General features: G+C 38.3%; 12 protein-coding genes, 1 long non-coding RNA gene and 1 other non-coding gene across 21 annotated transcripts; 7 read left to right on the top strand and 7 right to left on the bottom strand.

Moving 5' to 3' along the window:
* Positions 1–628: 628 nt before the first annotated feature.
* On the top strand, positions 629–4,115 carry BOA (Homeodomain-like superfamily protein). 4 transcript variants are annotated; one of them, XR_016122338.1, is made up of 3 exons: positions 629–1,925; positions 2,463–3,628; positions 3,840–4,115. XR_016122338.1 is itself a non-coding variant. In XM_089042050.1 (2 exons), the coding sequence occupies exon 1, from the start codon at positions 948–950 to the stop codon at positions 1,899–1,901; it is 954 nt and encodes a 317-aa protein (XP_088898176.1). In that variant the 5' UTR covers positions 629–947; the 3' UTR covers positions 1,902–1,925; positions 3,783–4,115. The 4 variants fall into 4 exon arrangements, 2 of the variants coding, with proteins under 2 accessions (XP_088898176.1, XP_016648658.2); XR_016122336.1 differs by having other exon boundaries at positions 630–1,925; positions 2,457–3,628; XM_089042050.1 differs by lacking the exon at positions 2,463–3,628 and having other exon boundaries at positions 3,783–4,115.
* Positions 4,116–4,191: 76 nt separating this feature from the next.
* Positions 4,192–7,005, bottom strand: LOC103323596 (Tetratricopeptide repeat (TPR)-like superfamily protein). Its single transcript, XM_008225601.3, has one exon. It carries the CDS (start codon positions 5,911–5,913, stop codon positions 4,267–4,269), a length of 1,647 nt encoding a protein of 548 aa, XP_008223823.2. The 5' UTR covers positions 5,914–7,005; the 3' UTR covers positions 4,192–4,266.
* A 3,213-nt stretch (positions 7,006–10,218) lies between these two features.
* On the top strand, positions 10,219–12,989 carry LOC103322079 (Chaperone DnaJ-domain superfamily protein). Of its 2 annotated transcripts, XM_016791359.2 has the most exons (5): positions 10,256–10,758; positions 11,314–11,482; positions 11,894–11,926; positions 12,074–12,168; positions 12,323–12,989. In XM_016791359.2, the coding sequence occupies exons 1-5, from the start codon at positions 10,408–10,410 to the stop codon at positions 12,545–12,547; spliced, it is 873 nt and encodes a 290-aa protein (XP_016646845.1). In that variant the 5' UTR covers positions 10,256–10,407; the 3' UTR covers positions 12,548–12,989. The 2 variants fall into 2 exon arrangements, with proteins under 2 accessions (XP_008222178.1, XP_016646845.1); XM_008223956.3 differs by lacking the exon at positions 11,894–11,926 and having other exon boundaries at positions 10,219–10,758.
* Positions 12,990–13,999: 1,010 nt separating this feature from the next.
* On the bottom strand, positions 14,000–17,959 carry TOC75-III (translocon at the outer envelope membrane of chloroplasts 75-III). The gene is made up of 7 exons (XM_008223942.2): positions 16,593–17,959; positions 16,152–16,373; positions 15,933–16,040; positions 15,631–15,822; positions 15,287–15,535; positions 14,524–14,778; positions 14,000–14,420 (listed from the first exon to the last, which is right to left on the bottom strand). The coding sequence occupies exons 1-7, from the start codon at positions 17,766–17,768 to the stop codon at positions 14,181–14,183; spliced, it is 2,442 nt and encodes an 813-aa protein (XP_008222164.2). The 5' UTR covers positions 17,769–17,959; the 3' UTR covers positions 14,000–14,180.
* Positions 17,960–23,647: 5,688 nt separating this feature from the next.
* Positions 23,648–25,495, top strand: LOC103322062 (pentatricopeptide repeat-containing protein At3g09040, mitochondrial). Its single transcript, XM_008223930.3, has one exon. It carries the CDS (start codon positions 23,648–23,650, stop codon positions 25,397–25,399), a length of 1,752 nt encoding a protein of 583 aa, XP_008222152.3. The 3' UTR covers positions 25,400–25,495.
* Positions 25,496–25,722: 227 nt separating this feature from the next.
* LOC103322045 (low-temperature-induced protein) lies at positions 25,723–28,203 on the top strand. Of its 2 annotated transcripts, none has more exons than XM_008223912.3 (4): positions 25,723–25,977; positions 26,209–26,466; positions 26,623–27,606; positions 28,016–28,203. In XM_008223912.3, exons 1-4 carry the CDS (start codon positions 25,872–25,874, stop codon positions 28,057–28,059), a joined length of 1,392 nt encoding a protein of 463 aa, XP_008222134.2. In that variant the 5' UTR covers positions 25,723–25,871; the 3' UTR covers positions 28,060–28,203. The 2 variants fall into 2 exon arrangements, with proteins under 2 accessions (XP_008222134.2, XP_088898474.1); XM_089042348.1 differs by having other exon boundaries at positions 25,843–26,024.
* A 578-nt stretch (positions 28,204–28,781) lies between these two features.
* LOC103322035 (ribulose bisphosphate carboxylase/oxygenase activase 1, chloroplastic) lies at positions 28,782–31,726 on the bottom strand. 2 transcript variants are annotated; one of them, XM_008223901.2, is made up of 7 exons: positions 31,501–31,726; positions 30,927–31,244; positions 30,732–30,837; positions 30,403–30,488; positions 29,730–30,202; positions 29,218–29,499; positions 28,782–29,044 (listed from the first exon to the last, which is right to left on the bottom strand). In XM_008223901.2, the coding sequence occupies exons 2-7, from the start codon at positions 30,962–30,964 to the stop codon at positions 28,932–28,934; spliced, it is 1,098 nt and encodes a 365-aa protein (XP_008222123.2). In that variant the 5' UTR covers positions 30,965–31,244; positions 31,501–31,726; the 3' UTR covers positions 28,782–28,931. The 2 variants fall into 2 exon arrangements, with proteins under 2 accessions (XP_008222123.2, XP_088898469.1); XM_089042343.1 differs by lacking the exons at positions 30,403–30,488; positions 30,732–30,837; positions 30,927–31,244; positions 31,501–31,726 and having other exon boundaries at positions 29,730–30,174.
* Positions 31,727–32,619: 893 nt separating this feature from the next.
* LOC103322022 (Major facilitator superfamily protein) lies at positions 32,620–36,643 on the bottom strand. 2 transcript variants are annotated; one of them, XM_008223880.3, is made up of 14 exons: positions 36,257–36,643; positions 36,058–36,155; positions 35,561–35,639; positions 35,410–35,469; positions 35,226–35,292; positions 35,007–35,131; positions 34,749–34,850; positions 34,280–34,657; positions 34,120–34,167; positions 33,920–33,982; positions 33,721–33,801; positions 33,496–33,594; positions 33,073–33,210; positions 32,620–32,920 (listed from the first exon to the last, which is right to left on the bottom strand). In XM_008223880.3, the coding sequence occupies exons 1-14, from the start codon at positions 36,470–36,472 to the stop codon at positions 32,786–32,788; spliced, it is 1,689 nt and encodes a 562-aa protein (XP_008222102.2). In that variant the 5' UTR covers positions 36,473–36,643; the 3' UTR covers positions 32,620–32,785. The 2 variants fall into 2 exon arrangements, with proteins under 2 accessions (XP_008222102.2, XP_008222111.2); XM_008223889.3 differs by having other exon boundaries at positions 36,380–36,641.
* A 2,678-nt stretch (positions 36,644–39,321) lies between these two features.
* Positions 39,322–44,706, bottom strand: LOC103322014 (transcription initiation factor IIA large subunit-like). Its single transcript, XM_008223872.3, has 11 exons — positions 44,206–44,706; positions 43,789–43,959; positions 43,511–43,675; positions 43,085–43,136; positions 42,952–43,010; positions 42,599–42,724; positions 41,513–41,650; positions 40,290–40,353; positions 40,011–40,171; positions 39,784–39,867; positions 39,322–39,692 (listed from the first exon to the last, which is right to left on the bottom strand). The coding sequence occupies exons 1-11, from the start codon at positions 44,320–44,322 to the stop codon at positions 39,669–39,671; spliced, it is 1,161 nt and encodes a 386-aa protein (XP_008222094.1). The 5' UTR covers positions 44,323–44,706; the 3' UTR covers positions 39,322–39,668.
* On the bottom strand, positions 40,888–41,078 carry LOC148921410 (U2 spliceosomal RNA). Its single transcript, XR_016123404.1, has one exon. It is a non-coding gene; the product is annotated as a U2 spliceosomal RNA (small nuclear RNA).
* Positions 44,707–46,456: 1,750 nt separating the features above from the next.
* On the top strand, positions 46,457–51,653 carry LOC103321983 (splicing factor PWI domain-containing protein). Its single transcript, XM_089042321.1, has 12 exons — positions 46,457–46,798; positions 46,979–47,068; positions 47,176–47,298; positions 47,618–47,785; positions 47,880–47,963; positions 48,100–48,236; positions 48,573–48,617; positions 48,971–49,720; positions 49,975–50,151; positions 50,254–50,382; positions 50,529–50,732; positions 50,824–51,653. The coding sequence occupies exons 1-12, from the start codon at positions 46,778–46,780 to the stop codon at positions 51,473–51,475; spliced, it is 2,580 nt and encodes an 859-aa protein (XP_088898447.1). The 5' UTR covers positions 46,457–46,777; the 3' UTR covers positions 51,476–51,653.
* Positions 51,654–51,976: 323 nt separating this feature from the next.
* Positions 51,977–52,559, top strand: LOC148921409 (uncharacterized). Its single transcript, XR_016122556.1, has 2 exons — positions 51,977–52,117; positions 52,264–52,559. It is a non-coding gene; the product is annotated as an uncharacterized LOC148921409 (long non-coding RNA).
* Positions 52,560–53,727: 1,168 nt separating this feature from the next.
* On the top strand, positions 53,728–56,674 carry PTAC16 (plastid transcriptionally active 16). Its single transcript, XM_008223826.3, has 5 exons — positions 53,728–54,307; positions 54,745–55,197; positions 55,302–55,370; positions 55,628–55,686; positions 55,976–56,674. The coding sequence occupies exons 1-5, from the start codon at positions 53,858–53,860 to the stop codon at positions 56,511–56,513; spliced, it is 1,569 nt and encodes a 522-aa protein (XP_008222048.2). The 5' UTR covers positions 53,728–53,857; the 3' UTR covers positions 56,514–56,674.
* Positions 56,675–60,413: 3,739 nt separating this feature from the next.
* LOC103321962 (uncharacterized) lies at positions 60,414–61,025 on the bottom strand. The gene has a single exon (XM_008223816.1). The coding sequence runs from the start codon at positions 61,023–61,025 to the stop codon at positions 60,414–60,416; it is 612 nt and encodes a 203-aa protein (XP_008222038.1).
* Between the last annotated feature and the right edge of the window lie 5,034 nt (positions 61,026–66,059).

Raw genomic sequence — 66,059 nt, 5'->3', positions numbered from 1 at the left:
AACACATACGATCAAATTCAAGTTAGGTTTTGAGGACCTTTTGTTAGTTGGTTATTTTGTATGTAAGCAGTTGGTTTTTCGCCAGGCCTTGAATTCGTGTGCTTCTAAAGTTCTGCCATCATCACCATCAACCTCGACCAAGAAAATAAAAATCACCATCACCCTCACAAAAAGTACAGATATTCCGCATAAAATAAAAGATTACAATCCAGCTGTTCACCAACATCTCTCTCTTCCCATTGGTCCACCTACCTCTCAACCAGACCATATAAAATGCTCCACACTCTAATAAAAAAGATACAAAAAGACCGCAAACGCAAAAGTCGGTTCTTTAATAATTATTCACACTTAAATTACCAAAACACCCTTAAAAAGCGCAGACACTTTGCCAACTTGGCACTTCCACCAAGAGACACACTTTCGGAAGCCTCCAACCGCGACGGCTATTCTGGTAATTTCGGATTCGGATAAAACCACACCAAAACTCGAACACGGGTACACAATCTGCGCACGTGTTTGAACGGTGCAGCGAGTAAGCTGTGAAATCTGAGGGAGCAAGTGGGGAAGTAAACCCAAAGGATGAGATATTTGGAAGATCAAAAATATCTGCCTAAGTCGTCCACGTCGGCACAAGATGGAATCAGATATTGCACTTTTACCAACAAAAAAGCGCAAAAAAAAAAAAAAAAGAAATTTTCTTTTCTTTTTTATAATTTTCCCTCGTTTTCTCACTTCCCAAACACCCCTCCGAGTCTCCCGAATTATATATCTGCTTCTTCTTCTCAATAGTCTTCGTTTCTCTCCTGATTTTTCTCCCAATCCGATCCGATCCCGACACGAACAATTCGACCTCGCTGATGACAAGAACCTAAAAAAAGCAACCCAAAAAAAAAAAAAAAAGGGAAAAAAAAGAAGAAGATAGAGAGAGAGCTTGAGCTGTTGTTGCAATGGGTGAAGAGGTGAGGATGAGCGAGTACGAAGGCGGTGGCAGTGGCGGCGACGACTGCGACGACGAGACGCGAGTTCTCGAGTGGGAGGCGGGGCTGCCGAGCGCCGACGATCTCACGCCGTTATCTCAGCCGTTGATCCCAATCGAGCTCGCTTCGGCCTTCAGCATCTCGCCGGAGCCGTGCCGTACAACCGTCGACGTCAACCGCGCGTCGCAGAAGACGGTCTCGACGCTCCGCGGCGCCGCTCACTCTCAGGGCTTCTCTTCGAACTACAAGTCGTTTGACGAGAACCGCAGCGACGACGTCGAGCCGATGGTCGTCGAGGTCGACGAGAACGACCGGTACGGCAACGCCGGATCCGATTCGAGAAAGTCGCGGAAGATTGATTGTACGGAGGAGGCCGATTCGGCGCTGAGGACCGAGAATTTCTCGGCCGACGACACGTCGGCGCGGACGCTGAAGCGGCCGAGGCTCGTGTGGACCCCGCAGCTGCACAAGCGGTTCGTGGACGTGGTGGCCCACCTGGGGATCAAGAACGCGGTGCCCAAAACGATTATGCAGCTGATGAACGTTGAAGGCTTGACCCGAGAAAATGTGGCGAGCCACTTGCAGAAGTATCGGCTCTACTTGAAGAGGATGCAGGGGTTATCGGGCGACGTTGGGCCGTCGTCTTCGGACCAGCTTTTCGCGTCGACGCCGGTGCCGCAGAGCTTGCATCAAGAGTCGGGTGGCGGGTCGGGTCAGGCGGGTCAGAGCCACGGGCATGGAAATGGGCAATTTTCGTTTTCTATGCCTTACCCGCCTAACATGATGCCCATGCCGGTTCTCGGGTTGACCCACGGGCACGGGCACATGGGCATGCCGGGTGGTGGGTACCATGGGTTCGAGTCGCACCATTACAACATGGGTTCGATGGTTTCGTATCCACATGGTGCTCCAAATGACAAATGAGAAATCTTTACACATTAAGTTGAGGTGAGTGAGTTTTCTTGACCTTACACTGAATTTAATTTTTTTTAGCTTTAATGGCGGTTTTATTTTATTGGATTGTTGTTCTGGCTCTGTGCTGGGAAACTAGAATTTGATTTGTATGATTTGCTTAGTTTATTTGACTGGTTGTTGCTTACCATATTATATTATGGTTCCTTAGTAGAATTTGCTGGCATGTGTATGTACCCAAAGTAACAGGGCATCTTGGAAACTAGTTTTATTCCCTGAAGTTGATTAGATGGAGACAGTGTGTACCTGTGTGAATTTCCTCTGTGAAGTTCTAATTCTATTTGACACCACTGGTCTTACCATGTAGACTGCACTGTAGTTAAGTTTACTATGGTCTTGCCATGGAGAAATAATGGAACTCTAGCTCTAAAGTTTGCTTTTCTTTATCAAGGCTTTATAGCAGCTTCTGGGGTTTGTTGTAGTTGCTGTTAGTTTGTGTATATGATGCAGTTCTCCATTGATAACTGCTCAAGAATTTCAGATTATTCATCGTATGTTTTTGTGTAGATTCAGAAGTTTCAGCAAGTTGGTTGAAGCTAACTCTTGGAACTCAACCTGTATGCTTGCTTGATTGGTAATGTTGAACCTGACAGGCATGGGAAGGGTTCTTAGGAATTATGTGGAGACACTTTAGAGGTATATGGGTTTTGAATGAATCAGCCATTGTAACAAAATCTCCCTCATTAAATGCATGTATTCCCAGTTACATAACAGTGGGAGGTTCATTCCTAGTCTACATAGTTGACACCGAGGCATTGAGTACATTCTTAACCTGTTTCAAGTTAATATATTCTTTTTGTATCAATAAGGTATTAAGCCTTTTGTAACCGAGAAAATAAGGTATTGAGCCTTTTCTTTCCAGAATCAATGGAAAAAAGTCGATCTAAATATAGAAATGTCTGTTTGCTTTCCTTCATTGCGATATTGAATGCTTTTATCACCTTGTCACCTCCTATGTCATGTATGGAGATTCCTGTATGTTTATGCAAATATGAATGTGGATTTGGTACGAACAATAATTTTGCAATTGCTTCCATCAACCTTTTAAGAGTGTTCTCCTTTGTCTGCTGCTCTTCAGAATAATGAAAACTGTAATAATTTCTTGTACAGATTTGGGTGAGAACAAGCCCCTTATGTTCTCATTATTATTTGTAAGGTTCCTTTCAATCTACAAGAGTTATTTGTGCATTGTTTAGTAATGCTAGAGAAAATTTATGGCCATTTTTTGTAACTCAGTGGATGTTGAGGCGATTAAAATTTCAAATTCATCTGTATTCTGTTATCTTTAACTATAAGATTCATCTGTATTCTATCATCTTTAACTGTAAGATTCATCTGTATGGTTTAGCATCTGCATTCTATCATCTGTAACTACATCTCATCTGTTGCTAGTACATAGTATGAGGGGAAGTTTTAAGACCCTTAAAAACCTAAAGAAGAGCAAGGAGGCCCCATGTGTATACAAGTTAAGGAAATTCGTCTAACCTTTCCAAAATTTAAGGGGCCTCGTTCGTATACGTCATTAGCAGTTACCACAGTTTTGTCAAGACAAGTTATTGCAGGAGTAGAGGATGACAGGGATGGATGTAGATGATCTAAAGAACTTGGGCAAAGGGTGAAAGACTGAAGAAGCTTTACCTAAGTACTTTTACTAGAAAGCTATGTTCAAACACTTTTAGGTGAAAATGTCTTTTACCTCAGTGGACCATATACATTCTGCTCTACTCTTTTGTTATAATAGTGTCGCAACAGTTTTTTATTATTTTATTTTAAATCTACATTTGTTGCATAACAGTGCCTGTAGTTCATTTGGGATACATGGTTTCTTTGTAGCTTCAGGTTAGGATATTTTCCTTGGACTTCAAATTGATGTCGTTGCATCACTTGCAGATTGTTCAGATGGACTTCATCCGAAAAAGCCGTGTCCTTTCCAACAGGAGTAAAGGCTGAATGGCTGATACCCATTATTTTTTAAGGTTATGTTGTCAACTAAAATAATTAATACTGTACCTCTCTACAGATTGGAATTGAGCTCTTTTTTATTTCTTCATATGAAATTGCTTGCTCTTGATTGAAAGCCTACTTCTTGTATACTGAACAAACTTGAGTGAGAGTTAATAGCATTCTAGCTTGATGTTATATCCCATAATTTCATTTTCACTGTCATCCGGCTTCTCTTTCCTTCTCAATCTCACGGATCTTTTACTATTTGGTTAGATTATCATGTTGCTGTCCTCTGCTGTGATAAAAGTTCGATAAAATAAGCTTATGCAACGGCTAGTTTACAAAATCTTCCTTGAAAGGCCATTCTATAATATCAGGCAGCTTCCATCCAACTGCGTCCTGGAAGTTTCCTTAACTTGTTTTTCATCATCATTTTCTTCAACCTTGCAACATTCCCCCAACTGCCAGAATCAGCATACAGACTTGACAACAGCAAATTGTTACCTGCACTCTCTGGCTCTAACTCCGACAAATGCTTTGCTGCTACTTCAGCAAGATCTATATTTCCATAATTCCGACATGCTCCCAGTAATGCTCCCCATACAAACAAATCTGGCTCCATAGGCATTGCCTTAATCATATCATAAGCCTCAGTGAGTTTCCCTGCTCGACCAAGAAGGTCAACCATGCATGCATAATGTTCTAGTCTTGGCACGATCCCATGCCTTTCCTGCATCAAATAGAACAAGCTTTCTCCAAGTTCGATCATTCCGGCATGACAACAAGCCGTGAGAACTGCCATGAAAGTCAGGTAATCGAGTTTCTTATCGTCTTCCATCTTCATCTGGTTGAAAAGCTCAATTGCTTCATTACAATACCCATGATTCGCATATCCAAAAATCATTGAATTCCATGTCACCGTGTTCTTTTGAGACATCTTGCAAAACAATGCCTTTGCGTCGTATATAAATCCGCATTTTGCGTACATGTCAACAAGAGCACTCCTCACATATACATCTTCTTCAACTCCTATCGCCAACGCGTAGGCATGAATCTCCTTCCCACGCTTCACATCCGTCACAGCTGCACAAGCAGGCAAGAGGCTACTAATAGTATTCGAGGTTGGACACAGTCCATGACTCAACATTTGATTGAATGTATGAAAAGCTTTGTTGTTCTGAAAGTTGTGCACAAACCCAGATATAACCGAAGTCCAAGATACAACATCAGGCTCAATCCCGTTAACCCACATTAGGTTAAAAATTCGATACGCCAATGCTTCATCGCCCTTCTGCGAAAACCCAGAAACCAAACTGTTCCAAGTTATCAAATTGGGCTTTAATCCCAGTAGCTGCATTTTCTCCACCAAACGCAATGCTTCTCTAGCCAAACCATGTTGAGCAAACCCCGAAACCATAGCATTCAAAGCCACCAAATCTTTCTCCACCATCATATCGAAAACTTGTTGTGCCTTCTCCACCCGCCCATTCTTTGAGTACATATCAATGAGCGCACTGCTAACAAAAGCATCAAATTCAAACGAGAAGCGGAGCACCACGGCGTGTATTTTCTTACCGGTTTTAAGATCAGAGAGGTGTCCACATGCTTTGAGAACACTGGGGATAACAATCTTGTTGGGCCTTGAAACCTTTCTTTGCATCTCCCAGAACACATCGATTGCCTGCTGATAAAACCCACAACGAGCATAGGCTCCGATGAGAGCAAACCAGCGGCGTATGTTCGTTTGGGGAATTTTGTCGAACACTTTACGAGCATGGGCTATTTGGCCGCAGGCAGCGTACAAAGCGATGAGCTTGGAAGCCAAATGGGTCGAGCGAGCAGAGCCGACGGTGATTAAATGGGCGTGGAGTAGTCTTGCCGGGTGCAATTCTCGATCACGAGCGTAGGTTTCGATCAGCTTTGTGTAGTAATCAGGTGTTGATTGAAATGGACGGTGGATGATGGGGTTGTTCTGGCGAGCCGCTGGGAGTACCTGGCCTTTGAAACGACGCATTGACATTGGAATAGCAACGGCAAAGCGCGGGAAAGAACCAAGCACGTTTCACTCACTCAGAAGTTTGAAGTGAAGGTTAAATTACAATTCTCGTCCTTGTAATTTAGGCTATTTTTTATTATTTGTTTTGGTCTTGTAATGTAAATTGATTTTAGAAACAGTTTTATTTGAGTTAAGACCAAAAATTCAGATTTCTGTTGTATTCATTGGCAAAACTCGCAAAAGTTGAACTCGAGATCACACTTCTAAGAAAGTAAAAGAAGAAGATTGATGAGTGTCGTTAGACATTGAAAACTCCGTCTGCGTGTCGACATCATAGCAGATGGTGACCTGAGGCACCCGATGGGAGCAGGAGGGATGTCTCATATACCAAATTTACCCAACACGTTGTTTTTAGGGCTCTTGGATTTTCACCCTCAAATACTTTAGTATACACACAAGGCTGGTTATCCATGAAGGTTGACTAAATCAGTTCCTTGTTGGTCAGAATTCTAGTATTTCTTGAAATAAACACATCCATCACTCCTCTGGGATTATAAAATCCAAGGGAAATTGGGGCAACATCGTGCAGGACGAAGTCCGGGTGCTGCCCAAAATGGCGGCTTGTACAGCGGCGCCATACGCAACGGCTTCATAAGGATTGATGCTCTTGCAAAGCTCCTTACCATCAAACAAGTCCTGCAAACTTGGGAATTCTAGTAGAACCCCCAACAAGAACATCATGGATAGTGCCCTTGTCCTCCACTTTAGCATCCATCAAACACTTGTCCACAATGTCCATGCATTTTGTGAAGAGGTCCATGTTGAGCTCCTCAAATCTTTCTTTGGTTATTGTGGAGCAAAAGTCAATGCCCTCAAATAGAGTCAACCTCAATGGTGGTGGTTTGAGTAGTTGTGCAAGAAAGAGTCCTCTTTGCTCTCTCACAACATGTCCTCAATCTCCTCAATGCTCTGGGGCATTGCTCATGTCCTTCTTGTGTTTGATCTTCAACTCCTCCACAAAATGGCTCACCATTTTGTTGTCAAAATCTTCACCTCCTAGGCGGGTGTCTCCACAAGTAGCTTTGACCTCAAAAGTACCCTCTTCAATTGTGACAAGTGAAACATCAAAAGTACCACCACCAAGATCAAAGATGAGGCATTGATCTTCTCACCACACTACTAGAAAAAAGGGTAAAAGCCATAGTTTTTATAGCCACAACATGCAAACAGTGCCATTATTGATGTAATAGCCGCAGTTACTGTACATCTGTGCCACCAAAGACATAGCCACGATCAATTTGTGGCTGGAAAATAATTAGATACGGATTTGGTGGCCATAGGATACTTTGTTGATTTTATTTCTCAAAGTCACAGTCAAACCGTGGCTAATCCGTGGCCAACACTCATTGGCCTCAGGTTCTCTGTGGAAAGTCTAAGATTGGCCACGAGTGTATCCGTACCTTATTATATGGAGCTTTTCTAGTAGTGTTAAGTAAATTAATTAATAAATAACCATTTCAAAACGATAACCAAACCGTATGATCATATGAGGAACAAACACTCAACATTCACATTGATATGGACTGCAAGAGCCGAATAGAATTACCCTATGGAATGTTAGTTGGATTGATTCAAATTTTTATTGTGCTAAGTTCAAGCCTCCGTAAACAAAAAAACCAACTTAATTAAATTAATATACAAGTCAATGATGTAGGAATTCACTTGTTATTTTTGTCGCTTTTTAAAAAATAGGAGCCAAATTGTCGTGTTGAGTCCAAACTACAAGAGTGCAAAGTGTTATTGACTTATATTTATATTCAAAAGGATACTAGATTACATTTGAAGAGAAGAGATCCAACCTTTTATGTATATTTTTTTTTGCTTTAACCTTTTCTATATGTTATTTGTAATTGATATTTTTATTGGATTATTTTTTGGCTTATTTACTGTTTACCTCCTGAAATGGACGCTCGGTCTCACTTTATCCTTTAAACTGAAATTTTATCACTTTACTACTTCCGTCCATTTCCATCCACAAAATTGTAAAGTGGGATAACGTGGCATGGGCATTCTAGTAATTTTAGCTCATTATCTTCTCTCTTCTCTCTCTTCCTATGTCCCTCTGCCTCTCTTTTATCTTTCTTTCCGGACCCAACCTCCATCGCACCCCTCCCTCTTCTATCATCTCTTTTCTCTCTACCTCTTTCTCCTTTATGCCTCTCTCTTCGCTCCCTAGACCCAACCCCAAGCACACCTCCATTGCAAGATCCCACATCGACCAACAGAGAGAGGTTGATGTGCCTTATATAAGCACACCCGCATCCATCTAACACGAGGCTTTTTGGGAGCTCACTGGCTTCGGAGTCATAAGAACTCCGAGTTAAGCGAGTTGGGGCTAGAGCAATCCTGGATGGATGCCCTCTGGAAGTTGCTCGTGAGCTCCCGAAACAAAACCGTGAGGGCAGAGAGGGGCCCAAAGCGACAATATCGTCTTCTGGCGGGCTGGTCCCGGGATGTGACATCTATCGCATCCCACCCATTCCCCTCCCTCTGCCTCTCTTTCCCCCCTCCCCAACCTAACCTCCATCACACCCCACCCCTTCCCCTCATCTTTCTTCTATATGCCGCTCTCTCTCTCTCTCTCTCTCTGCCAAGAGAGAAAATGGGGAGTGGGTGTCGAGGATATTTTTTTTATAAAATTTTGAGTGGTGGTGGGGGTTAGGTCTGGCGAGGGGATGAGGGAGAAGAGAGAGGCAAAGAGGAGAAAGAGGCAAAGAGAAAATATAAGAGAGAAGAGGGAGGAGGGGGACAGTTTTTATCAAAAATAGCCAAAATTTACCCCATACTTTCATAAATGTTAGTTTTGTAAAAAACTTTCCAAAATAGCCAAAAACCCACTTAAATAGACTCAAATGCCCACAAAACTAAAACCCATATAAAAGTTAAAACTACTACTATTTGATTATATATATTTTTTGGACAAATTCGGGAAACATTAAGAAAAGGAAATCGCACTTGTGGCTTTTCTTGGTTGTGCAAAGTTTCTGAGAGAATACTATATAAGTTTTTCTTTTTAAAATAAAAATAAAAATTCTTCCATCATGAACATTAAAGAAGCATGATGGATTCCAGTAAAAACAAGAAAAGGAACCATGCTGTCCATTAAAGGGATGAACAGATACGGATCCGATACTACAATATTTAAGATGACACTATGCAGTATCATATCATGTATATATGACTCACTTCATAAACAGGTCCAAATGATTATAAGCATATAACGAGATAGTTAAGAATCAAAACCTATATATATATATATGTTGTGGACTATTAAGATCCCATGAGCACGACCATGCTTGCTTGGGAACAAAGAAGCAAGGGAAATAAAATAAATAAATAAAAATAACGGCACTTAGCGTCCAGGGAGTTCGACTAGTGCTGTAAATGTTCCTACTGAATTCTGAATTTTTATCTAGTAGAGTTTTGCATTTTAGATTTATGTGGTTTTAGTTTTGAGGGCATTAGAGTCCATTTAAGTGGATTTTTGGCTATTTTTGAAAGTTTTTTACAAAACTGACATTTATGAAAATAGAGGTAAATTTTGGCAATTTTTGATAAAAACTCGGGTAAGGGTGGGGTGTGATGGAGGTTGGGTTCAGGAGGGGAGGAAAGAGAGGGGCATAAGGACATAGGGTGGTAGAAGAGAGAAGATAAGGAGTTAAAATTACTAGAATGCTCATGCCATGTCAGCACACTTAAGGGTTTTGTGGCTGGAAATAAACGAAAATGGTAAAGTGAGAAAATTTCAACAAATTTTAGAGATTCACGGGGTTAAGTGAGAAAATTTCAGTTTAAGAGGGAAAAGTGAAACCGAGCGTTCGTTTAAGAGAGTGAAACAGTAAATAAGCTTTTTTTTTTTAAAGGTGAAAAAGTTTAGAAGGAGGGGAGGATACCTCATCCTATGGTCAGGCATACCAAGGCCTCTTGGCCTTGCTAGCGAAGAGAGCGATCTTTATCAACTCATTGGCTTTATTAGAATTTTAAAGTAGTTTTTTCTGGGTTGGATTTTTTTAAGGAGTTCAAAAATTGAGGTTTGTTCACAACTAAAATGGTTAGAGAATTAGATTGAGAAGTAAAGAATAAAACATAGTTAATACGGGGACCACATACAAATCGAAAGATATTATGATTAGTTTAAACCGGATAAGATCCTTTTTCATTTCATTTTCTGTACAAAATGTACTTGATGCCATATGAAAAAAAAATGAAGAAAACAAAGAAGAATTGGATCTAACGAAATCCGACCGTTGATTTTCTTTCATTTTTTCCTTCTTGTCTTTGTCTTTTCATCCATTTTTCCAGCAGCTTCGAAGCTCAAAACAGAGCCACCAAAGAAATGCACACAACAAAAGCCAAACTCACAACCCAACTTCCGAAGCTAAACAAGTCCCAAAGACACTATTTTTTAGGGACATGGAAGTAATAAACAACCTTCTCAGAAATTAGTGTTCTTCGAATATGCATGGATTGGCTCTGCCTCTAACACCAAATCCACAGCCACACACCCTCTTCTTCTTCAACCTCTCTTCGACTTCAAGATCTCTGCTTTACCTGCAAAACCGACCCAAATCTTCGATACCCATTTTCAGAAAAACCGACTTGAACCTCCTCGTGTTCTCTTCTCGGTCTTCCACTCCAAGTTTCTCCAATTTCAATAGGAAAAGAGGGCGCTTTGTTACCCTTTTGAGAGCGAGCCGCAGAGAGTCTCCTTACCAAGTTTTGGGTGTGTCTCCTTCTGCAACTAACGATGAGATCAAAAGGGCTTATCGGAAACTTGCTCTTAAGTATCATCCTGATGTTAATAAGGAGGTGATTGATAGTTTATGCACTCAACCCAATTTAGTTATGTGTGTTTTGTTCTGTTGGTTGTAGTTAGTTGTGGGATTGCTAGTGCTGTAGCTTCAAATTAAAGATTTTTAGTTTCTGGGTAGTTTTGTTTTCCTTATTTATTTATGTATGTATCCAATTCTTAAGTATTCAATTTGATTTTGTGTCATAGTTTGTTGTTCCATTAAATTTCCGCTTACCAAGTTTGAAGAGTGTCAATTCATTGGAGGAGGCAGTTCCATTTCTTGTAGAGAAATGACTCCCCAAAGTTGGTGGTCCAATGATGCTATTACCCAAATCAAATTTTGTGATTTTATGGTGCCAACTGTCTAAGCTTGTATTTTGTCTGCTAAAAGTGTGCTTTATGCTCTTCTAGATTTCCAATTACCCCCACCCCCTTTTGCAGTTTTGTATTGTCTGAAGGTTAGGGGATATGAATTGGTTTTCTGAATCTGTTGTTTAGCCTATGCCATCTCTCTAAAGTGGTTTGGCCTTCTTGTAATGGTTTCACTAGTCGTAACATTTTCTTTTGTACAGGCAAATGCTCAGGAGAAATTTATGAGGATTAAACATGCCTATAATACATTGTTGAGTTCTAAATCTCGGGGAAAATATGACTCGAATTTCGGATCTGACTATTCCTATTCTTCTTCTCAAAGAAGCCAAAGTAAGAACTCTCAAGATGAAGAAGAGTTTTATGGATTCGGTAAGAACTTAGTAAACTCAAGTATACAAAGAAACCTTTCTGCTCTTCTACAGAACTTTTTGCACTCTGAATCAGTCTAGTCCAATGCTAAATATGTTTCAGTGGCGTGTATGATAACCCTCTTGGATAAAGATGACATGCTGCCTGTGTGGCATTGGAGTATCAGCCATGACAATTTTTGTTTTATCTTTTTATTTTTTGATGAGTAATCAGGCAACATGCATTTACTTGAAACCTTTACTGAAGGATCTTTTGGTCCAATTGACCATTCCAATTTTCAACTGATTATCCAAATAACTGTCTACTTCAGACACTGATGAATAAAGTGTCTAGATAAACCAAGAGATAGCTTGGACCAGTCTATTAGGTATATTTTAGCACGTTCTTATTCTTAAGCCCTTCGTTGTGCAGGTAATTTTTTGAGGGATGTTCAAATAACAATAGGTAGATTTGTCCTCTCTGTGAGACATCATACAGGCCATAATGTTTGCTTTGCATTGCCCTCCAAATTTCAGCTAGCATCCATTTCTTGTATCCTTTCGTAATGCAAATAAAGTTATAGTTGTGTCATAAGTCTTTTTGCTGTTACAGAGGACTTCTTTAAAGACCTTCAAGAAGAATTCCAGAACTGGGAAGCAAGCGCTTCTTCACAAGGAAAACCGAAGAGTCTATGGGAGGAATTGGGGGTAAGACATTATGAACACTTTACATGAAATCATAATTACGTTAAACCATCTTCACCATTTAGAATTATAATATATATGCTCACACATACTAGTGTGATTCAGTGTGGAGCTATACCAAGGAAACCTCACTTGTGTTCTGGATTACACTTTGCAGGAGATTGGAGAAGAATTTGTGGAATTTCTTGAGAAAGAACTCAACATAACGGATCCAGAAGTTGAAGAAAATAACAATAAGGAAGGCAATCCTTTCAGAAGTTCTGGGACACAGAGAACTGGAAGTGGTAATCAAAATGAAGCCGGTAAGGGGAGCAGCATCGAGGAGAATATTGATGAGATAGAAGCTACTCTTGCCCAGTTAAAAAAGGAATTGGGATTATAGCACAGAAACACGGCTTCACACCAATTCTTTGCTGGAAGCATCAAAAGGTGAAGCGTTATTTATATTGCTGCAGTTTGGTAGAAAGCAAAGTTGGAGGGAAGGAAAAGGAAGAGATTGATGGGGTGTTTGTTGTTTGCTAGAGGGAGACTGGAAGAGTAAAGGAGAATGGGAATGTAGAGGAAGAGGATTTAGGAGAACCCTCTGGGCTCACCGAATCAATCCTTTCAATCTTTGGATATATTGATGGATGGAAGGATCTCAACTGAAAATTGTTAAATTACTTCATTTTTGTTATTTTATCATTAGGGTATAATCATATCAAGTAAGATTCTAGTAACGAGTCTTTAGTGTTTCTATTTGAAAAATTGAAGCTTCTAATGAGATTACATCTTGTAAACCATACAGATTTGGATGAATGAAAATCAAGTATTGTTGTAAGGTTTGTTGCCTTGAAGGCTTGGGTTCATGGTATTATTTTGTATAATTTAATTTCTCTGCAATTATATAGCAACCTCGAATATTCTTCTTCTTCTTTTTATTTTTATTGCTGAAGGTTTTCTGATAACTAATATTATTGAAATCTACAACCCAATCATAGCAACATCCTACATAAATTCTTCATTATATTGTCCTTCCTACCAAACCGGGTTGAGAACAAATGTGTGAGCTTGTAAGTTGTAACTTGTAAGTACCATGAAGGCCTCATTGTCATTAGTGGTATGCCCAAGTTGGGATTTTGGAGGGAAGGTAGTCTATTAAATTTTGATCGCAGTAAATGGTAATTGAGAACCATTGGATAATTACTTATAATGACTATTACTTTTCAGAACCCTTGGGAAAAAAAAAATTATTGGAGACTGGCCACAATTGTTTGATTAATTCTTTTATATATATATATATATATACACACACACACACATATCCTATTGAGGGACACCCTTTAAAGTATCCTGCAATTTTTTTTCCAACGATTCAAACTATCTATTTTTTAAATCTACATTCATAGATTATCGTTGCAAAAAATTAGACAAATCGAAAAACATTTTGACATCCAATTGTATCCTACAAAATCAAGGAACACGATGCTTAAAAAAAGTACTAAAATTTCAATAACATAATTGAGTGGTCAAACAATATTGGATTCAAGTAATTTTTTTGTAGAGATGATCTTTGAATGATTATCTAAAACATAGACGGTTTGGATTATTAAAATCCAATGCAAGGTGGACCCTACAAGGATGTTCCTCAAATAAATTTATTTGAGGGATTCCTCAATTTCCAATAGATTGAGTGTAAGTGGACAAAAGAGAAGTAAGAAAATCAACACCCTACAAATTGGGCTATAAATTTGATGCTTCACTGAAAAATGATATTACAAATCTCCCATCAGACGGACATTTGGGGAAAGGATATTTAATCTCAAAGAATTCATAAAACATAACAAAATCAGGATACAAGCATAAAGAGCACTAATCGCATTATTCTATTTAAAAGTACAATCCTCACTGAATTTGAATTATGTTTTTTTATCCATACCAAATGAATGCAACATAAATTAAATAAGAAAAAAATGTTATTTCCGAAAACTAAAGGCCAAATTAACAAAACTGAGAAAATAGTCGGTAGCCGCATCTCAAAATCTCTCACCGAATCGGAAGAATACTGCACCTGAGCCGGAGTTATGATCGACAGCATACTCAGCTCTTACTAGACCTATCTTGACTCCAACACCATATGCTGACCCATGACCCATTCGCCTGTATACCTCTGTTGGGTTACCCTTGACATCCTTGGAACTTCCTAGATCATTTCCATGTTCTGCAAATGCATATACATGTGTTCCTTTCACAGGTATCCGTAGTTCGGCTGCAAGCTGGAGATAACAATGGGGAAAGACATTAGCTAATCATCATCATCATAACTTTTGAGTGACCATACATCAGACCGTGTTAATGTTTGTCTAAAGTAGTTCCTACCTCAAGGATGTTTCTAGCTGCGCCTATCTCACCCATGCTGTAACCCCTCACAGAATATGGACCCCCAAGGGTAAAGGCATCATAACTTGGGAGGTCTCCCACACAGCCACCGTAGTGCCCATGAAGTACAAGCACAGGTGGTGGTGGTTTACCAGCACCTTCCTCGACTTCCTTCAGCTGGAAAAATCTTGTTAATGTTAGCTGGTGACGGTTGAAGAATGGAAACTTGCTGCCGACACCAAGGCCTTGGTCGACCTGTAATAAATACAAAGAATATGCAAGTTAGCTAAGGACAAAAACATGTTACACAGAAAAGTAAAAAGGAAAACAACCTTATATTTCAAAGCACTGAACGAGATCCCAATACCCTAATACTACTGAGAATTTAAAAGGATGACTGGAAGTTTAAATTTCACAACATGTGCAACAGTCATCCAAAATAACATCAAGGTGGAATTATATACATCTACACACACACATTTTCACCTCGATGCACCTATGAAAACCTTAATAAATATAAGCCTGGCGAATTTTTCTTTAATTCTACAAGACTGAGCATGCAATCCTGTGTATCAATAATCAAATGCATTACCAAATAATATTCCGGCCAGAACCAAAATTTCATGAAGTTCATAATTCCAGAAAATTCTAAAGAAAGACCAGGATGGCTTCCCTTTTAAACATTTTTCTTTCTTTCCCTCACTTGTTCTGAAAACTAAACAGAGGCAAGTCCATATAACAAGGTACAAGACAATGAGGTCACCTGAAACACATTCCTCTGACCAACTATAGCTCCATTCACAAACTTGGTGTTATCGCGAGTGATATTTGATTGTAAAAATGCCACACGGTCAATGCCTGTACCACTGAGAGTTGTGGGAGGTCCATCTTCACTGACTCCTCCACTGGGCAACACTCTTTGGCCATTTGAACAGATATGACTGCGTTCATCGCGTGTAGTTATCTCTTCCATTACAAGTCCATAAGTGAATTTGCTTTGACGGGTGAAATTCTGGTAGGCACAGCCAATTAAATTATGTAATCATCATCATAATAAAAAAAATAAAGGACTACATGCATTAAACATTTAAAAATGATGACAAGTACCTCTGTTATATTGGCCTTAACGCCAGCTCGATCAACCCATATAGGGGGAACTTCATCAGCCCCTGGCCCACCAGTGAAGACTGGACTCAGTTTTCGGCTGTTGAAGCAGCTTACACGGAGAGTACGATTGCGTGGATTGTACACGCCATCCAGATATGGATGCACGTACTCGAGCTTAAAAGCAAGATCGTCCTGAGGAAAGTAAACCACAGAAAATACATGACACAAGAATTCATGCAAATGTATTAAATCATCAGTTAACTTAAACAAAGGAGGTGTATTATTGATTAAGGCAAGATTACCTGAGGATTACAGAAGTTGGTGGTGTTTACTGTCCCAAGAATAGATCTATTCAGTCCATTGAGATTCCTATGTTCAAATGTAACAGTTCCACCAGGCTGCAGTGAAGCCTAAACACATAACATACGTAAAATACAATACAAAACAATCAGAATTCCACATTTATACCTTCAAGAATTCCATGGTTGATGGACAGAGCAGAAAGATCATTTAACACATACCAAAGTGGGATAACCTCCACGTCCAGGAACAATGCTCCACTCAGTGTTAACTTCAGCTGTCTTCGGTTCTAGTTCTTTAAGCTTTATTTCAACAATTATCCCTCCTTCATTCTTCTCGTCAGGCCGTGGGTTCACTTCAATGTTTGAAAACAAAGCTAGGGAGTTTATGTTCCTCAGAGCTTGTTTCCCAGCTTCTATGTTAAAAACATAACCCGGTCGAAGCTGCAAAACAATTTTGAACATTCACCAGAAATTCAACGAATCAATAAATCACCCATTGGAAGTTTTCCAACATTCATATAGCTTAAGCACCAAGCATATACATACACCTTTAACCAATAACCCCATGATTAAAGTCTACATCTTGAACCAAAATTGTAATTCAGCAAACAACCAAATACTTTAAGTCAAGACATTTCACTCAATGCATAATATAAGTACCTGTCTGGGCAATTCTCTCTTCAACACGGGGACCTGCGTGTTCCCTTCGACAAAATTCCCAAGTTTATCCTGGAACTGAATAAGCAGCTGCGTGATATCCCCTTCTACAACTTCACAAACCACCTCCTTGGTGTTCAAGTTCCCAAAATTCACAACCTGGGCACATGCATACCCTTCATCCTGGTACCACTTCTGAACCCGGTCCCTTATCTTCTGCAACAGCCTAGCACTCACTTTCCCTTGTTCTCTCAACATCAGCAACACCTCTCTCTGCACAGGAGCTGGCAACAAACAGGGCCTCGCCCTATCAATCCTTCTCTTATAATCCTTCTCTTGGTTCCTAAAATACTCGAGCTTTTCCTTATCAGTCATATCCGGGTCCATTTCGCTGGGCTTGGACTGCGGCATTAGACCCACATTGATGCATCGAAACTTATCAGCCGACTGCCATGTACTCTCTGTAAACGAAATCGTCACACCCAGAGTCCCATCTGGGTTGGTTTTGCCTTCCAAGTCGACCTTCTCGAACATACCGCAATTGGCTAAAGACTCGAGCTCTTTCTGCAACTGGGCTTTGGTGTAAACCGATCCGGCTCTCAAAGACACCATCTCGAAGAACGAGTCATCGCTGCCCACTGTGGTCCACCGTCTCCGATCAAAGAAAAAGATCTCCGAGACCTTGTATTTCTTGAATCCACTGAGCTTGTTAAGCTGAACGACAATGTTGGCTGGTAACCCATGCGAGTCCCACTCTTGGGACTGTGGCTCGTCCGCCATGGCCGTCTGCGACCCAAACAAAAGCCTCCTCCAGAACCCACCGAACCCATCTCCGTCTCCACCGCCGAACCCATCACCGCCTCCGCCCCCAAACCCACCTCCTCCGCCGCCAGAATTGCCGTTACCGTTGAAAGATCCTAAATTGAAGATAAGGGTGACTGTGGACGCTGCTGCAAGGGCCTTGGAGAGGGTTTTGAGGTGGGTGGAGGAGGGTTTAGGGTTTTGGGAAAGGGGTGAGGAAGAGGAAGAAGAAGGCGATGACAGGTGGCACTTGACGATTGGGCGGCGGCTGCTGGAGGCGGTGGCGGAGGTGATGGGTGGGAATAGGGTGCGGGCAGAGGAGGGAAGGATGGTGGGCTTGGGGTTGAGGTAGGTGGAGGAGGGCGCCGCTGCGAACATTGTGTTGGGTTGCAGCGGAAGAAAGACGAGAAGAGATAAGGCCCCTACAGAAGAGAAGAGGGTTTATTGGGTTTGGACTTTGGACCCCTCGGTGGTGAGAACGAGTTAACACAGTCGCTCAATTTTCAAGTGGGTAAACAAGTTTTTTTAATTTTTTATTTTTATAAAAGCAATAATGTTTACTTACCAAATATGGGAGAATTCCTGAATGGGACAACTTAAATAGGGTAATCAAGGAATTGGAATCATATCAACCAAAAGTAGTTCATTGCATTCCTTATTTTGAGAGTATTTGATTATGGATTTTAGCATGTAACTCACAAATTTTTTTATTCATTATATGTTAGTAAATGTAGGATAAGTGAGGAATGTAAGTGTATGCATTTTATGATTTTCTTTTGGCTTCTTTTGACAATTTTGTAATAGAATAATCATTTTATTTTCCTAAGCTCCACTTTAATTAAGAACTACTTCTCTATGTGTTCTTATCTGGCTACAATCTGATGGATAATCAATATGTTTGACAAAGGTAATCTCTGAATTGCATCACATTGCGTTCACTAAGTTTCTTAAGACTATGACTAGTTGTAGGGGTGTTTTTGTTCCAGCAACCTGACGAATGGGCTTGGGCTGCCGTAAGAAGACAACGAACAAAATTCCCCAAAAGCCTGAGTTCGAAACCAAGCTCCCAAAAGGGTTTTTATAAAATCTGATGAGACTTTAGAAAAACACTCTTAGATTCATCTCACTAACACCAAATAAGCATGATAAATCGATTAATGGCTTAGCATGAGGAGCTTGTGGCATGGGAGCAAAACCATCATGAGTTTAGCATGAACAGAGAGAGATAAGCGTGAGTTTCTTACAGTGAACAAAGGGTTAAAATGGAACAGAGGAAGATTAGATAGATTTCTTTCCTAAGGGAAGAGGAAAACAAACGAATGAGAGAATTGGGTGGCTTGAGTAAAATTCCCAATTTGTTTGACAAAGCATGGTCAAGCCTTAGAGGGGTTATTTTGCTAGGTAGAAGAAGCATGGAGGAATAGGGCTCGAAATTGCTGGGTTTTGGAAGCAAGAGAGGAAGCTTGCTCTCTGGATGTGGATTGAGTGAGTTTCCAGTTGCTTAACAAAGCTTGGTCAAGCTCTAGATGGGTTAGGCTGTCGATGGTTTTCTGGGTAGCTGAGGCTCTCTTTTATAGGCTTGAAGAATCCTAATTTCGTTTAACTTTTCCTTCCCCTTTTCATTGCTCCTCTCCACTATATCTTCCTTAGTGAAATTCTCTCATCCAATGAGCATGGGTAAGGAACCCTTTGTGGTTCCAAGGGTTTGACGCAGCTGGACCTCCCCATGAGGGTGAGGCGCCGCTTGCTTTCCTCATTGGTTTTCCAAGTGAAGCTGGTAAGGGAAAAGAAGATGGGTAGAGCTTTTGTCCGATGGGTAGTCTTCCTACACTCATGGATTTCTGTTGGTTCCTGCCATGGCTCTTTGTTTAACTGGTTTGGAATCTCATCAAAGGTGGAGCACGATGACAGCTTTTCATAAGGCTTTGGGCTGGGCTTGTATGTACAGTGTTGGGTCTTTAGCTTGTTACTTCTATGTTTGACAGTTTCGTCAAGTCTGGAAGCAGCTTGCCTGTTGCATTTTTAACAAAGTATTTGGATTCTTTAACTAACATAGGGTTTCCTAAGCAAACTAATGTATTCTCTAAGGTATTGGGTCATGTTCTCTCTCTCATGCTAGCCCATGTGTTTGGGCTCAAGAAATGAGCTTGAGTTTTGGGGCTCTCAAGCAGCCCAAAACTTCCATTTCTTGGCTCATCAATGGGCCTCATGAAAGCTTGTTACCATCCATACCACAACCCACTCAAGCAAGCCCCGGGCATTTGCGTGGCTTGGGCCCACTTAAGCTTGTAGCGTGGTTGGGTGTGAAATAATAATTTCCTGCTTAGCATGGCATGTCAATCGGCGTGTTTTAATTTTATCGTCCTTGAATAGAGGCATGATGCTTGACGAGGTAATTAGCATGGGCTCGTAGAGTTAGTGCTTATTTCAACTCTTAGCATGAGAGATCACATATTTATTTGGCATGACATGTGGTCGTGGCTTGTGCAAGCATGAATGAGGAATTTTGCATGCTCCGAACCGAGTCTTTTCCTTAATAAGACATTATGTTGGGCCAAGAATTTATTTGGGCCCAACACTGGATTTTTGGGCCTCAACACTAGTCATCTTTCTTTCGTATGACTAACCAACTTTTACATCAGTAGGATTTCCAGCTCATTGTTTCCAGCTTGATCTTAACCAACTGTTTTGTCCTATTCTGCGAATTTTCTGAGCTGCCATGTGTACTATTTTGACCTTGGAATTTTTGAGTAAAAGTCAAAAAATTCCTCATTTGGCTGCAGTCTCTTTTGTGGGTAAGTTTTAGAAAGTTTCTTAGCAAACTTTCTCTTCTTCTTCCTCAAGAGTAAATTATCATATTTTCCATCTTTAAGTTTTCCAAATTGATTTTTCGAAAACTGCATTTGAAATTTGAAATCTGTATCTAGCTAGATCAAACACTTTCGCATATATATCTAGGTCAGATTCAAGATTGATTTCTTCAAAGTATGGTTTCTTGAATAGATTAGTCATTTTCTCCTTGATTTCAAATTTCGGTTTTGTATGAGTTTGAGCTAGTTAGCTTGGTGCCATGGGATGAAAAAATTGAAGAAAGAGCTGTCATTGTCATGAAGGACAAATCTGCTGGTTTTGCTAAGCTGGAGAAAAAGATTGCACAAAGGAGGTATAGCTCATCTTTCTAAATAGATTTAGGATTTCTTGAGTTTGCTTGTGTTCCTTTGTAAGAATCTTTTTTACTTAGTGAATTGTTTGGTCGGTTGATGATCCCCAATTTTTTTCAATAGTGGGTTTTTGGGTGAACAATTTCTGGTTTGCATCTCTATAATTTTCTGAGTTCGTGTTCTTGATTGTTGACTAGTCATTGCATGATGTTCATGTATTTCTGGGTTTGTGTTCTTGCAGTTGACTAGTTATCATTATCTACTGTTTGGTGTTTACTTGATTATGATGCCTTCACACACTCTTACCATAGTTGTTGCTAGCACAATGAATGCCTAGATTGATGGGTCCTTCTGAGTGCCTAAGTTGTCACTAGTAATCTTCTAGGCTTGCAGGTGCATATTTGTATGCTCTATGTGTGTTCTTGGTTATGGTTATTCTTGGCTAGTAGTTGACTAGTCATAAGTATATTTGGTCAAGGTTTTATGTGTGTGAAGATTTCTATGTTTTGCTTGAGTATCGTTTAAATTTACCCATCGTCACCTAAGTACCAATTTCAAGGAATAAGTTAGAAGTAATTCAATATCCATGTTTTAGAAAACATATGAAAAGTAGGAATTACAATCATTTCAATATCCGTTTCCGATAAGTAAACATACCAAATGAAAATCAAATCTAGGACATTGGATATAGGTAAGATCCCGATTAGTTCATGGAAATGAGGCTTGAGAATGGGAAATCAATTGCTTTCCCATGTGTGGTAAGTCCAGACATGGAAAAATGGTTGCTTGACACATGAGAAAGTGTGGGGAAAGTGAAGCCCTCATCCTCCATAAGTTTTGTTTTCCTCCTCATGGAAAAGTTTGGGAAAATGAGCCAACATTAAATGCACATTTTTCATAACTATTTTCTCACCATTAAGGTGTGTTTGGTATGCCTCACTAGACTGGACTATACTAAATAAGCCTTGAAGTCTTGTTTGGTAAAATGGGAGACTAAGTTAAAAGGGATTGTGGAGTCCAACAATACCAAGTTCAATGTTAGTCAGATTAGTCAACATTTATATGTTTTGATGCAACAACAAGATGTTATTTTGTAACAAGTAGTTTTGTTGGTTGGTTAATTGGTCACATTTTATTCATGAAATGAGTTGGATTGGTATTAGGCTGGATACAGCAAAATAATTATATTAGATCTAATAAGTACCTTGTGTTAGAATTGAGAAATTCTATGGCTCGAATCTTTAGTATTCTTTTATTTATTACCAGTGTCTACTATTTAGGCAGAATACCGTCACCTATTGTTACTAAGAAACTGAAAGAAACCTCATAAACGGAAGAAACAGATGTAGAAATAGAAACAACTTCCGAAACGTAGGGGACTAAACATGAACAAGAGGGATCCACCGAAGAAGATCCTTACTCGCTCTCCTTATACATATAGGCTAAAATGCAGTTCGCAAAATAGCGAGTGTGCTATTTTGACGTGCGAGTCCAACCAATCCAATCGCAAGACCAAATCCATATCCAAGCTTCAAGAATCAGTTTCTTCTTTTACTTCACTTAGAACTATCACCACCATAAACCCAGTCACATGAACCAACCACCACCAATTCAAACCTAGCCACTTGAATCAACCACCTCTAAATCAAACCCAGTGGAACCACAACCCGATTGAACCTTCCGAAAAATTATCAACCATCGACCGTGGCTCAGTGAAACCACATGGAGATTTGTGATTTCGAAGATGAAGATATGGGTCATGTTTTTGAAGAAACTCTTGCCTTCCTTAGAGCCATTTTAGATGTTGATGCTCAAGGTACTGCCAGACCTCCCCTTGTTCCTATTTAATTGTTTCTGTTTTGGGGCGTTTACCCCCATCTGTACCTAAAAAAAGGGGGAAGAGTAGAGAGAAAATGAAAGGGAAACAGAAAAAGGTTTGGGATGGAGATATAGAAAAGGAAGGATAACATTGTGTCAATATTGGAGAAAAAAAGAGAGAGAACCAGAGAGTGAGATCGAGAAGGAGATTAGCAAAAGAAAAAAAAGAAGGGGAAAGGGGCGTTGGGAAGGAAGAAGAAAGAAGAAAGGAGAAAGTAGAGAAAAGAAAGAAAGAAAGAAAGAAAAATGAGAAAAAAGATATAAGATAAAGATAGTTTTAGTCTTTAAAAAAAATTATTTAATAAATTATACATTTCTTGTTGGTTTCTTTGCAGTATTTATTTAGTTTTAGGTCAAAATCCCTAATTAATTTTAAATATTTAAATAATTTTTTAGTCCAACACAACACCAAACATAGGTTTTCACTATTTTTACAATCTAACTTCTTAGTCTGACGCATCACCAAATGCAGGTCAATACTTAATCCAGTTTATGCCAATCGAGCTAATCCAAGACAGTCTTAGGATTTAGTCCATCCATGACAAATTCGCTGTACTAATCGACCCCTTAAAGATTTAGAATTACAGCATAGCATTAAATGAATTATTTTTTATTTAATTTTATATGGGTATAATTGGAAAATTAAACAAATTTTGTTTTATATTCCTACACAAACCAAACATGTGAAAGAAAATAAAGTGATATTTCTTGGTTACTTTCCCAAAAATTACCTGAAAAATTATTTCCCATAAAATATTTTCCGCAAAATGCTCTTAACCACCAAATAAACATGTTGGCCCCTTTTTGGGTGGTATTGTTATTGGTCAAATTGAATTGGGAATTGGAGTGCATTGCAAATTTGGGAACAGGGCGAGATCTACAATGCTGGTTTATCAAATGGGATTCTTGTTAAATGTGAAAGCATGTGGGACTATAGTCTAGTGGGGTTTGGCTTACATGTTTATTTGTTTTTACTTGTTTGTTTATGTATGTTACTTATTCTTCCAATTATTTCTTTTGATTTGTACCAAATCAATTGATCTGCGTTTTTATGTAATATTTAGGTTAATTAGTATCTTGTACATCAGATTTAAAAAAATTACATAAATCTCAAGTCCTATAAATACTCTTCAAGTCCTAATATTTAAGGTTAATTAGTACACTTGGAGTAGTTTTCCGCGGGTCATGACGCATATCACAACATCTCCACCATGATCAATGATCTCAGATAGCCTAGCTAGTGATAGCCTTTTGGTTTGGAGCATGTTGGCTCAGTTGCAACAAGGAGGGCTCATGCTCACCACACCTCCTCATGACGACTCCTCCAACAAAATAGCATATCTCAGTCTCTGCGCAACATCTACTTCTTTGGACTTGGGTATTAGGCTTCACGCAGTTGTTATCAAGTTGGGTTTTTGTTCTAATATCTATATATGCAGTGCTCTCGTTGATATGTATGGAAAATGTGGCTCGTTGGCGAATGCCCAGAAACAGTTTGATGAAATGTCTGACAGAAATGTAGTTACTTGGAATTCTTTGATTTCTGGTTATTTGCAAGCTGAGTTGCCAAAAAGGGCAATTGGGTTGTTCCTGGAGCTGTTAAAAGTGGGGGTAGTGCCAACGCCGTTCAGTCTGTCGGGGGCCTTGGTGGGTTGCTCACAATTAGAAGCAGAAGAGCTTGGTGCTCAGGTTCATGGTTTGAGCCTGAAAACAGGGCTCTGCTATAATGTTGTTGTGGGAACAGGATTGATAGATATGTATTCAAAGTGTTGTAGTGTTAATGATTCAAGGCGGGTGTTTAATCAAATGCCAGATAGGAATGTTATAACTTGGACTTCCATGGTTACTGGCTATGCACAGAATGGACAATCTGATGAGGCGATGATTTTAGCAAGGGAAATGCTGCGGTTGGGTTTGAAACCAAATTATGTAACTTATAATAGTTTGTTGAGCTCATTTTCTAGCCCAGACTTTTGGGATCATTGCAGGCAAATTCATTGCCGGATAATGAAAGAAGGTTTTGAGTTTAACGTGTATATAGTTGTTACCCTTCTGACCATATATTCAGATTGTAGCAATAGCTTGGAGGACTTTCAAAAGCTTTGCTCATGTGTTGCAATATGGGATCAAATCTCATGGAATGCAGTAATCGCTGGTTTTTCTAATATTGGAAGTTGTGAGGAAGCTTTGAAATGTTTCTCTGACATGAGGCAGGCCCGGGTTGCTATGAACTTCTTCACATTTGCTAGCATTTTAAGAGCAGTAGGAACTCTTTCAGACCTTGAAGCAGGAAAGAAAATCCATGCTCTCGTTTTCAAGAGTGGGCAAGCTTCAAATTTTTGTGTTCAGAATGGGCTTGTTTCCATGTATGCAAGATGCGGTGCCATCCATGATTCGAAGTGGGTGTTTACTTTGATGAACGAACATGATGTGGTCTCCTGGAATTCGTTATTAGCAGGTTATGCTCATCATGGATTTGGATTGGAGACTGTTGAATTGTTTGAACAAATGAGAAGAGCAGGGTTCAAACCAGATAATACCACCTTCCTCATTGTACTAACTGCTTGTAGCCATGTTGGTTTAGTGCACCAAGGACTTATGTATTTCGATTTGATGAGAAATGATGATTTGCTTGAACCCCCCAGAATGGAACATTATGCAACAGTTGTTGATCTTTTTGGTCGAGCTGGAAATCTTCATGAAGCACAAGCCTTCGTTGATAGCATGCCAATAGAGCCAGGACCCTCCGTATACAAAGCTCTACTTAGTGCTTGCAAAGTTCATGGAAATAAGGAAATCGCTCTTCGTTCAGCAAAAAAGCTTCAAGAGCTGTGCCCAAATGACCCTGCAACTTACATACTACTATCGAATGTGTTGGTGACAGGAGGCTGCTGGGATGATGCAGCAGGAGTGAGGAAGCTCATGTATGATAGAGGAATTAGAAAAACTCCTGGTCATAGTTGGATTTAAGTCAACAAAGAGGACAATGGCAAAAACAGTCAACAAAAAGGATATTTTTATGTTTTCAGCTTTTGACGGAAGGAAATCCAATTTTCAATTTCTTTCTTTCATTTTCAATTTCTAAAGAGCCTCAAAAAAGAAAATCCAATTATGATGGAATCAGTTACATGATTCTCTTCCAATACCAATACTGTCCCAAGACACAAGGCTAAGGAAGAGGAAGATGGTTGCTCCTGGCCTAGTCAATCGCTATCTCAGGAAATAATCATTACTGAGTTGCAAGCAGCAAGCTAAACTTGGTACCTTCTCTTGCCACGTGTAAAAATGGAGCCCACTAACAAATTAACCAATTGACCTGTGAACCCTGTTCGTTGTCTTGGCAAGATCCCCGGAAGAAAATGCAAGAACCCCATACAAATATCAGAGTTGTCTCAACAACAGAGGCAGCCTAAGGAGACCCTCAATTGTGAATTGCAGATCAATGGCTCAACTCGAACGCGTGCAAAGACATGGTGACTCTGAAACTACTACCACCCATGAGCCAAAAAAACTTACTACAAGCCCAACTATGGAACATTATCTTCGAGGTATCCGATGCCATCTTACTGTAACTTCTTCTCCACCAGTGAACATGGTACAGATATTTGGATTGTAGCAGGGTCGCACTAAGATATGAGAAAATATTAAGTGTAACCGGTTGTATATAGCCATGTGTCTAACATGTCAATCGGCCAAGGCACCATGCCTTGCCAGAACATGTGTCTGAAACTCTTTTCTGATAATTACAAATATTCTTCTAACCCATTTTTCCTGTCCAGGAGGTGAAGCTTTAAAGTCGTCACCAGCATCCTCATCCTCATCATCTCCGCTTGGGTACCATGATCAAGAAGACGATCACGGACACCATCACAAGAAATCTGTTCTCACTAAGGTTAAAGAGAAGGCCAAGAAACTGCGGCACTCACTCAGTCACAAGAAGAAGCATATGGAAGGTGATAACAGCACCCCCACTTTGGGTGCAAGCATGAATGAGCATGAAGACGAAGAACAAGATGCTGAATATCTAGGAGCCCCAAGTAATAATTAGTATCTTCAAGATTTCATTATGCATAACATATCTGTTTATAAATTTTCTCTGCTTGTTTTCCCTTCGGGGAGTAACACCAACCATTTCTTTGTGGCTTCCAAATCGTCCACCGATCCCCGCTTTAATAGTTTCATTTCATTTGCAGTGTATGAATCAGAGCTGGCACCTGAGGGATACAAGGAGACTGCAAAGCTACATCCCAGAGCAGTTCCTGTGATTTCTGAGAAGCATGTTTTGCCAAGTAGTGTCAATCAAGATGCTGAACAAGATAAGGAGAAGCCTCTTAGTCCTAACAAGACAGTAACCGAAACTGCAGCCGTGAAGTCTCTTAGTCCTAACGAGACAGTCACCGAAACTGTGGCCAAGAAGCCTCCTAGTCCTAGCAAGTCAGTATCTGAAACTGTAAAGCCTCCTAGTCCTAAGAAGACAATAACTGAAACTGTCACTGAGAAGTTAGGACCAGCCTATGCCACAGTATCAGATACAACCCATGCCATTGCCTCAAAGATAGAAGGTCTCACTGTTTCAGCCCCTGCTGCAGTAGCAGATGCAACCCACGCCATTGCCTCAAAGGTTGGTCTCACTGTTGCAGCCCCAACACCTTCAGAAAACAATGAATCCCTGGAAGCTCCTCACACTTCTTTAGCAGTATCAGCTCCAAAAAACTCTTCATCCCAGGCAGCTCAACAAACCTTGGCAGCCTCAGAGGATATGCAACCTTTGTCAGCCCCAGCAGCTCCACAAGGTGGAAAGCATGCTGGTAGCAGTGACCAAATATGGGATAAGGGTGTTTCTGTGAAGGAGTATTTGGCTCAAAAGTTCGAGCCAGGGGAAGATGAGAGAGCACTATCAAGAGTGATATCTGATGTAATGAGTCCAAGGACAAGTCCCGGTGGTGATGTTGGCATGGTGGGAAAGGTGAAAGGGGCTATAACTTCCTTGCTTCGGAACGATGAGTCGCCCAAAACTACTACCTCACAATCAGCCATGACGACATCACCAAGCTCACAACCAGCCATGACCTCATCATCACCACGCTCACAATCAGCCATGACCTCATCATCACCACACTCACAATCAGCCAAGGCCTCATCACCTCGCATTCCGGTCTCTACCAATGCATATGAAGGTAACTTCCATGGTATTTCCTTCATTAATCAATTCTACAAAGTGCGAAGTGATAAATTAAGTTATAAGGTTAATGATTCTTTGGCATGTTATGTTGTAAAACCGTTAATCTGGCATCACATATTAAAATAAGAAGCCCATCTCTGATTAATGGTCCAAATAACATGTCACACAGTCTGGTAAGAACATTTCCCTTAGTTATAAAGTTCGATTGATGAATAAATGGAGATTGATGGTGATTCAGTTCAAAAATCATATAGACGGACCAAGTATATCTGTGAAGGGCCACGGTCGTCAGGGCCAGCTATAGATTCTATACTTGACGCAGTACTAAGTTATATCTTGTAGTTTCTTTTATTTTCTTCTTTGTGAAATGATTTATCCTCATGGAGATCTATTATGCATTGCAGTCGTCGAGGAAGAAAATAAGGGAAGAATACTACAGACTAACTGAAAAGTGGAAAGCAACTGTTGATAAAGAAATAATCCTCTGGGCTTTTGTACAAGTTTCTACGCATCAATAAGTGGTTCCCAAACATCATTTACAATGTTTGTGTAAGCTTTGTATTGTTGCCAATAAACAAATTTTGTAGCTTCAGAAGTTGAGAAGTGTTGATGAAAATAATTTCACAGAAGCTCTGTGAATAATCTTCCATACTAATTTACATTTACATTTTTGAAAGTCAGCAATCACATAGGGCACAAGAAATGAAGAGAAAATTTCACTGATAATCTTAAATTTACAATTCTTCTTGTTTTGGTTTCCGGCTGCATACGATCAAAGTACTTGTTTTCTGTTTGTGTAGCTGGATGATTCGATTTGAACAATTGTACCACTCAAAAATGAAAGCAAAAATATAAATAATTACACCCTCTCCTCTTCCTTCCCTTTCCTCTCTTTCTGTTTATGTTTGTTGTGTGGGCTCTAGTTAGATTTTTATATTTCATGATTCTAAGACTATAATTTAGATAATGAGTGGAGAAAAACAAGTCTGAGGATAACAATGGAATTTAGCCACAAGTTGCTTTTAGCTCAATAGTTAAGAGCATTTATCCATGCACTAGAGGTTTTAGGTTCCATTCCCCCCTTTCCAATATCGATTGTATAAAAAAAACAAAACAAAAAACGATGACATTAAGCCTACGAGCCTTATCGAGTGGCATGGGATGAATGGGTGAGAGAGAATAAATGATATAGCATTAATAGCTAATTTAATCATTAAATAAAAACAAAGCATTAATCCCCAATAAAATACAAGTGCATATTATAAGAGAAGATAAGAACCCAGCAAGCAAGCAATATCATTATTTCTTCCAACTCCCCATTTACTCATATTGACAACTACCATTGTCACTCCTAGCTGTTGGGTCAAAGTTTGCAGCTGATGGATCAGTACAGCCTTCAGGGACAGGTACTTTAATTTGTTGGGCTGCCTTGCCTGCATCAAAAAATTTACAGAAAACTTGAACAAACTACTATAGTTCAGATTTGGTAAGGAAAATCTGCCCCAAATTTAAACGAATGAAATTCCGCCACATCACTTGAGATTTAAAAAGTTGGGACACAAGTTGGTGCCTCTAGGGTTGTTGTGTTAAGACAAAGTGTGCTAACCATAGAATTCTCCTCTCTTAATGGCGTCCTGGTTTGCATCTCCAAGGGCTGCATCACTCAAGTACTTGTCAGCCAGTTGAACTCTCTTCACATTGTCCTGCTCCTGAACCAGCATTTGACCATAGTGAAGGAGCTTCTCCACTGTCATTTTAGGCTGTTCAAAAGTTGGGGGACCTTCTTTTGAGTTCACAAGCTTCTTCCCGATGCCATCTATCCCAACACCTGATACCCACTTCCTCACTTCATCATCGTAAACTCGAGCCCTTAGAGCACCAAAGAAGTCTGCAGTGTGGCATATAACAAGTTAGCATGATCGTATTTTCAACCAAGTCGCTAATTGAGTAATACTATAGGGATCATATTTACTGATAATTCCCAAATTATATGCAAAAGCTACTACAACAGAAGAGTCTCTATGGATTGTTGAAGACCTTTCCTGCTTTATACTTCAAATTCTCTTCAAGATAAGTGTTGGAAAATTCCAAAACACCAAGCTTTTGAGATATACTTACCAATAGATTGACCAGGGAATGTGTCAACAATCTTAACAACATCATCCGCACTAACATTGTCAGGCTTGAAGATTCCCGTGCAAACCCCAATCCGGTCTTCCCTAGTGGGAGCCCAGTAAAATTTCTCCATACGACCGTCACGAATGAGAGGAGCATACAATGTGGAGAAATCGTTACCGGTGACTATAATGGGGACTCTGGGATTGTCCTCCTTGTTATACATACCAGGAAGCTGCACATTTGTTGGGTTATCAGCAATGTTCATGAGAGTGGCATTCACCATCTGGTTGTTCACAGTGTACTGTGTAGTTCCACCCATCCTACCAGCACCTGCATCAAGATCATTGATGAAGAGGGCACACATTTTTCCTTTCCTGATGATGTCTGCAGCCTCGCGGTACCTTTGTCTGATCAACTTTGCAGGCTCTCCTGCATTCCCACTTTCTAATTCTCCAGCACTCATCATGATAGGGCTGAAATGTAATAACCAGATTATTAAATTAATGACAGCAAAATGGATGCATGAAATTCTCAACTGGCACTAAGGCTAGTCAAGAATGCAGCTGCATCAAGTGGAACCAAGCAAAGATTTTCGGGTACCATCATATTGCTTAATTTCTATGTGGTTCTCCAAAAAACTTTTATAAAACAAGCTAAAACATCACGAACTCACGTAATTCCCATCTTGGCAAACACAAGCTCACATTGGAACGATTTACCCTGACCTTTGCCTCCCCATATACCAAGAATGAGAGGAACCTGATACAAGTTCAAATACAATTATCTAAATCAAAACCAACAATCATGAACAAAATTTTACTGATAAAGTTAAGCTAACATTAACAGTTGAAGCAACAAAAGTTTCCCAAATTTTAGTCACGCGAGAATGGTACGGCAGACAACATGACAATATCTTACTTCTTATTTGTTAGAAATATATAAATAAGCTTCAAGATGGGCCAAATATGAGATTTACTTTGGTGTTTGGAGCATCATCTGTACCTTAATGTTAGGCAGGCTCATGAAGTTTTTGGTGATATGAACCACAAGCTTGTCCATGAAAGCTGGAGCAATATAAAACCCATCCATGGTGTTGTCATAGTTGTATCTGAAACATAATTCAGAACTCTCTCATAAAACATTCAGATCTCCAAGCAGCCATAAAAATTGAATGAATTTCTATATTTTCTTGCTTACTCTCGAAGTCCCGTGCTAATGTATTCATACGAGCTCATGACAGCATAGTGAGTCCCAGTCCCCTTGGGGAGCTTGGAAGACAGAATCAACCAATCCCTTTCCTCTTGTTATGTCTTGTTGGTCATCAGAAATATCATAGGCAAGGCCACTCCACTTGTCCTTTTTGGTCTGCTTCTCCTCATCATCAGTTTCCGCAGTAATTTTTAATTTACCTGCAGATACAATCTTTTGGTAGGGGACTCTAGAGCTGACTTTCTTCAAACTGCTGCCCAAGAAAGCTGAGCTTGGGATTGAGCTTCCAGAACCAGAGCTGTACATCTTTAGGGCCAAGAAACAAGAAAGTTCATCAAAATGAAGTCACCAACTTCATTTCACAGCATACCCATGTGAAAAATATAACAACTGATCAAAATGCTTGAATTTCAGGCATCACACAGAGAAACAAAAAGGATCCTTTTGGGTGTTCTACAAAAGCTCAAAAAGAAAAACAATATGGAAAACAGTTTGTATGTCAAGTTTTCTGTAACAGGAAAAAGAAAAAAATGAGAGATGATAAGGCGGGAAAACAAAGTACCGGTGTTCTGTTCACAGTTCCAACACTTGAGACTGTGGCAGCCATGGATCAAAATGGTACTGATAACTGTGTCAAATTTAATGCAATAAAGCAGCAGATGTAGAGCTGGTTGTATCTGTGGGATTGGTTATAAAAGGCAAGAGCTTTGAGCTCGGGGGTGTAATTGACAAAACATGTGGTGTGGTGATGAATTCCTTAAGGCCACACAAATGGGATTGGCTGACACATGGCTCTCTGTGAACAAAATAGGATAAAATCTCACTTTCAAACTTGACAAAATACTGGACTGTTGAGTGTTGAGTGTTGAGGATCAGGTTTTAAGCTTTTCTTCTTTACCTCTTAAAATAGATTGTTTTGTCCCCCATTTGGTCTTAAAAAAAATAATGTATTTAAATTAAAACCTGGAGGGTGTACTGTAAGACATGGAAACAGCTCAGATGAGTTAAGCAACTCTACATGTCATTGGCGTTTTAACAAAGCAGAAAGAGATACTTCAAAGTTTGGAAACTATATCGACAGTTTGTTTCTCTTGCACGAAAATAATGTTCAACAATTAATTCATCATCACCGTTAATCATGTATTTTAGTGATCTGCGACGACCTGCAGTTAAATCTACCGATGGCCTCGTGTTAGAATGGAGTTTGCAATGCATGCACCACTCTGTTCCTCCTCACAGTTGCTCAGTTACGGGGTTGAGTTCACAAGGTTGCAAGATTATTATCTTCAGGTAAAACGATGTTGATTCACTAAACTTTAATCTTCTCTTTGAATTGCGAGTTTTTAAGTATCGAAAGTTGAAGAATCTAGCCAAATACAGCATTACTGGTTCATCTCCATGTCACAATGAGTATGTCCTTTTGCTATTAAACTTGATAACTCAGCATCAATTTCCCAAAAGATGCATCTAAATTTCAATCGTTTTAATAACAGAGAGTCGAATGCTCAACAGCACTGTTCCAGGTGTTACGACCAACGTCAAACTAGCAACCGTCCTTTTTCTTGGTTGCATTCCCCTTCCACCACAACGCCATTGAAAGTTTTCTAGCCATACAATAAGCTAAATGCTGTTCCAAATTGAATGTCATGGATCAGCTATCGCTTAACAGTTGCAGAACTCCTTATACTAAAGTGAAAATTCTCGCATTGAGTAATGTACATAGTTGTATAACAGATTTACATGATTTTGTGAATATAAGACCTGTCCAGGAGGTACTGAGAAACAAGGTTACAAATACACGTCACGTTGGAAACTTACAATGATAGTTCCGGCCATGGGGTTAGCCCCTATTTTGAGAGTTTGGATTCTATTTCTTCCAAGCTCAAACCTTTGGTTTCCGGGACAAGTAGTACAACAAACAGAAGAGATAGCAAGGCAATAACACCAAAGAGGATGAAAAGGTTTTCTGCTCCTAGCGCCTCCTGCAAAATTAGCAAATGTTAATCAACCACTTCTATACCAGTCAGTTTGAAGCCTTAACTCATGAGATATGAGAAAACCTGCCTCAAATATGAAAGAAAAAGGCTGGCATTATAGTGAGGAATAGGAAGTGGGGAGGGGGGGGTATATATACCTTCAGTGGTGAGAATGCAAATGTCACAATAGCATTTGAAGCAAAGTTAGCAAGAACTGCAAGACTAATCCCTTTTCCTCTTGTGCGAAGCGGGAATATTTCTGACACCATCAGCCAACTTATAGGACCAAATGATATCTGAAATGAAATTTGAACACAAAATTCCATCATGTCAAAACCTCAGCCTTAATATCATAGGCAAGAAATATGTCAATAACAATAGCAAAGCACCGTCCTATTTCTTTTGGAGAAGTTAGAAACAGAGGCTTTCAAGGTGGTTAACGGATACTATTTTAAAGTTTTTTGGTTTTTTATATGAGCAAAACAAGATTCTGGATCTGTTAGAACTTAGAGTATTCCATTTAAATTATAATGAAGAAGACTGAGCAGTAAATGCCAATCACCAAAACAAAAAATTGTTACCTGGTAGCAACCAACATAGAGAAGAAGAGAAGCTACAGCAACAAGTGGGAACCCTCCAAGAAATTTGAAGTAAGCAGAAAGGAGAAATAATGAAAGAGCCTGTGGTGTAAATAGAAGAAAGAAAGATGAAACCCTCCAGCCTCTTCTTTATAAACCAACATGTGGCAAAGTACATAATATAAACAAAATTGACTGAGTAAATTGTTGGATAGTTAGGATGCATACAAGTCCACTGACTCCTACAATCAGCAAAGGTCTTCTTCCAAGATCATCAACTTTCAGGACAGCTATCCCTGTCATCACAAACTACAGGAACATAAAGAAACAAAGAATTTTCAGACCAGAAAGAGAATCTTACATCATAATCGCGTCCTGAAATTAAAATAAATAAATAAATAAATAAAACATCAAATGACATATGCACCTTGAACAATCCAATTACAACTGATACTCTGGTAGCATCAGAGGCAGCAGAGAATCCTGCAGTCTTGAGTAACAATGTCACAAAGAGTGCACATAGTTAGGAAAACTAAAATGAAACAAGGACAAAACAATTTTCGCAGCAGAATTATAAAAAAAATTAAAAAAAATTAAAAAAAAAAACAGAAGTTGATTATCAATTACCTGAAGAATGGGACCTGCATAATATAGGACACTCGGTTGCCCAGTTATCTGCCATGTCAGGTAGTAAATTGGCTTACTTATTCTTTGTACACATGTTTTGGGAATATAAAACAAAAGAAGAAAAGATGAATTCAATTCATAGCAGAAAGGAGGAAAATACCTGTTGGAAAAGGACCAAACCCACAGCAATTATGAAGGCTTTCAAATTAGGGCCTTGAAAGACCTCCAACAAACTCCCCTCAGATTCCTGATCTGCATAGGCCGACTTCAAAGAAACATAAGTCTCTTCTATTTGCTTTTCAGACACTTTGTCACCAGGAGGACGGCCTCTCAACTTGCTCAAGGCAAGAACGGCTTTTTCTTTGTATTCTTTTACAGACCCTTTACCTTGAGCTGCCCTGAGAAGCAACCAGCGAGGAGACGGCGGGAGAAGCCACATGCCTATTCCCATCAGTAAAGCAATAGGAGCGCTTATTCCATACATGTAACGCCACCCCCCAATTGCATTAATCTCAAAGCTTCCCACAAAATAACCCAACTGCAGAAGAGTGCATTTCACATAACATCCCACTTCACTAAGACAGTGAATGGAAAAAATTAACATTAGAAACATATTAGTTAGACAATACCAGAATCCCCAGAACTATGAGGAGCTCCTTCAAAGACACTAGAGTTCCACGAATTTGAGATGGGCACGTTTCAGCAATATAGAGAGGAGCCCCATGCATGGCCTGCCAAAAGAAATCTTTTAAAATGTGAATATAGCATGGTCACACACATCATGATATTATTTAGCCCTGCCAAAGACAATAATGAGAAGGTTCTGTTTTAATTTTGCTCCTTTTGTTTGATTAGAGCAGTTACAGAAACTGTGCACAGTAGCTTACCATGCCAATACCAAGGCCATATAAAAGACGCCCAACTAAGAGAACACTAAGGCTCGGAGCATATGCAGTGATCAGACCCCCAAGGAGATAAAGTACTGCTGATATGATAAGTTCCCTCCTCCTGCCTTTATACACCAATTCAAAATTTAGAATAACAAATTATTCATGATCAAGCTCGAAACCTCATGATAAAGTACATATGCAAAGCAAAGTACAGACCAAGGAAATCAGCAATCGGGTAGACAAGGAGGGAACCAAAAAGAGCTCCATATAGGGAACCGCTAACCTGCATCAAAACAATGTAATTTGTGAATTTTGATGAATGCTTGGTGAATTTTGGGAGACAAACCACAGGTTTGCAAATGGAACAGGAGCAAATTGAGTAAGATTCAATAAACCATACCACAAGACCGAGCTGGACAGCTGAAAGATTAAACCAAGCTGTGCCACTAAGCTCAGGTGACTGTGACATATCAAAACATAACAACTTAATCATATTAAATTACTAATCATCAAAACAATTGAAAAACAAACCACTAAAACTGAAGCTATACCTGTAACGAGATGGTAGCTCCAGAAGTAGCACCAATGTCATACCCAAATAGCAAACCTCCCAAAGCTGGAAACAGGAAGCTAGAATCCCAAGAATTTAGTAATTAATTTATGACAGTTAGAGGTCAAGTATCTACATACAACAGAATAGAGAGATATTCAAAAGTAAACTTAAGCAAATTGCAATTTGTAAATCATCTAACTCTGCTTCTTTCATTTGTTTCAAAAGAAAGAACATAAACCTCTTCATCTTTAACAACACAGGGCATTGTTGACTACAATTCAAAAAGCACTCAACTTGCTTCCATACCAAAAGTAAGCAAGCATACTTCCATGAAAGCACCCAACTTGTACAATACAGAGACTTAGAAAATGATACCCCATTACTTAACCAACTCCAAAAGAAATGAAGAATTAAAGCTAAAAAACGATTACCCATTTACTCAAAGCATGAAAAAAAAGAACTCATATAGATAAAGAAGACTTGATGGAAACGTACGGAATAATCACAGAAACCCAAGAAAAATCCTCCTGTTGGGTTGCTTCAGAAATAAGCGATTGAGCTTCATCCCCGGAAGAATAGTCTGGAGATCCAACCTAAACACCACACAAACAAAAACAACGATGCAAAATCAATTCCATTACTCAAAAACACAAACAGAAGCAAAAATTTCAAAGGGTTTGGTCAGTTTGTGTGCCTTCACACTGAATCTGAGCCTGGGAGCAGAGTGGTTTGTGAAAGTGCCATAATTGGCCCTGAAACAATCGTTATAAGTTGAACGAAGGGGTGGGGTAAAATGGGCATGAGAGAAAAGGATTACGGGTTTCTTCTTGGGTTGATGATGAAGTGATGAAGAGTTTGTCTTGGTGAGTTTGAGGTTGAACAAAGACCGAGTTGAGGAACTGAAAGCCATTGGGAATTTGCCAAAAGAGGAGAGAAATCAGACGGTTGGTGCTTGGTAGTTGTGGTTCCCGCTCTAATAATATCCCTGTGTTCTTGTGTGACTGTCAGTGAGCTTGTGAGTCTCTCCTTTGATATTTTGCTTGACTTTTGTCTTTGATAAGCTTCTCAATAATTCAGCCTATCGAGTCTGAATCTTCTGATCCACTATAACGGAAACAATGCGTAGCAGGAGTGCGTGTAATTTACTTGACCAAAAAAACAAAACTTTTACAACAAACATGCATTTTAAGATATGGAAAATACTAGGCTTATCATATTTTTAATACTACAATTGTACCACTTTTATTAGGAGATGGGCTCAGATTGGTGGGCACCACCTCTATTAGAAAGATGGCGATATGTATGAAAAATGTAGGTAAGTCTAGCATTACTCTTAAGGTATTCTTACTTTTTTTTTTCCTCTAAGAAATGGAGATTTCATTTATAAGAGGGTTTTTTTGGGAAAGAGTGACTTCCTCGCCTCTAAAAGTGAAAACAACTTTAAGGCCCCGTTTGGTAATCTTTGGGAAAGTAACTGGAAAATATCACTTTATTTCATTTCCCATGTTTGTTTTGAGTAGGAATGAAAAATAAAGTTTGTATAAATTTTTAATTATACCCATATTAAATCAAATAAAAAAAGAATGCATTTAATGATATATTGTAATTCTAAATTGTTAATGGGGATAAAATGGTCATAAAAAATATGTATTTAATGTTAGCTCATTTTCCCAAATTTTCTCATGAGGAGGGAAAACAAAACCCAAATTGGGAGGATGACTTCACTTTCTCTCGGGGCCTAAGAGGGTTTTTTTTGGGAAAAGAGGGGCTAAGGTTTAGAAATTTCTAGCTTACAAACAATATTTCTCGTAAATGCTCTAGGTATGAATCGAATCTTATTAAGTACCTGAAAAGCAAATGATATGACCAAAACCAAGACAAAAACAGTGAAAATATATATGTAATCTCCATATCCAAAGAGAAATAGGATTTCTCAGTGCAGAAACTACATCTTATTCCTTATGATGCTGTACTTGGTATATGTGCTTCAATGTGACATTGACATGCAAGCACATACAGCAGTGCACTGCCTTGCACAAGTATGAAAGTTGTTGGGATATGACATCTTCTAATTGGATTGCTCTACCACTCAACACTGTCACGTGACAAGAACATCCTCGCATAAATTTTCTCATGCCAAATGTCACATAACTGAGTAGTTTATAATTAATTAAACGGATTAAGTTAAGATTGATTCATCCTTAACACGAATTTGACACGGGCATAATATAGCCCGATCATTATCCCTACGTTTATCTCCTTTGGTTAATTTGCTCAACCAAGTTTGGTGCACAAAGGCAGCGTTGTTCAACATTATTTGAGCAAATGACCGTTATTCAAACTGTCGTTTAACGTAAATTTCGTTTTCTAACCATTCATCTCTATAACCGAAACCCTTATTTTTAGCCAAGAAGGAAAAAGTCATAATTAAGCACCATTTGCTATCTATATCCTTTGCTTCATTTGCAAACCCTTTTAAATCTCCACATACAATAAGCCAAATCCGAAGTGTGTGTGTGTGTGTGAGTGAGAGACAGAGCTAAGACTTTTGTACGTGACTACTTTTTCATAGCATCAATCATTCAAATCAAACAATGGAGATTTGCAATACTTACAACAACGTCACAGGTAGAGGTGAAGGCAGAGGGAAGGCCCCGACAAGGCTACAACAGCATGCCCCGGCATGTCTTCAGCTTGATCAAACGGCAGGCACAGCCTCTACCAACCCTTTATTGGACGACGCTTCAATGGCAATCCCATTACTATCACCAGTCCTCATTCTATCCCCACAACCAATGCCAGAGTCGAGCGAAAAAGGCGGTGATCAGAACGTAAGAAGTATTGCCCCGCCATTTTCGGCTGCAGGCGGGTGGCAACACCCGGCTGTGGCACCTTTTACGGATCCCTCATCGTTGTTTGCCGTCTTTCAATCCCAGTGCATGATTGCGAACCAAGCGCAATGACATTTGAGATTCAGCTTCACTTCTGTGCCGTATGAAATGGCTAGGCCTGGTTTTTTGATGAAGGGCTTTGCCTGCTGCTGCCTTGTGTAGAGCACATTTCAAATCAAACATTAACCTGCCACGGTTTCTGACGTCTATTTTTTCATTTCTGCTAAATCATTATCGTGGTAGAATTGTTGGTTACAGTGGCAATGCCTTCAACAAATTAGAGGCCTTTTTCTGAGCCTCACGGCCACCTTCCAGATGAGAGGTTGTCTTCCATTTTTGTGTAACAATGTGTCTGAATTTTTTTTTTCCAAGTTCTCTCTTCTTGGTCAAGATATTCTTACAACAAAATTACCTAAAACATGAAAAATGAAAGCATAAAAACTCCAAAGCAGGTTTCTTGTTCATAAACAAAAACGGGCAGAAGGTGGAAAGGCGGGTTTGCTACTTCTGTCCAGATTGTTTTCTTCAAAAGATCTACATTATTTGATCTATGAAGAGCAAACCATGCCAAGAAAGTCACTATGGTGCAAGGTTTAGAGAAGGAATAGATTTCAGTTCATATTAAGTTCACTTCATTAAAAAAAAACATTACTAAAGAACCATCTGCTTTCAGTTGACAAAACCATTTTCATTGTACAAGGAAAATAAGTGATGTTTTAAAATGTACGGGATGTACCAAATGAAACAATTAACTGTCGGTAAATCTAACTTATTCAAAAACAGTGTTCCCAACATTTAACAATCTAAAAAATATAAAGTATCATAACCGGGTAGAGTTTTTCTGAAAGGGACGGAATTAAGCGCCAAATTGGAAAGATAATAAACAATGCAATTCGTAAATTAACGAATAAATTCCAGTATACAGAGTTAAATGGAATTGCATTCCATCACAGAAATAGTAAAACTTCGGAAACGCCTCAGTAGCCATCCCATTTTAAAGGCCAAAAAAGCTATCATCCTTTATGTACAAATAGGCCAACATCCATGATCCATCCCAATCTTTAAAAAGTATCTAGCATGGTCTTTCTCTTCCCTCAAGCTCTCTCTTAATAATAATTCATAAAGAAAAATTACGAAACACCCACTGATACCTCTGGACTTGCCCTGCTAAGGCAACTGCCGCTAATTGCCAAAATAGGCAGCTCTCAAGCAAAATCAGAAGTCAAATTCTCCAGTCGCCTGCATAAAATAGGCCATATTCCAAAGAAAGCTCATGAGGGGACAAGAACAGACAGTATGAAAAATATTAATTCTTCAAAGTAAACTTCACCTTATTGAAGAGAATATCCTTATTGTTTATGCGCATAATCCCATCCTTCAATGTGCACTTCCACCTGCTCTTGGTGCGTGTCACCTACGCAACCAAATACATGAGAAGACAATTGTTAATCCGATATATTTCAGAGAAAAATAAGTATATAAAACCCAAAAAGTATAGCCATAACACTGCATGGTAGAGAGAGAGAGAGAGAGAGAGAGAGAGAGAGAGAGAGATACCTTGTCAAACTGAGCCAAAACCAAATGGTGTGTGTTTACCTCCTCTCCTTGGTCCACATCGTCCAAATCATCATCATCATTTTCATTCAATGGGGGCTCGTCGTCGTCGTCATCTCCAACATCATTTTGAACAACAGGAGCTGGAGTGCTGACTGGTAGATCTGGAGGATACAAAATTATGAGAGAAGGAAGCTTTGACAACACAGTTATGGATTTATGACATTAAATTTATCCATTCCTAAGGTAATCACAGTGTTCACAAGTTTATCACGAGATTACCATTGGGTGTAGGTGTATTGGCAACGTTGTAGTCTTCGTTGAAAGTTCCTTGATAATTATATATCTGTAGGGTAAGGGGAGGAAGAAGCAACAGTCAGCAAGTGAAAAAATATTAACAAGTGTGAGAGGGGAGGGACAGACAGAGGAAAGTTGAACATAATGGTTCATAAAGTTGAAAGCGTGTAGGCATGGTAACACAACCCATTCGATAAAGAAAAGAAAAGTTTCCAAAATTTATAATTCAAAAGATTTTAGGCCATCAAGTCAATGGTTAAAAGATACTTGCTACCAGGACCCATCCCCGACCACCCCCCCAACCCCCAAAAAAACCCCAAAAATAAGAATAATATATATGTATATTTTTTTAAAGATACTGGCTACAGGCTAAACTGGCCAGAACTCAAAATCTGAACAACCCACTAGAATCCATTGACCTAATCCAAACAAGTGAAAAGAAAAAAAATCCAAGTTCCTAGTACGGTATCCAAAGAACACTGTCCATTGACCATTCATATCACATTGACACATTTCAGGCTACCGGATGAAATTTATAAAGCAAAACCACAAACCACAGTTTATTGCTATACAATATTTCTAATTAGGGTGCGCCAGGTCTGTGCTAGAGTGCACAGCATGGGTGAAGCTTGCAAGCCCAGCAGCAAGCTACTGTGTTGGGTCTTCCCCCAAAAAAGTTAATTTAATATGGTGTGGACCATTGGCCCGCATATCAGATATTAAACTGATAAGACGATACTACACTTATCTTATCCAAAAGGCCGAGAAAGGTAATATTGCTATAAAATCGAAATGGCCTCCAACGAAAAATAAAGCTCTACAAAGATGGACATTCAACTTCTCAGTAACCCAACACAGCAATGACACACAGATAAATGGTCACACTTATCCGTGTAACTTTCACATCATTAACAAGCACAAGGCTCACCGCCTGTCAGATCAAGGCAGTGCACGATTTCATGCGTATACAGTCTTAGTACAATGCAAAACATAGCCATGAAGACACAAAGCAGTTAGTCAATCACACGTCCTAGGAAACAAATCATAAGAACCTAATATAGAGCAGGGAATATCAGAAAGCAAAAGTGACGATTATACCAACCCAACCGATGAGTTAATGAGTTAATGTGCATATCTATTATAAAAGGGCCATACACAATAAAAATAAAGTCTCCTGCTACCTGCAAAATTACATTAAAAGTACTTACATTGGGAGTAGAAAGCGCGTCATCATAAGGATCAGGAATTGGCCCATCAAGTTGAGGAATCTTGGGAGTTGACCTCAGTGCACAAGTTACCATCTCACTACATGCACGCCCACCAATAGAAGTGCTCCCTCCACTGACCTGAAAGGTTACCAACATTAAGTGTCTAAAGAATGCATAAACCCAAAAAAGATAATGTGTATTACACATGAATCATGCTGGTTTAGAAATGTTCTTCCATGCTCTAAGTAAACTTGACTTCATAAAGATAAAGCTATAACCAATTATAGTGTAATGCTCCAAGGATATATCATATATGTTTTCACATTCCACTATGAAGTGTAGAAAACAGTTTGATCTGAAAATGTAGTAGGAACAAGATATGACGCCCTGCCTGGAATATTTGCAGCCTAATTGCTTGCTAAGTTGCAATTATCAACTTGAACTTTAATTAATTGATATACGGCCTAAGGCCTGCTCATGTTTCACCCCAGTACTTTACTATACTAGCCAAAGCCCAGAATAAAAGGATAAACAAAAAATTAACCCCAACCAAGTCACCCACATACATAAATAACTATATTCATATGACTTTGAATGACACCTCAAATGTAGCTTCCTGAAAAACTATTAGACCCTAAAGAAGATATGACTTGCAAAAATAAATAAATAAAGCATTAGCAGTGATCTTCAGATAAGAGCCCCAAGCACAAGGTCCTCAGTTCCATGAAACCAACTGAGAGAGAGAGAGAGGTGATCAATGTTCACATACAACTGAACATGGTAGTTGTTCATCAGACTATGTCCCACCAAAAAGTACAACTGGCCTAATGATTTGAGATAAGTTTCAACTTAACTTAATTTGTAATTCATTGAATAGATTATCTCAGGCCCTTTTTTCTTAATAATTTGGACATTAAAGGAAACTAGTCTTAGATTTTACCAAGGATAAATACCCATCCAGAGATTCAAATAAATAAATAAAATTCACTGATACAATAGATGAATCCAAAAGAAAAAGTTAAAAAGAAGTTTGTGCAGCAAACTTGTCAGAAATTATTAAAAAATGAAACAGGAAGAAAAACAAACCTCAATCTCAAAAACCTCAGGTGCAGCATCTCCAGCTCCATCTTGTTGGGGTATAAATCCACCAGCTGGATACTGTGAAGCAAGATCTTCACGTTTTCGCTTTCCAGAATTCATCTGGAAAAAGTCCTGAAATTTTCTCCAACAGTGAGATAATGATTAATTATAATTGTAAAAGAATGATGCATCTTAAGATAGATTGTATATCCTTGACAAGAAGTGAAAAAATAAAAAGCAATGAAAAGGAGGCATACACACCAAGCCATTCACAACTCTCTAATCATGAGTTTTCTTCATACCCAGAAACCCAGTCATTTTTTCTGCAATCTGAATTTGTAATTAATAGCAGGCATTACCTGTGTCGGGGGTTGATGAGAGGTCCCTCTGTCCACCTCATCCCGCCCTTCCACGTAAGCTACACCAATAAAATGGAGATTACTACACAACTATCGAGAGTAAATATATATACAACCACACCATCCAACTTACCAATATTAACATCAAGAGGGGGTCGGTGGTTCATCCAAGGAGAAGGAGGTTGCTGCAAACAGAACAAAGAAGATTTAGGTTCTCTTACACTATTACCTGAAGGATTATCACCCACAAATGTTAGTGTAGAAAGAAAAAGAGTAAAAATTAGAAGATTGTGGAAAGTTATGTAATTACATTACTATCCTTACCTTTTCAATTTATTATTAACAACCTTTTAACTAAACAAGGTATGTTTGATATTTCATATTTCTTAATTAACAAAGAGAGTTAATCGTATATATTAGACAAAGAAAGAGCTAAGTTCAATTAAAATCAAATTTAGCTACTTTATAATGACCAATGAGAGAGTTTCGTATTCCCACTATGCAATTTGAAACATAATAACTGGATACACCTCATACGATCCAAATATTAAGTGTTTACCATGTAGGGGCTAGGTCTTCCAGCTTTCAGCTCTGTATTGCTGCCACCATTGCTGCTACCAGACTCGTTTGCAGATGCAGAAAAGTCACTACCTCCGGTAGGAATGTTATATAAGTTGTCCCCAGTTCCGGGTAGAGGCGTCTGAATTGGGGTTTGCAACGGGGTCTAACATTCCAAAGAACCCACATCAACCATGTGATGCAACACTCGGGCTCAATTCAACATATAGCAAGCAGAGATTTTGATTACAAACATAGAAAAACACAGCAAAAACTCACTGGAGGGAAGAGTATCTCAGCAGTGGGTGTCTCGTACTCCTCGGTCCCTTCATAAGGTACATTGAGATCGTGAACTGGAGTAATAGCACTACCAGGCGTTGGCTTTGACGCCACAGCTCTCTCTATAGGAGCATTTACTACACCGGCTTGCATCATCTTCGCCTCCCAAGTCTGAAATTTGACCCAACTTTAAAAAATCAGCTAAACCGTAGCTCACAGCGACTTTCCAACAAAGCAATGAATCCCCTTAAACTCAAAACCCTAGAAATTGATTAGATCGAACTCTAGAACCAGTCCAACAGAAAACCCTAAATCTACCAACCCAATTTAAAATTTCAATTATCAATAAAGATGGCGAACTTGAAAAATAAAAAATGAAAATGAAAGCTGGAAGATTGAAATCGGAATTGAAATTACTCCTTGGAGCTCCTTGAGAACGTCTTCTCCGGGGCCGCTGTTCATGAACTCTTCGCGAACCTTGTTGATGACGTCCTCAATAACACTGACGTAGACACTGCTCGTGGAGGTCGCCATTTTTAAAATCTCAGCTCCGCCGACCTCCGATTCTCGTCCAGCAAAACACAAAATCGAATCGAAGATTGCCTAGGAGAATTGGGACAGAGCAAATTTCAGCGCAGATAATCGATGACAGTCAGATGACCAAACATGGAATTAGGGTTTGGGTTTGGGATGTATTGAGTGTGAGAGAAGAGAGAGAGAGAGGGAGGGAGACAACGGCGAAGGATAGAGAGCGAGAGAAAGAGAGAGAAGGGCGGACGAGAACTGGAGAATAAAGAGTGGAATATAAATAGGTTTGCATCCGATTACATTCGAGTATCACGTGGCGAAATCTGCACGATCCTGATATTTTGGGCGTGAGAGACTAAGCGTGAAGCTTCTCTTCTCTATAGGCTATGTAACTGGGTTGTCTACAAAGTTTGAGATTTATGCATCTCCATTATTATTTGGACAAAGAAAGGACAACCGTTGCCTTATCTGATGGGTCCCAGCTTTGTCGACGGTTCAGATTGTTCCAACAAAATTTTATATTTAGAATAAAATGCATACGACCAATTAGTCTTGATTAGATTTTTGTGGTTATTATTCAACATTACTACATAAAAAACTTAAGTTATAATGGGCATAACTATTGTATCGTACAAAGTGTGACGGAATATATACGAAGTATTATCTTTCGAATATGATGTATTTTAATTAGGCACGTTTGAGCTTGATTGTTCTTATTTATCGCGATACTAATCAATCTTAGCAACTAAATCGTGAATTAGGTTAAATGTTTCATGTTGGTTGGAATAAAACAATTTATGGGATAAAATTGTGCACACTACCACCCAAAATATATACATATATATCAATGGAGATGGAGTGCTAGTGTGTTAAAGTATAGAGTTTGTAATAGGAGACATCTCGGAATAAAAAGAGAGTATAGAGGATGCCAATTGTTTACCTTAATTAACCAGTACTTGCCTTTCTTTTCTTCTTGGTAGTGTACAAAAGGTAAATTCACATTAAATATGAACAAATTCAGCGGTTCATGATAAACATAAAATCTATTGGGAAAGTGTAAAATAGTTAGTCCAATGACTATGCAAGTGTTTGTAATTCAATGCACATTCACTTTGTTGTTTTACTGGTAATAAGCATTTACACCCACTTTGAACACCAATGTTCAAAAATAAACATTTCCTATTGAGAAGAGCGATAATATGTTAAACTCATACAATACTACACGGATGTTGGGACTCAAGCAAACACCTTTCCTAAGAGAGTAATTCTAAAAACTACTACACTACTGAGTCATTTGTTGAACACCAAAGTTTAAATTAAAGCAATTCTCACTTGATGATAAATTCTTTGGTTCGGCAGTTGGACCACGTAAATTGTTTGTCCTACTCTCATAACCAAACATGCCATCCCAACCAAACATGCTATCCCTATATTGGTTTCCCACTTAGGTGAGATTACGTGAGTAGGGTGGGAGCCCGACAGAGGATGCCCCCGTTTTGTTGTGAGGCATGCAGACCACTAATGTAGTTCGATAGTTGGATCAAATAATTTCTCCTTACCTTTCCCATTTGTTAGATTTAAACTTGTGTTTTTTTTTATAAATAAAATAAAAATAAAGACTTATTGCTGGCGTGCTCATATTGTATAAAGATGAAACTTATTGAATTAGATTCACCGTTGGGTAGGCAAAGGTCTTTGTTAGTATTTTCCTCGTAAAAAGAAGGGCTAAAGATTTTTGTTGTTCTTGTGTGCTTCACTTCGTTTCCAAATTTGGCTTTCTATGTATCATTGTGTTTTAATATTAACAATCATAACATTTTCAGCTAATTAGGCATTAACATGTTAAAAGAGTAAATTCTATAGATACTCCGCATTGTCCTACATTAACGCCCATTAAAAATAAAAGATCAAGATTATTAAGAGGTTTTAAGTACAAAGACTATGACCAAATTAAGAACACAATCATCAAAATTGAAACTAAAACAACTAAACACACTAACATCTAACCAAAAATCAAAATCCCTCTCCCGAATATCGTTTGTATCAAAATAACACACAAACCTTTAACCAAAATAAAAATAAAAAATCTGATGGGTAAAATTGTAATGGTAATGCTTTCTGAATTAGGGCAGGGGCCGTTGGCCCAATAAAAAGGCCTACAGAGGGCACCCTAAAAAATCACAGGCTTTGAGTTAGCAGGCAGATAAATCATCATCGTCAACAATTTGGGGTTTTTGCTTCAAAAGACCACCATTGAACTACAGACCCTAATTCAATTCAAAGCCTTCCCGACTTGAGAGAATAAGTTCCCCGAATGCCCACACACATGGCGTAAGCTGAAAGTACACCGCTCGCTCTGGCTCTGCTTCCATATCTCTCTCTGTCCTCAATCATCACAACACAAAAGCCTTCTTATTCTACCGCCGAAAATCCCTTCAGCTTTCATCGCAAACCCTAGAAGATGTCGGGCGGGTTCTTCAGGGTGAGTTAATTATTAGTTTGATAATTCTTGTTTTAATTAGTTTTTTTATATGTTGGATTTAAACTCAATTGCCTATCTTTTGTAACTCAGATCTTCTCGTTTTTAAACTCTTAATTACTGAATAAATTCCTTTGTAGACATTGATAGTTGCAATATGTGTCTGTGATTATGTTTATTCAGGGTACGTCCGCTGATCAGGACACAAGGTTTTCCAATAAGCAAGCTAAGCTGTTGAAATCTCAGAAGTTTGCACCTGAATTGGAGCATTTGGTTAGGCCCTTTTCCTGGTTTTTTTCTTCTAATTTAATTGACATTTTATATCACATATATATTTTATAATTGGCAAAAATTGGATGTGCCTGTATTATGTGTTGTAGGTGGATACATCGAAGGTGAATATGGAGGTTATGCGCCCGTGGATTGCTAAACGGGTAACAGACCTTCTCGGGTTCGAAGACGAAGTTCTTATCAACTTTATTTATGGTCTTTTGGAAGGAAAGGTAATGTCATGCACTATATGATTTGTTCTTTATTTCATGGACTGAGAGTAGCTGCTAGTTATACTGTTCAATTTCACTTTCGCTTCATTATTTACTTGACATTTTCATGTTGTTAATAATGGTGGTGAACGGTATGACTTCCCATGAAATTAAATGTTGACATGGCCAAAATTCACCCAGACGTCAACTGATAGCTAAGGCGTGTTACTCTAGTTTGATGATTTATTGTTAAGACTTGTTGGTACGAGAGCCCTAGGTTTGTGCATTTGCGGTTGATAGTAGTGTTGTTTGAACTGCATATGCGTGCTACAATTTGCAGGTAGTGAATGGGAAGGAAGTTCAAATTTCGCTTACTGGATTTATGGAGAAAAACACTGTGAAGTTTATGAAAGAGCTTTGGACGCTTCTTATCAGTGCACAAAACAATGCTAGTGGTGTCCCTCAACAGTTCTTGGATGCCAAACAAGAAGAAGCACGGACAAAGAAGGTTAATATATGTATATATATAGTGTCAAATCGTGTTCCGAATCAGTTGAGATGATACAGCTTTATTAACGAAGCTCTGGCATGGATTGTTATAGGAGGAGGCAGACAGGTTTGCAAATGAAATTCAGAGAAAGAAAGATAAGGAGAGGATGGAGCAACAAGAGATATTGAAGAAGATGGTAAGAATATTTATTCATGCTGGAGTTGCATTCTCTAGAGATGGGTTGTTTGGTTTTAACTTCAGTTCATGTTTTCATGCATTCAGCTAGCTTCTGCAATTATTTGGGTTCATACCTTTACCTCAAACTACTGTAGGAAGGAGGGGTTGATAAGAAATCAAGCAATATTGCGTTGGAGCCAAACTCAAAACATATGTCACCAAGGACTTCAAATGATCTTTCTGAGGATGAAAGAGGAAATGAAAAGCGCAATGGTGTGAAGGCAAGGAACAAGTAAGGGATCGGGATTCATTTTACCTTTAGTAGAGTTGTAAGATCTGTAGTCTACCTATGTTTACATTCATGAATATAAATTTTTTGTGTAGGATATGCCATTCGTGTATAAAAATCCTAGCATTTTTTTACAGTTCTTCCAATTTTATTAACCATTTGATCTGAGTATGCTATGTGTTCTTACTCTTCCAATATATGGAATATTTTATCCATAAGGATTGATTCTGTACACCATCAGATGCGAAAGTTCCCTAACTTTTTTTTTTCTTTCGTTTATTTTCCTGTGAAAAATAAAAATAAAATTGTTCTGAAGGTTATTTGCGCAATCGCCTGCAGGGTTTCAAGATCTCCAAATTCAGGAAATTCATCTGTGTCTCCTAGGTAATTATCTTGACCATCATTTTCTATCATTAATTTTAAATATACTGTTTGATTGCAATAGAGCACATCAATTTTCATTTCCATCATTTTAAACAAAGGTCCACCTCCTAGGTCAATCAGCAGGTCATATTCTAATACCAAAAGTTATGCCGAGAATGTTTTGTTATTACACAAGAACATTTCATCATTCATTCTGTTTTGATTCTAAGGTTTTCCTATTTCGGGTTCGATTTATTTAACGAAGGATTAAATTTTTTGAGATATGCATTTATGAAGAATTTCTAATGTAATGTTGATAACTTGATATTGGATTTCCTTAAATTTTGGATCTCACTGTAATTATAACTGTCTAGTGAAAGACGTCGGTCAAAAAGTGTTTCCAAGTCACCAAAAGCACAGAGACGGTCCATTTCTTCGGAAAGAGGTTATCGTTCTCCACCAAGACGGCCTATTACGACTCTTCGGAGGCATTCACCCGAGGGATCACTCTCGCCGAGAGGAAGATCACCTTATTCGAGGCGAAGATCTAGATCATATTCCCCACAAAGATCACCCTCTCCTTATCGGCGTAGATTACGTTCTCCCTATCGGCATAGATCACCTTCTCCTGGTCGTCGTCGAACGTCTCCACTTGTTAGACGTCGGAGATCACCCTCACCTGTCCGACGCCGCAGATCACCCTCACCTATCCGACGTCGCAGATCACCCTCACCTGTCCGACGTCGCAGATCACCCTCACCTGTCCGACGTCGCAGGTCACCCTCACCTGTGCGGCGTCGCAGGTCACCCTCTCCTTTGCGACGTCGCATGTCACCTTCTCCTGTAAGACGTCGCAGATCCCGCTCACCTGTGCATCGCAGATCTCCCTCACCTGCACGACGGTGGTATCGAAGATCTCCATTGACTTCACGCAACAGGTATGCATCTCCAGTGCAACGTAGGTCACCGGTTCGTGGTGGTAGGAGATCACCAACTCCTCGGAATAGGTCTCCTTCACCTTATGTCCGAAGTTCTGCATCTCCTATTCAGAATGGTTCCCCTTCACCAATCAGGGGAACAAAGTATCAGAGATCTCCGTCACAATCTCCTCAAGAAAGAACCAGGTTTATACCCCTTGATTTTGTTACAATTCTGTTTGTTTTTCTGTTGCATAGGCTTTAGTTTGTTGCATTGCATGCCAGGTTTTAGGACATTATGCAAGTGGTGTGTAGTTGTAGTTATTTTATGAAATTAATTTATGACAAGGTCTCCTCGTAGCGGCTTCTGTTGCATTTTCAATTAGTTCTTAGCAACCTATTTATATTATAAGTCATGTTGGGCAAATTTTGATCATTTTATAAATTACAAAATGTTACAGGTCCCAATTTTCTCCTGTGCCACGTCAGTCCTCTAGCTCTCCCGGATCACTGCAGAGGGAGTCAAAGAAAGAGAAAGATTCCCGTAAAAGAGCACCAGATTTGTCGCCATCACCAGAGAAGTCTCGCTTACTGTCAGAATCTCCACCAGGTGTAAGGAGTGCTAGTGAAGAAAGGAGGTATTCATCTTGGTTGCATAACTGATTCATATGATCTTATGATGTTAGTTTTGATTATCTGGTTATTTTTCGGTGCTTACTTTTTTTTTGCTGCCTTCAAAGATCCTCTAGTCCTTATGAGAGTCCGGTGCGACGACCAAGGGAGCAAATGACTCGTAATGTTAGCTCAAGTCCTCCAAGGAAACCAAGAGAACAAAAGCTTCGTCGTGGAAGTCCAGAAATAAGCGAAGAGTAAGAAATCAACTATACTAGGTCACATTAGAATTTGAAAGTTTATTGGAATATTCTGGATACTCTTTGTTATCAACTATCATCACAGCGTTAGAAATTCTCATTTTTTCCAATTCATCTGAGTGATTCTAGATTTTTGTTTGTAGGGAGGATGGCGATTATAGACCTAAGTCCACAGAGAGAAGATCAAAAAATACATCAGTGATCGGTAAGCCGATAGTTTCTCCTGCTAAGGTTCATAACAAGGAAGACTACTCTCCTGAAAGAGTAGCATCTGGTCATAGATCTACTGAATCTCGGAGTCGTCTGGATAATATGGAATTCAGAAACAAAGAGCAGGAGATGAGGAGGTAAATATGGCCTCTGACACATCTTATAATGCATATATGATTACTTGGAAGTACTTAGTTTTCAGGCCTGATATTATTACATTCCTGACAGTGGGAAATCCTCTGGGAGGGGGGCTCCTGGAACTCCTGAGCAACAAAAAGCAGCAACCATGTCAAAGGACTCTCTACCTGGTGAGACTCAACAAGCATCATATCCTAATGAAGGTAGAAAGACTGATGATAAGAAACGCTCTCATTCGAAGAATTCCAAGGACTGTGACCGGCATCACAAACCTGGATCTGTACACTCTTCAGTTGAAAAGGTTGATCATATTAATCAAAGTGGCACTTTTGATTCTGGTTCTGAGGAAAGTGACAAATGCAGAGGTGGGGATAAGGAAAAAAGAAAGAATAAGAGATCAGAGAGGCAAGCAGTGACTTCAGATGATGATTACAGTAATGATTCTGAAATAGAAGACAGGAAGGGCTCTAAAAGGAGGAGGAAAGAGGAAAAGAGATTGCGGAAGGAGAAGAAGCGCCGAAGACGTGAGGAGCGACGCCGCAGAAAAGAAGAACGTCGTGCAGAGAAGCTGAAAGGAAAGAATTACAGTGATGCTTCTGCTTCAGGTGGTGAACATGTAGGCAGGAGGGAGCTTCATTCAAGTGACCATGAAGAGGCAGAGGCTATTCAGAAGAAACTTGAGATTGAGTTACGCAAGAAGGCTCTCGAATCACTTAAAGCAAAGAAGGGCATCAATCACTAAATTTGTTACTATGTTCAGACATTGTGATGTTATTTAATCTTTTCAATCCTTTTAAGCAGTAACATTTCAGATTTGCTAGGAATTTGAATGAGAGTATTTCTATGTTTTGTTTACTGTTTAATGTAGTCTGTGTTTACTGCTGGCAGCTTAAGTGGATAAATGAGGATTTCCTGAGCTATTCTCTTGAGTTCAACTTTATGCAGACCTTGCTGCTAGATTTTCTGGTAATAATTGTCTTTGTGAATATGATTTCTTGTTTTATGGGATATCATCATCACATGGATGTGAAGCTCTGAGATTGCCTTTATATCTGTTGTCTGATTTTCTGATTCTTGAATTGGGTGTTAGTTTTTTTTTTTTTTTTTTCAACTTTTAATTTAATTTTTGTTTTTATTTGACATTGCTAGCTTGTTTGATGTGCAAAGTTGGTTACAATTTCAGGTAGTATTTGTTCTGGTCTGTATGATTGGCTGATCTTATTTCTTTCTTACGACAAAAAGAACCTGAAGGTCTTATCTGTTTCATTCATGAGGATTTACTAAAATTAGCTTTCTGGTTAATTGGTAGATGAAATTTATATCAACTAGGTGTCACCTACTTGAGCAGATCATGCGCAGATCCACATTTTGACCATTGGTTCAGGTAAAGTTTTCTATTCCTTTACGGGCTCTTTTAGAGGAACAACTCAGTGTCTTTTGGTGAATCCTCTCTCTCTCTCTCTCTCTCTCCCCTCTCTTAGCATATATATCGTTGCTGCTTTCTTACTTTGATTTTGTTTAAATTTTAAGGATGGAAGCGTGAGAGTTGTTCCTGGGACTTAATTTTTGTAAAATTCTCCATGGTGCTGTGGTCTTGGATTTGTCTGGTCCTCGTGTTGATACCGACTGTAAGGTTGATATAGATGGTATACCATTTATGTATATGAAATGATTAATATTATATGAGAACGGAGGTGTTAATCTTCACCTTAATGTTCTTTTCTAACTGTGTTTCACATCTGGGGTGAAGCATTTAATTTTGATAGGAAAAGTTTGTTGATTGGATAATTTATGACCCTAATATACGTTTCCATCCTCTGGCAGTACTGATGAATGTTGCAATTTCAATATGAATCTTTGGATGCAGTTTTTACTTTCTGTTTTTAAAATACCTTTTAATGGTTGGTTGTGAAGTATTTGCTGCAACTAGCTTGGCATGGATTTCTGTTAATTTTCGAACTAAATGGCACATCTTGAGGTACCGCCATTTGTAGAAGGATCTTTTAGGCTATATCATTAGCTCTTTAAGGTTAGTAGATGGTGTTTTGTGTTACTGTTCTTGATAATTTGTTACTCTAAATGGTAGTAGCGTATGCTTAAAGCATTTACATGTTGGAAATGTGAAGCATGGATGAGTATACTTAATATGCTGTCTGACTTAAGCACAATTATGAAATGAGGCTTACCGACATTGGTGCTGGTACCTTGGTTGGCTCAACGAAGGAGAAGTGGGGTTAGAAATAGGAGTACAATAAGCATCAGCTTCATATTTTGGTTTGTATGAGAACTGATCTATTTCGTAGTTAAGATCTCGGTGAGCATTGAGAAATCAACACTGATGTTAATTCTTGATATTATACTAGTATTATTTTGCTTGCCATATTTGTGGGGCTTAGATTGGTGTCCTTTTAGTTTTCCCACCCCCGCCTTCCCTGCCTTCGTCTTCCTTGGATGTTTCCTAGCAAAACTTCCATTCAATGGGTTGTAATATTGTGGCATTTCAGGTCATTCCATGTTCCCCATCTGATTTAGTTAATAGTTATCTGTTTGAACGCTAATGTTGCCAATTTGAATCTGTGTGTTGTTAATAGTTATTACCAATATGGTAATGGTAATAGCCTGGTTATTCTTGTTAGCTTGGAATGTTCGTTTAACTTTCTTGATTTTACCATAGTTGTGCCCCTTGGGGCTTGCCGGTGAATATTGAGTTCACTATTTACTTTCAAGTTTGAGGTTGTCTTAACGTTTACCATTACACATCAACGTACTTCCCGTGGTGCTTCAATGAAAATGACAAAATTATTGACATGGACGTTAGATCATTTAGACGATATTATATGTCGGTGGGCCCATGCCTATCGCATTATTTCTGTGGTGGCATCAAGCATTGAGTGGATAAAATCGTTTCCTGGTGTCCAATTTTCCTCCAGTAGATAGAGCATGCCACGTGGCATCATTTTATTTGCCTGCTCCCATACACTTCCCATCCAGATAATATTTCGGACCAAATGCAATTCAGCTGCCACAGGCTTGTGGTGTGTTGGGGTCCAGTCAAGACAAGAAATTAGCCATGGGTGTGCAAAAAAACTGAATTGTGAGGGAAGAGGAGCCACTCTTTGCATCAATGGCTGCGACTCTCAGTTCCAATTCATTTCTTCTAACCTCCACATCCAATTCAAGAGCAACCACCACCCTCAAGAACCCAAGGCTCTCTGTCTTGGCCAAGAGGGCTGGCCCCTTATCCGCATTTCGGTTTGGCAAGTCCGGGGGCGATGGTTCGTCGTTGGACGAAGGCCAAGCTGATGATTCCACCAATTCCAGCTCTTTCCGGTTTGATTTCGGCAAAATTCCGGATGTGAAATCTTTGATCCCTGTTGTGAGTCAGCCTTCTTTAGGCCTGTCATTTGGGAACCCCAGAACCAAGGACCCTAGAACTGTGTTTGTTGCCGGTGCAACGGGTCAAGCTGGGGTTCGCATTGCTCAGACTCTTTTGCGTGAAGGTTTCAGTGTGAGGGCTGGCGTGCCTGAACTTGGTGCTGCCCAAGAATTGGCTCGTGTTGCTTCTAAATACAAGGTTAGCTTTCTCGAACCAATCGAATGAACAACGTGAATTACACAATTTCGTACCAAACTTTAGAATGGCCCCTTTGGCTATGGACTAATAGACAAGCAAAAGAGATGCTACCTTTTGTTTATAACTTTAGTGGTAAAGTACTAATTATTGAAGAAGTTAAAAAGAAACTTAAATGAAAGTACAGAGTTGCGGTTTGATCAATTTTTATTTCGTTGTCAATATTTTGTCAATAGCAAAACGTATCGACATGTTATCGATACATCATTATTAACACATTATCAACATTATTGATGCAAAAATCTGTCATTTAACAAAGGACGGACACCTTGTTGAATTTCTGTTGCAAAAAATTGTTATGTAAAATGGATAAACTATGCCCTGAGCATTTAATAGCATTGGTCCTAACATTTTTGCTCCAACTTTCATCAACACCGTAGATCATATCAAACGAAGAATCAAAACGCATCAACGCGGTTGAATCCGTCTTCCAAGATGCCGAGGCCATTGCCAAAGCCATCGGAAACGCCAGCAAAGTTGTCGTCACAATCGGCCCCAACGAGAACGGTCCAACGACCGAAGTCACCCCATTAGACGCTTTACAAGTAATACAAGCTGCCCAGCTGGCCGGCGTTGGGCACGTGGCAATAATCTACGACAGGAACACATCGGGTGTATCAACTTACAATGTACTAGATGGCCTCTCTTCATTCTTTAACAACCTCTTCTCGGGATCTCAGCCGTTGACTGTAGCTGAATTTTTGCAAAAAGTCATCGAAACGGGTGTCAGCTACACGTTTATAAAAACAAGTTTGACTGAAGATTTTTCGCCTGAGAGCTCATACAACGTTGTCGTTTCAGCTGAAGGAAGCGGAGGTGCAAACGACTACAAAGTAATGTAATGTATGCAATAATAGTGAAATGCTTTCATTTGATTTTTATTTTCTTTTGTGTTGACATTACCTTTCCTGATAATATTGAACATTGCACACACTAGGTAGCCAAGGCTCAGATTGCAAACCTGGTGGCCGATGTTTTCTTAAACACTTCTGTGTCGGAAAATAAGGTACCTCGTCTACTTGAAAGTAAATTTGGTTCGGTACTTTTGTACCACATTTTCGAATCACATTGTTGACTACATCTCTTGCAGAGACGAAATTCATTTGAAATCAATCTATTTCAGCTGGTTTCAGCCTTACGAGAGATGTGATCAAAGAACATTACTATTTGTGGTTTTCTATATTTTATTTTATGGGTATGTACAAAGTCATATATATACATTAATTGGTTACTTATCTAATTGATTAAATATTTCTGGGAAAGGTTGTGGAAGTGTATACTGATCCATCAGCACCCTCCAAGCCTGTGGATCAGCTTTTCAGGTACCTTAGAGCACAAGTTTTTGCCGTTATCGAATTGAAAGAGAAATATCCAAGTCTTTATTGTACAATGAAATTTGATTTACACAAATCTTCTGTTTTCATTAACTTTGAATCTGGTTAATTTGCTATTTTCTCCATTAGTCTCTATATATTTCTCATGTTTATTGAAGACTAGTGGTGAATTTCATCAAGTTGTGATGGTAACTAAATCAAATTCATAAATTGCGCAAGAATGATCTGCTTTTGATGGAAAATTGTCTGACTTTGTGTGTGTTTTAATTGCCTCTAGTACCATCCCTGAGGATGGAAGAAGGAAAGCTTACGCAGAATCAATTGAAAAGGCAAAAGCAGAGGAAGAGGCAATAATAGCTGCTGAGAGAGCTCGCAAAGCAGCTGAAGCGACGAAGAAACTTGAAGAAGAGGTAAAAAAGCTGACTGAGCAAGAAGCTCGAGCAACTACTTTAGCTGAAGATGCTCAAGTGAAGGCTGAGGCTGCAGGGGGCACAATAGACAGCCTCTTCAACAAGGCAAAAGATATTGGCTCAGGGCTGTCCTGGGACAAGTTTAGCTCACAACTTGCAGACACAGTTCAAAAGTCTACAGAGATACCAAAAGTGCAGATTGCCACTGTCCGAGGACAGGCAAAGGCTCGGACTTTACCTCGGCAGAAAGCGGTTGCCAAGCAAGTTACAACTCCAAAACTGGCTTCTTTGAAACCGAAAGAACAGCCAAAGCCTAAGGCCAAGCAAACGGATGAGAACAAGGAAGTGAGGAAGGTGTTTGGTGGCTTGTTTACGCAAGAAACTGTGTATGTCGACGATGACTGAGGCGAAAACTGGCCAAGTACCAGGGTTTAGTAGTATTTATATGTCTTTGTTGTTATTGAAATTTGAAAGATGGTTTTATATATGAGTTCCAGCAAGTAATATCTGTACTGGTTGTCCTTTCTCAACGAATAAGGAAATAATCTCCTTCATGTTCTTGTTAATACTCAAATCAACCCCTGCTTTATGCATGCAAAAACACGGTATGAATACACTAAATTTACGTCACGGTGACGTATATTATGATCACAGTTTCCGGTCTTCTGTTGCTGGGTGCCAAATGAACTCGATAAAAAGGTTTTATTAGTCAAGATTTTCAAAAATATTATGTCACGATCGAAATGGTGCTTGTTTTATATGTTGTCTTCATCACCATGTAGGTAACTTCCAATGAATCTTGTACTTGCCTAGCACTGTCTTCAAAAAGAGAGTGATTTGAGTATTCAATTGTCCCTTCCTTATGCGAACAAGAAAGTGTAGCTTGCTAACAAAGCTTTTAATTTGTGTTAATTAATTGACACTTAAACAAGTATTTTTAAGCTTTTCCTGGGTCAACTTGAAAGAGAAAGATAGCAACAGCAACGATGAGGACAACTATGAGAGACAATTAGCAAACGACAAATTGCCCTGGTTGTGAAAATTTAGCAAATTAATCATTGATTTGCTAAATTTTGTGTCTTAGGTTGGTTGACACACACACACACCAACATACGTAGTCTTTGGCAATATTTCTTGTGTACATATTGATCAACGCGGCAATGTCGACATATATAGAGAGGTTCTATTGGCTCAAGCACACCCAATTATTAATCCTTAATTATCTTTGATCGATACATTAATCGAGAAATAATAATACTAGAGTCATCAAATAAGGTTTTAAAGTGAGTCAAAAAGAAACAAATAAAACACGACCGCATCAATTGGAATATTATGTTAGTGCCTCTAGTATCACACATCTCTAATAAAATTTCAAAAGATAAGTCGTGACATTGAAGCTCAGGTTCCAAGGGATTTTTGGTTTTTACTATGAATTCGTGGAGATATTACCAAAAAAAAGTGACCTCATTGGTTAATTTGATTGTCAAGTGGGTTATCGCATTCAGCTGACTTCATCTCTCCAAAATTTGGATCCTTACCAAGTTACCATTCAAATGAATCGTTTTTACTTCTTCTTACTCTTCGAACTCTTCTAAAGACTGAACTGAACATTTTTAAAACTAATTATTTAGTTATAATTAATTAATTATCTTGAGCATTTGTCTATTTCTCAACCATTACCTCATCATGTTTTAACTCTAGAATATATAATAGGATGCCCTTTGCCTTGGATTGAAATTTTTTATTTCTTAGTCTCGATAACCGTGCACTTTTTCTCTCTCAGGCTCACGGAGGTAAGTTTAGGGCTTGCATGAAATTTGAAAACAGTGCATGGTGTAATCATAATGAAGATAAGTATTTTTGTTTTTGTTCAAATGAGGGCTAAGATCTGGCAAGTGCTCTGCTAGCTAGTATGAGATACATAGAAGATTCTCTAATAAGTATTTTATTTTAAGAATCGGTTACATATTTCTAATTTCGACCGTTGAATTATATGTTTGTTACATATTAAATCTACCAACACATCTAATGAATGCAATCTATTATGTAACCAATTCTTCATTTAAATACTTATTGTCTCCTATGTTTGAATATTCATTTTTTATCTCTCCTTTGATTAGAATGGCTTGATTTTTTCAAGCGTATTTTTGATCAATCAATCTTAATGTCTTATAGAGTTGAGATCGATTCTCCCATGTTTGAATATTCAATTTTTGATATTCATTTTTGATTTTCCTAAATATTACCTCTCCACGTGTGTCAATATGTCTAATTTGTCACTTGTAGACAAAATCAAAATTTTTTGTTGATATTATCTCTAAGTTAGATTACTTTTGCAGCTTTTTGCTATATGCTGCACAGTTTTTGACTCTTGCCTTTTATTGTAAGCTCATAACCTTTGACATTAATGGAATTATTAGTTGAGGTGACACACCAAGCTGTCACACACACATAATACTAAGGGGGTTTCAAAAATCGCAAAGATTTTTCTTCCTTAAGTTGTTTGGGGAAAGAGCAAAGAAATATAAAAACCTTGTGGTTCATGTTAAAATATATAAAATAATTAAGGAAGTAAATCATCTAATTAATCAAGGAAATAAATCTCCTTGATTAATTAGGATAGCTCACGTCAACAGTGCATGCATCACATAGAGAACCGATCTATTTGATTTCACTTTTTTTTAAAAAAATAAATAATTTTTTAAAGATATATATGAACCATGTACATGTACATTTTTGGGAATAAATGTTATCATATATACATTTAAATCCTATTAAAATAATAGCTAAGACCAGGAATGATAGCTGTTTTTTTTCTTCTTCTTTTAGGATCTTTTCTATTGAGAGGGGCGATAACATATTAAATTCACACACACTACATGGATATTAGAACTCGGACCCAGGACCTTTCCTAAGAGGAGCATTTGCTCCAAACCACTATATACTATGGGGTCCTTTTGTAGAAGAGTTGAGCAAGAAAAGAAAAATTGAATAAGAATATAAAATAGGATTTATTGACATCTTTCTTTCAAGTGATATATAACTGAATTACATGAACTCATCAAATCAATTTATAACACTAAATAAATAGAACATGAATGCTCGCCACAATCGCCTAACATGCATGGAAGAAGCCAACTGTATTGATGTATAGTATTGATCTTTTCAGGTGTTTGAGAAAAACCAAAAAATAAACCCCCTTTCAGGTTCAATGCAACATTGTAGCTAATGAAATAATGCTTGTGCCTTTGCTTCTATAAAGACATAAAAAGAAAAAAAAAAAAAAAAAAAGGAGAAAACAGAGTTGCAGTCCCTTGTAAAAGTTAAATAAAATACCAAACGAATTCAAAAGATCTTTACTTGTAGTAATATTCCTATTCTACTGGACAATTCATCCACTGCATATAAATCATGCAACTAATCGCTAATTAGCTTCCCAATTCAAATAATTAATCGTCAAGAATTAACATCGATAAGTAATTAGGAAAGAGAGAAAAAAGGGTTTGCAGAAATATGATGTTAAGTATTTTAATTAGACACACATATTCACGATCAACACTTATTTGCAAAATGCATGCAGTACTGATAAAAGCAGTGCAATAAGAAAGCAAACGGGAAAAACTTATATATACTAATTGACTACATTAAGCATCTGGCTGTAATTTTTTTTAACACCTAAAAGCACCAACTCAATCTTTCTGTAAAATCGGCATCCTTTTTGCTTAATTATATATTTGTGAGGCAGAGACTAGACTTCTGCAGAAAGAAGGTAGAATATATTTGTGAGGCAATCATTAAGTTTAGAAGCCATGGCTTCACGTGCATCTAGGGTTTATGTCAAACGTCTTCAGCAACTAAACCCTAATTCCATCGACACAGCAAAGCCACAGTGCTTCAATTTCTCATATATCCTCATTTCCGTGCATACTGATTCAATGTATTTATATTTGAAATCAATCACTGAAACGGATCGAGTTTCCCTTTACTTATCACTAGTTTCAGTTTCCTGGATGGATTGTTAAGGCCAAATTTGTAATAAATCAGTGAAGGTACGACATGTGGTTCAACTTAAAACAAGATATAAAATCTGCCAAAAGAATCAGATTTCTTTTATTTGAAGATATGAACAACTAATAACTGGACCTTTCCCAACACCAAAAGGTTAATTATATGATTTCACAAGTAAAATTCTATGCACAATACCGATAAATCAATTAAGAATCTACAACATAAATAATAAATATAATTAATATATATAAATGAGAGAAATTAGCGATACCGGGATTGAAATAGAGTAAATTAAATTCAAAAGAACTTTCTTGTAGTGTTTGCCTTTGATGATGAATCTTGACGCTCAGGCCCTAGCCTAAGCTCAAGGTCTAACTCTGAACCCGATGGCTGCAAACCCTGATCCCCATGAGCTTGTTGTAAACCCGGATTTTCGTGAACTCTGGCCTGTGATGGTGCTTGAGAAAATAGTGGGAGTTGTTGTTGGACTTGGTGGGAAAGATGGTTTGGATCAATATTATGCCTCATGGTGGCATCACCTTCTTTGTTGAGAAACCAAGGCCATGTCGATGTGTTTCTTTCAGCATCATGACTAGGCTTAAGCTTATTGTGTTCTGAAGAATTGATGGTAGGAAGTATTGGAGAAGAATACGAGGAGGGCATCTTTGGGATGTCCAAAAGTCTTTGCTGTTGTTGGTGTTGTTTAGTTTCAATAGTATTTGATGAGGAGACTTGCTTGAGCTTGGCTTTGTCTTTTCGGTGAATGTTCATGTGCCCTCCTAAAGCTTGCGCATTAGAAAACCCTCTTTTACAAAAAGTGCACTCATATGACTTTGCTGCTTGGCTTGCACCTTGCTTATCATCCGAGACCTGCTCTGAGTTTTCTTGAATTGCCTGATCAGACTCCATTTGTGAGAGAGAGAGAGAGAGAGAGAGAGAGAGAGAGAGAGAGAGAGAGAGAGAGAGAGAGAGGGAGAGAGAGAGGAGAGAGAGAGGGAGGGATGGGTCAACTGGCTGGTAGTGAAGAATTATATTTATTTAGGGAGAGAAGGAAGGCCTGCATTCTAGATATTAGTGACCTGTTAATTACCCAGCATGCTCTCTAAATAATTTAATTATGTTTTGATCGCTAGCATGCTATATATGCAATTGAAATTGTACCAAAGGACAAAATAATTACAAAACTTAGTCATGTTAAACTAGACTGGTCACTCTCTAATTATATATTAATTATATATATATTTGTCTTAATATTTTATATTTATTACTAAAGAACAAAATTATTTTGTATCTTTTCTTTTATATTTATTTCCAACTTGTTTTTCTTTTTGGTGTCTCATGGTGGAATTAATCACATATGTACACTATATATACAGAATCTAAATCAATATTTAAAAAAAAGAAAAAAAGAAGAAGCATTGGTACTACTAATATCAATAATATCAACGAAATATCGAGGATATTATCGTTTTTTCAGGTCACGGATATTTCGAAACGTACATATATTGTATAAATATCGATAATATTAACGATAATATCGGAAAATATCGATGTCGATAATTTCGCTCACACTTCAGCAATATTTTGTCAAAATATCGGTATAATATCGCTATAATATCGAAAATATCGAAAATATCGATGTAATGGAAAAAATGAAGAAAAAAACACAAAGCACACACACAAAGAGGATTCAAACTCTTGCCATTTCACTCCTCCAACGCTTTAACCACCATGTTGCTTATGTTTTTATGATAATATGCTAAAATATGTATATTTATATTATTTTGTTTTGAACAATTACATGCAAATCTATTTTGGGGGTTTATCATTTGATGACTACTTTTCACAATACACTTACTCTACACATAGAGATGATGAAGATAGTGAAAAATTTGAATCTCATAAGAACTCTATGTGGTATTAAGTCACTCATGTATTTTACCATGCAATGTATAAAGTGTAAAATATTATAGTAAATCATTATATATAATATAAATTATTATGGTGTGTTTAATTTTTTTTCATTAATTACTACATATTTTCTATACTCACAGTGTTTGTCAACTTGCTATATAATATACTTAAATCAGTTAACCCATCATGCAATTCATTTCATTCCAATCTTTTGTGATAAACTAATAGATAATTAATTGAATAAACATCCTCCAAAGTTTCAATAAAAATTTCCAAGTTTTTCTTATAATTTCAGTGGTTTTAATTCAATTTTTATCGATATCGATAATATCTCGATATTTCCATCGAAATTTTTGTATTTTTGGACTACCGATATTTCCGATACTATCGATATTTTAGACCTTGCTACTACATAATCTAGTGTATTTTTCCTTTTTTCACATTTTTTTTCTTTCTTTTATTGGGGTGAAGTGATAACAATTGTTAGACAACCGATGACACATATTGATAAATAATTCACAGAAGATAATTTGTTTCAGCTTGATATGATGACTTCAGTCTGTTTCTTTGTTACATAAAGGCAGGAAGTTGAAGTGATTTACTATTAGTTCCATTGTTTTTGGGGGGTGATTAATAGTTGATGGTTCGAATTATATATGCTCTTGCTCTTGCTCTTTGAGATTATTAAGAGGATAAGGGGTTTTGGAATTAACTCACGGACCAAATAATCCCTCCCCTGTGTGTGTAATACATTAGCCACGACGTACATATATATACAACAATCGTGACATGAAATTATACTAATGAATATTTAACTAATATCTTTTGGTTTAGTGATATTTGTCTCGTTAACATTAGAAACTTAGAATGGTTTATCAAATCCTCCTCTCCTTGACTTGCAGGTTTGCCACAGTCATACAGAATATCCATGGCCGTATTATATCTACATGATGTACAAACTATAAAAAAAGAAAAATTTATGGTAGTGTGTAGTTAGATAAATTAAGCTCACCAAATGGCAGAAGCTTTTCATGTTGATATATTTGGTACCAACCTAGAGCTGCATGCACAAATGGCACACGTATATTTATGTTTCAAATATGTATTCAAATTCTCAGCTGTGATTTTGATGACAAACTTGTCTAAAATATCATCGCCTTAATGTTTGATTTATTCCAACATTTCTAGTCCAACGTTTGTTTGTTTAATAGTGCTGGGGTTATTTGGCCGACCTTAATTAGTGTTATTTTATTGCCAATTGACAGCCAAAACCTTGGTAAGCCTTTGATTTATGAGCAAGTCCGCCAAAATCCCACAAGCTGGTAACTTATGTTATAAATTTATAATGTTATTTTGCAGCAGCAGCCACAGAAATATGAGAAAATAGAATCTGGCAATTATATGTGAAATATGAAATCTTCCTGTAAGATCCAACTGGCACCTTCTCAGCCCCAGATCTTTGCCACGTGGAAGCATACAATATAATGTTTAGGGAATACGATAGTCATTCTATAGTAAGGGCCTTATATATAGCCTTTAGGTGAGGGCCTATCTCTTAAGAGATAGGTTTTTATTAAGAGATAGACTCTCACCTAAGAGCTGATAACAATAGAGAATATTGAAGAAGAAAGCAAAGAAAACTTAGAAAATTTTGTATTTATTTTACTTAATGAATCCATTATGTTGTGAATTTTAGACAACCTAAAAAATGGAGATCATAAAGATTAGTCTAAACACAAATTATACTCGCAAGTGCACAATGGTCAATCATAATTTAGTATGACAAATACGAGGTCATTCCCAGGAGGATTGAGTTCAACTTCCGACTAGTCTAACCTAATTTACTTCACAAAATACTTTAACTAGTCTAATTATATAAACAATAAATTAAACACGTAGCACACTCACATAAACACAAAGGGGTTTTTAAAAGAATGATTTAATTAACAACGAAATTAAAAGACAAAACATGTAGAAAGTCACGAAACATAAGGATGAGAAATTCAAATTAATAAAAGCACTAGGACAATGAATTCACCATTACTAATCCGATCTAGCATCTTATTCACCTACCTATTAATTAATCATTTGATGTCGCCACTTAGTTTTCCTTTTTCATGAATTGCCTATGGTATTTAGGCTAACTCATATATTTCTACACGCAATTCGCCAATAGTATTTAGGTCAAAAATCAACACATAGAAACTCATTAACATCAATGAAAACCTCTAACCAGCACGTAAACCCTAGGAGTATGGTATTTACTCTAGACAAATTACAAATCCTAATCATAAGAAGCAAGCCTCAAATTAAGTATGGTATTTACTCTAATTTGCATCCGATTAACTCAATTAAAAGTTTAGATGGTGATCAAGCATCAAGATAATCAAGCAAGTTATTAAGCACAGTGATTAAGAATCCAACATCAAATGGCAATCAATAGACAGGTAAAATAAGAAAACTAGATTATCATACTAGGGCTACATCATACCTTAGAAAAAGAAAATTAGTTACACATAATCATAGAATTCGATATAAACAAAAATATAAAGAAGAAATAATAAAACTTAGCCAATGCGGTACTCTTTCAACATCTCCAATTTCTCATAGTCTTTGCTTGACCCCAAATGAGTTGTTTCTCATGCATAAATAAAACACTACACGCCTATTCCTACCCTAGCTGGGCTTTTACAGTAGCCTAAAAATAAAGAAAAACCTAATTAAAACATAAATCCTAAATGAGTAAGTAATTGACTCCTCTTCATACTTAGACTGGGATAACACGTTAGTTACTTTGCATGCACATTTAGGGTTGTTACTCCTATAAGAAAATTCGGGAAAAATATGTAAATTCTAGGTCTTTGTCTTATCTTTTCAGCCATATATCGCATGCCTTGAGGAAAAATCAGGAAAGTCTTCAAATAATCATTCCTTCCACATCAGCACAGTTTTGACAGGATTGCACCTTATGCTCACTTAACTTCAAAGACTGCTCTCATTGGCTACTCCGAAAATTCTAGAAAAATTCAACAATTATCTTCAAGATCTTAGCTTTTATCTCCAACTGGTCTTGTACTAAAACTCCACCAAAAGTCATATTTCCGTTGAAAACAATTACTTGCTCTAGAAACTGAAAATTGAGAAAATAAAGTAATAAGTCTTTTTAAAATCAAATTCTCCTACAAAAACTAAGTATAAAGAGTACACAAATGTGTAAGTTTATGGATTTATCAGATTATAGTGTCAAGCTCAGCTTATATACCTAATAACAATCTTAGAGATTAAGTAAACTCATCTGAACAAACTAACAAATTCTATAACAATACTAACATGAACACATGACCTTCATGTGCTATTCTAACAACCTTGAGCTGACCTAGACAATATAGTCATCATTCCTCCTCAAACCCAATAACAAATTCCATAACAATACTAACACGAACACGTGACCTCCATGTGCTATTCCAACAACCTTGAGTTGACTTGGACAATACAGTCATCATTCCTCCTCAAACCCAGCTGGGGTTCTAAGTTCTAAATTTCTACAATGTCTCAGAAACATAGGACCATGCAATCCCTTTGTAAAGATGTCTGCCACTTATTCTTCAGTAGGAATATACTGCATAATCAAAGTCCTTTCTCTGTACTCTTTCTCTTACAAAATGAAAGTCAATATCTAAGTGTTTGATCCTAGAATGGTATACAGGATTGGAAGTTAAAGCAAGGGCTCCCACCTGCCTAAAGGAAGCCCATCAATTATTATCATCTTCATACAAGCAAGTCTACTTCTCTCTTTGCTATATGTATGTCAAACTAAGCCTCCCTTATCAAATGAAAGATCATTTTGTTTGTTGTCCTCTTTCAATGGAGAACCCTAGTGCATTGAACTTTCAAATGTTGCAATAGTATTAATATAGATGTGCCATTTCTTACAGGATCACATGCATAAGATTGATGGCAATAATAGCAAGAAGCTCTAGGTCCCATAATACTCCCCAGTTCAACCGAGTTCTTATTAAAATGCTTCCA

This window comes from Prunus mume, linkage group LG1, assembly GCF_029339155.1.
Source record: "Prunus mume cultivar Tortuosa linkage group LG1, ASM2933915v1, whole genome shotgun sequence".
In the NCBI taxonomy this organism is placed as follows: Eukaryota; Viridiplantae; Streptophyta; class Magnoliopsida; order Rosales; family Rosaceae; genus Prunus; species Prunus mume.
Note: the sequence above shows the minus strand (reverse complement) of the source record. Positions and strands in the feature narration are given on the sequence as shown.

Excerpts from the sequence above, each read along its gene's own strand:
- LOC103322079 (XM_016791359.2), top strand. The coding sequence starts at position 10,408 with ATGCATGGATTGGCTCTGCCTCTAACACCAAATCCACAGCCACACACC. Across the intron at positions 11,927-12,073 it reads GGATGTTCAAATAACAATAG|AGGACTTCTTTAAAGACCTT; the intron begins GTAGATTTGTCC and ends TTGCTGTTACAG. Across the intron at positions 12,169-12,322 it reads GTCTATGGGAGGAATTGGGG|GAGATTGGAGAAGAATTTGT; the intron begins GTAAGACATTAT and ends TACACTTTGCAG.
- LOC103321962 (XM_008223816.1), bottom strand. The coding sequence starts at position 61,025 with ATGGAGTCTGATCAGGCAATTCAAGAAAACTCAGAGCAGGTCTCGGAT.
- LOC103322062 (XM_008223930.3), top strand. The coding sequence starts at position 23,648 with ATGATCTCAGATAGCCTAGCTAGTGATAGCCTTTTGGTTTGGAGCATG.
- LOC103322014 (XM_008223872.3), bottom strand. The coding sequence starts at position 44,322 with ATGGCGACCTCCACGAGCAGTGTCTACGTCAGTGTTATTGAGGACGTC. Across the intron at positions 43,137-43,510 it reads GAAGACCTAGCCCCTACATG|CAACCTCCTTCTCCTTGGAT; the intron begins GTAAACACTTAA and ends TTCTGTTTGCAG. Across the intron at positions 43,011-43,084 it reads CCCTCTTGATGTTAATATTG|CTTACGTGGAAGGGCGGGAT; the intron begins GTAAGTTGGATG and ends TTATTGGTGTAG.
- LOC103322022 (XM_008223880.3), bottom strand. The coding sequence starts at position 36,472 with ATGGCTTTCAGTTCCTCAACTCGGTCTTTGTTCAACCTCAAACTCACC. Across the intron at positions 36,156-36,256 it reads GGCTCAGATTCAGTGTGAAG|GTTGGATCTCCAGACTATTC; the intron begins GCACACAAACTG and ends TGTGGTGTTTAG. Across the intron at positions 34,658-34,748 it reads TCATAGTTCTGGGGATTCTG|TTGGGTTATTTTGTGGGAAG; the intron begins GTATTGTCTAAC and ends ACTCTTCTGCAG.
- BOA (XM_089042050.1), top strand. The coding sequence starts at position 948 with ATGGGTGAAGAGGTGAGGATGAGCGAGTACGAAGGCGGTGGCAGTGGC.
- LOC103321983 (XM_089042321.1), top strand. The coding sequence starts at position 46,778 with ATGTCGGGCGGGTTCTTCAGG. Across the intron at positions 47,786-47,879 it reads AAGAAGCACGGACAAAGAAG|GAGGAGGCAGACAGGTTTGC; the intron begins GTTAATATATGT and ends GGATTGTTATAG. Across the intron at positions 48,618-48,970 it reads AATTCATCTGTGTCTCCTAG|TGAAAGACGTCGGTCAAAAA; the intron begins GTAATTATCTTG and ends ATAACTGTCTAG.
- PTAC16 (XM_008223826.3), top strand. The coding sequence starts at position 53,858 with ATGGCTGCGACTCTCAGTTCCAATTCATTTCTTCTAACCTCCACATCC. Across the intron at positions 55,198-55,301 it reads GAGGTGCAAACGACTACAAA|GTAGCCAAGGCTCAGATTGC; the intron begins GTAATGTAATGT and ends TGCACACACTAG. Across the intron at positions 55,687-55,975 it reads CCTGTGGATCAGCTTTTCAG|TACCATCCCTGAGGATGGAA; the intron begins GTACCTTAGAGC and ends AATTGCCTCTAG.
- TOC75-III (XM_008223942.2), bottom strand. The coding sequence starts at position 17,768 with ATGTTCGCAGCGGCGCCCTCCTCCACCTACCTCAACCCCAAGCCCACC. Across the intron at positions 15,536-15,630 it reads TTAAGGCCAATATAACAGAG|AATTTCACCCGTCAAAGCAA; the intron begins GTACTTGTCATC and ends TGTGCCTACCAG. Across the intron at positions 14,421-14,523 it reads CAGCTAGAAACATCCTTGAG|CTTGCAGCCGAACTACGGAT; the intron begins GTAGGAACTACT and ends TGTTATCTCCAG.
- LOC103323596 (XM_008225601.3), bottom strand. The coding sequence starts at position 5,913 with ATGTCAATGCGTCGTTTCAAAGGCCAGGTACTCCCAGCGGCTCGCCAG.
- LOC103322035 (XM_008223901.2), bottom strand. The coding sequence starts at position 30,964 with ATGAGCTCGTATGAATACATTAGCACGGGACTTCGAGA. Across the intron at positions 30,838-30,926 it reads ATTAGCACGGGACTTCGAGA|ATACAACTATGACAACACCA; the intron begins GTAAGCAAGAAA and ends ATTATGTTTCAG. Across the intron at positions 30,203-30,402 it reads TTTGCCAAGATGGGAATTAC|CCCTATCATGATGAGTGCTG; the intron begins GTGAGTTCGTGA and ends ATTACATTTCAG.
- LOC103322045 (XM_008223912.3), top strand. The coding sequence starts at position 25,872 with ATGGCTCAACTCGAACGCGTGCAAAGACATGGTGACTCTGAAACTACT. Across the intron at positions 25,978-26,208 it reads TATGGAACATTATCTTCGAG|GAGGTGAAGCTTTAAAGTCG; the intron begins GTATCCGATGCC and ends TTTCCTGTCCAG. Across the intron at positions 27,607-28,015 it reads CTCTACCAATGCATATGAAG|TCGTCGAGGAAGAAAATAAG; the intron begins GTAACTTCCATG and ends TATGCATTGCAG.